The 72,089-nt window shown below is 44.7% G+C and overlaps 2 protein-coding genes across 2 annotated transcripts; one reads left to right on the forward strand and one right to left on the reverse strand.

Annotated features, from left to right (window-relative positions):
- Positions 1-38,114: 38,114 nt before the first annotated feature.
- Positions 38,115-40,998, forward strand: LOC123426572 (protein TIFY 9-like). Its single transcript, XM_045110432.1, has 5 exons — positions 38,115-38,525; positions 38,612-38,772; positions 39,817-39,907; positions 40,014-40,071; positions 40,642-40,998. The coding sequence occupies exons 1-5, from the start codon at positions 38,402-38,404 to the stop codon at positions 40,727-40,729; spliced, it is 522 nt and encodes a 173-aa protein (XP_044966367.1). The 5' UTR covers positions 38,115-38,401; the 3' UTR covers positions 40,730-40,998.
- A 1,091-nt stretch (positions 40,999-42,089) lies between these two features.
- LOC123426571 (poly(A) polymerase I) lies at positions 42,090-53,699 on the reverse strand. Its single transcript, XM_045110430.1, has 13 exons — positions 53,438-53,699; positions 53,232-53,342; positions 48,520-48,617; positions 48,008-48,094; positions 47,692-47,822; positions 47,541-47,613; positions 47,394-47,439; positions 47,187-47,296; positions 46,963-47,070; positions 46,822-46,881; positions 44,014-44,075; positions 43,291-43,603; positions 42,090-42,750 (listed from the first exon to the last, which is right to left on the reverse strand). The coding sequence occupies exons 1-13, from the start codon at positions 53,619-53,621 to the stop codon at positions 42,526-42,528; spliced, it is 1,608 nt and encodes a 535-aa protein (XP_044966365.1). The 5' UTR covers positions 53,622-53,699; the 3' UTR covers positions 42,090-42,525.
- Positions 53,700-72,089: the final 18,390 nt, after the last annotated feature.

The raw sequence follows: 72,089 nt of genomic DNA on the forward strand, positions 1-72,089 counted from the left end.
TCGAATGAGGTGGAGGTTTTGGATGTTTCATGTGTCATGTGGTTTGAGCTCCTCTCGGCAGTTTCTGAGCGCAATTGTATGCTCCTTACTTGATGCATCTGATTGAGAGGACGTGGGAAAACACCTTTCCACGCGTCCTGTTTGAATGTAGTGAGTTAGTTCCCCATGAGATTGTATAGTTCAGTTAGAAGGACAAGTGGTCCAGTCATGTTGCTCTAGAGATGGATCTACCTGAGGATGATGATGACGAGGATGACAGCTATGTGGCTCAGGGTGGCGCTGACCCTAGTTACCTGCCCTCTAGTGTCGAGCCATCTTGGGCTTGAAATCACAAGGAGAAGATGAAGAAGTTGTTCTGCTTGCAGGCCCATGGTTAATACAATACTTATGTGGTAGAGAAGGCGGCTAGGATCCGTCCCAAGGCTATGGGCAGTCACATTGGCATGGATATTCAGATTGGCTCTAAGGATAAACTCAATGATGAGGAGACCTAGATTTCCCGCAACTGTCAGTGGGATTTAGATGTTGATCAGCCTGGCACAGCAGCTTGCATGCCCGAGTCCGGGGAATATTGAAGATGTTCCATGAGATGCTACCACCTATGGTCGTCTTGGTACTCTCTGCCAGTAAGAGGTAGTACATCTTACGAGTGGTAGTGCCATTGCCCAATATCACACGTTATACCACTCCCATCGGTGTCTCGACTTTTTGTGTCAGCCTGAGTGGTTTTTGGTCGGTAGTACGGCACGACAATACCTCTCTAGAGCGGTAGTACCGCATGTTACTACCGTGACACTACCGCCCTTCTTTCTCGGCATGGAACCATCAACAAACTACGAGCGGTAGTAGGGTGAGTTACTATAGCCTATAAGCGGTAGTATCGCTTTTGCGAGCGGTAGTACCGCTTAAGAGGAACTACCTCCACTCCTACGTCCTCTCTCGGTTTGAAGAGCAGATGTACTGCAACCCAAGCGGTAGTACCGCTACGGCGGAACTACCGCCTCGCGGCCTCCTGCCATTGCCCTGGCTGGCTGGCTCAGCAGCCCAAGTGGTAGTACCACTTGTGTGAGGGGTTGTGACGCCCTCGATTTGATTGTACGCTAATCATACATGCAAATGCGTATGACCAAGCTCAAGAACTCCCTCGAAGATATCACAACGCAACTCTAGACACAAATAAAAACAATACCAACTTCATATTACAAGCCACGGGCCTCGAGGGCTAGAATACATAAGCTCGATAAACACACGAGTCAGCGGAAGCAACAAATATCTGAGTACAGACATGAAGCATTATAATGCCTTAGAGAAGGCTAGCACAAAAGATACATCGATCGAACAAGGTGAGGCCTCCTGCCTGGTAACCTCCTAAACTACTCCTGGTCTTCAGCGGCCTCCATGTAGTAGTAAGCACCGTCGGGGTAGCACACGTCATCGGCGGGATACGCCATCTCCTGGGCTCCATCATATGGTCGCAGCAACGAATTAAGGGGACAAGGGGGAGCACAGCAACGGCGAGTACTCATCTGAAGTACTCGCAAGATTGACATCGGAACTATGCTAAGTATGCACTAGTATCAAAGGGAAGGGGTTATATGTGGACTGACTGCAGCAATGGTTGAATAGAGAGAGGGGAATATTCCTATCGAAGACTAGAATGTTCAGCGGTCTTGCAGCAATAGACGAGAGTAGAGAAAGAAGCATAAATAAATAGTAATATTGTTGTAGCAATATTAATTAAGGTCACGCCCAGAGGTTCTTCTTTGACTCCCTGCGAGGAAGCAATCCTGGAGAAACATTCCAGTTAAGTAACAGTTGTAGTTGTATAAGATGGGGGAACAACTCATAGTCGTCCTGTAACTGTGGACACGGCTATTCGATTAGTTAATTTTCATCCCTGCACAGGTGCACCATCTTACCCGTCATGCTTATTAAACTCTGGCCGGACAGACTTTCCAGGGTCATGCCCGGCCTCGGAACATCAACACATCAGAGCCCTACCTAGGCTAAACAGAGAGGCGGGCCCGCCGGTCTAACTCCTAAGCGTGCATGGTTCATGGGCTCATCACCCATTGCGCTCTTGCACGTTTCAAGGGCGGCAGATGTCAGTCCTGGCACCTCTTATACAAGAACAACGATTATCCAAACCACTCGGGTGCGCACTACTCCATTGCTGACGTCTGAAGAGCTTCGGTTGACATCACGACTTCGAGTCCCCATAACTTCTCCCACGTCGACGGTGAGTGCAAAAATACCTACAACAAACCCAGATCAAATACCCAAATCTATTTGCATTTGAATTAACACATCGTCACATCCACACGGGAATCCACCCGCAACACACCTCTCATCAAGTTCCGAGTAACAAGGTCAAGTAGTTGTGCGGCTGTAACATCACAGGGATCCGAGGTATCATCCTCGATATTCCGAATGATGTAACCGTCAAGGTGCTTGATACGTCTCCATCGTGTCTACTTTTCCAAACTCTTTTGCCCTTGTTTTGGACTCTAATTTGCATGATTTGAATGGAACTAACCCGGACTGACGCTGTTTTCAGCAGAATTGCCATGGTGTTGTTTTTGTGCAGAAATGAAAGTTCTCAAAACGTCCTGTAAATTTATGGAGAATATTTCTGGAAAATATGAAAAATGCCTGCGCAAAGATCCACCGGAGGGGACGGGCCAGTGGGCCACAAGCCCTGTTGCCACGCCCCCCCTGGCCGCGGCAACCAAGCTTGTGGGGCCCACATGGCTCTGCCGCCCCCAAGCTCAGCTCTATAAATTCCCTTTCGTCCCGAAAAAAATCAAAAGAGAATATTTCATCGCGTTTGCGATAGGAGGCGCCGCCACATCCTATTCTTCATCTGGAGGGCAGATCTGGAGTCCGTTTTGGGCTCCAGAGAGGGGAAATCGTCGCCATCGTCATCATCAACATTCTTCCCTCTCCAATTCCATGAAGCTCTTCATTGTTCGTGAGTAATCTATTCATAGGCTCATTGGGCGGTGATGAGTAGGATGAGATCTATCATGTAATCGAGTTAGTTTTGACGGGGATTGATCCCTAGTATCCACTATGTTCTGAGATTGATGTTGCTACTACTTTGCCATGTTTAATGCTTGTCACTAGGGCCTGAGTGCCACGATTTCAGATCTGAAATTATTATGTTGTCACCAATATATGTGTGTTTTAGATCCGATCTTGCAAGTTGTAGTTACCTACTATGTGTTATGACCTGGCAACCCCAAGTGACAATAACCGGAACCACTCCCGGTGATGACCATAGTTTGAGGAGTTCATGTGTTCACCAAGTGCTAATGCGTTATTCCGGTTCTTTATTAAAAGGAGAACCTTAATATCCCGTAGTATCCTTTTGGACCCCGCTGCCACGAGATGGATGGACAATAGATGAAATGCAAGTTCTTTTCCCTAAGCACGTATGACGACACACGGAATGCATGCCTACATCACATTGACGAACGGGAGCAAGCCACATATCTCTCCGTGTTATAACTGTTGCATGATGAATATCATCCAACGAATCGCCGACCCATTGCCTACGAGTTTGTCCCGCTGCTGCTGTTACTTGCTTTGTTTTGCTCTGCTGCTGTTACTTGTCTTGTTACTGCTGTTACTCGCTACTGCTGCTACTTGCTACTGCTGTCACTATTGTTGTTCCTTGCCACTGCTGCTACCTGCTACAATACTTTTTCACGCACCATTGCCAGGAAAGAGTATTTCCCATCCACGGGCAACTTCTGGCGCCATTGATACGACAGTTAGGAATAGTCTGCCTTGTCACCAGATCGTTTCCGACACCGTTGCTATCACACTACTTTGCTGTTGATACTTTGCTTGCAGATACTAATCTTTCAGGTGTAGTTGAATCTGACGCATTCAGCTGCTAATACTTGAGAATATTCTTTCACTTCATGTCGCGCGAACCAACAAATTTGGGTTGAATACTCTACCGTCGAAAACTGCCACGATCCCACGCGCTGGTGGGCGATTGCAAGACAATTTCTAATTGTTGAGCAATTGGGACGAGCTCTTTTCTGGCTCCGTTGCCGTGGAGGCATCAAGTCAGGAATAGTTGCACCCCAGCAGTGCCCAAGGATAAATCACCCTCGATGGACCACGCCTGATGGTTCCTATGACAAAGTCATTTATCGGAGGTGGTGAAGGAGAAATCACCCTAGAGAACCACTGTCGGTCAACTACACTATAGAGCTAACATCAGGAGTACGTATCGAGGTGTCACCCTCGGTACTCGATAGTAGCTCTACAGTGTCGTACAACTAAGGGGGTGTGAGTGATGTGACTGGTCTTGGCTCATCGATCAGATGATCGAGGCTTGATGAAAAAGTAGGGGCAACTGAACTAATGGTCAAAGGGGATCAGTTCTCCACCTATACTAAACAGTTTAAAGTGTGGGTTAGAGTGGGGCAAATGGACTAAGGTAGCAGTAAATCAAAAACAGGTTATGCATCAGATATAGGAGCTAACTAAAATAATAGCAAAATCTAATGCAAGCATGAGGGAGAAATAAATAGGCGATATAGGAATGATGAAGGGGGTTTGCATGCCTTGTTGCTCTGCGGCAAAGGGCTGGTCGTCAGGAGGGTAGTCATACCCGGCAGCAGCATCGGTCTTGGGGTCTACCGGTAAGAAGAGGGGGAAGAAATAAATAAATATAATGCACCGATGCAACAAGATGCACGACATGGCAATATGCATGGCTAGGCATGAGCTAACGCAGTATCACCCGTCATGGACGGATCGGGGAAATATCTCACGATATTTCCCGTGTATGTGGCTACTACCGGACATGCAAAGCGGATGCAAAGTTCGATGGAGCCGCGTGATACACGAACGGATAGCGTATTCGGGTTCGTCTCGTTTTTCTGATCAACTTTTATGTACAATTTTTGTAAAAGTTTTATTAATATTCAGAAATTAAATAAATTTATTTTACTTCAAATAATCATTGATGACATCAGCACTCAAGAGTGAGTTGACTCGTCAACTCTGACTAGTGGATCCCATACGTCATACCCACATTTTTAATTTAATTTAATTAATAATTAAACATATTAGTTTAAGGGGGGTGGGACCCATGTGTCATACACTACTTAAGTTAATTAAATAAAAGATTTATCTTAAGTATATTAGGTTTAGTTAACCTAATTAATTAGGCAGATTAATTACCCTGATTAATTACTATAATTAAATTAGATAGAATTACTTTGGGGATTTAATTAATAATCTAACTGATTAATTAACCAATTAATTAATTAATTAACTATTTTATAATTATTTTAAAATTCTTTTTTTGTTAAGGGGCATTGGGTCCCTTGTCATTCACATGGGAAGGGGTAAATTGGCCCCAAAGCAACTAATTACACGGGGATTAAACCCCCTAGTTTTACAAGGAAAAGGGGTCGGGGCCGGCGTGGGCATGGCCAACGGGCGGGGCAACGGCCCTGTGGCCGGAGGCAGAGGCGATGCAGCGGGGTGGCGCGGTGGCCGAAAGGCCAGGCGGTGCGTGGGGGTGGGTGTGGGTGCGTGAGCGGTGGTCGTTCGGGCCGGGGGGCGCGGCCGGGGCTGGAGCTACGGGGACCGTCGAAGCAAAGGGCAAGGTCGCCGGGAGGCACCGACGACGGCTTCGGTCAGAGGGGAGGAAGAGGAGAGGTGTGATGACCCACAAGTATAGGGGATCAATCGTAGTCCTTTCGATAAGTAAGAGTGTCGAACCCAACAAGTAGCAGAAGACTGTGATAAACAGTTTTCAGCAAGGTAATAACTACAAGCACTGAAAGTAGCGGTAACAAGTGATGGTGTAGTGAGGTGAAACGTAGCAAGTGAAAACTAACAAGTAACAAGTAGTACCAACGGTGCAGCAAAGTATCCCAATCCCTTTTGTAGCAAGGGACAAGCCTGAACAAAGTCTTATAAGAGGAAAAACGCTCCCGAGGACACACGGGAATTTCTGTCATGCTAGTTTCATCATGTTCATCTGATTCGCGTTCGTTACTTTGATAGTTTGATATGTGGGTGGACCGGCGCTTGGGTACTGCCCTTACTTGGACAAGCATCCCACTTATGATTAACCCCTCTCGCAAGCATCTGCAACTACGAAATAAGAATTAAGACAACGTCTAACCATAGCATTAAACTAGTGGATCCAAATCAGCCCCTTACGAAGCAACGCATAGACTAGGGTTTAAGCTTCTGTCACTCTAGCAACCGATCATCTACTTACTACTCCCCAATGCCTTCCTCTAGGCCCAAATATGGTGAAGTGTTTTGTAGTCGACGTTCACATAACACCACTAGAGGAAAAGACAACATACAACATATCAAAATACCGAACGAATACCAAATTCACATGACTATTATCAGCATGACTTATCCCATGTCCTCAGGAACAAAAGTAACTACTCACAAAGCATAATCATAATAATGATCATAGGTGTAATGAGTAGCATCAAGGATCTGAACATAAACTCTTCCACCAAGTAATCCAACTAGCATCAACTACAAAGAGTAATCAACACTACTAGCAACCTTACAAGTACCAATCGGAGTCGCGAGACGGAGGTTGGTTACAAGAGATGAACTAGGGTTTGGAGAGGAGATGGTGCTGATGAAGATGTTGATGGAGATGACTCCCCTCCGACGAGAGGAGTGTTGGTGATGACGATGGCGACGATTTCCCCCTCCGGGAGGGAAGTTTCCCCCTCCCGGAGCTCTAGATTGGTTCTGCTCAAGTTCCGCCTCATAGCAGCGGAGAATCCACGAAAAAACTCCACCCTGATTTTTTTCCGGACGAAACCCTTCATATAGCAAAAAAGGGGGGCAGTGGGCCACCAGGGTGCCCACAAGCCCTGTTGCCGCGGCCAGGGGGTAGGCCGCGGCCACCAGGCTTGTGGGACACTGGCAGCTCCACTCTCGCACTTCTTTCGCCCAATATTTTTTATATAATCCCAAAAAATTCCACGTTGATTTTCAGGGCATTTGGAGTTGCACGGAATAGCGGACTCAGACTTGCTCCTTTTCCAGTCCAGAATTCCAGCTGCCGGTATTCTCCCTCTTCAAATAAACCTTACAAAATAAGAGAGAAAAGGCATAAGTATGATACCACAAAGTATAATAACAGTCCATAAAGCGATAAATATCAACATGAAATCATGATGCAAAATGGACGTATCAACTCCCCCAAGCTTAGCCCTCGCTCGTCCTCAAGCGAAAACCAAGATCCATAAACATGTCCACATGTTTAGGGATGAAGGTGTCGATAAAACATAATACGGACATGAGGGCATCATGATCACACATAGAACAGCAATACATCATAAAGATTCTTATGGGAAAGTAACAATTCCTTCACAAGGCAAAGTATGAAACAAAAACCTTACCGAGAAGTAGCCAACAACATTCCATAGTCATTGAAGCAATTGCAATTTATCATATCATCAGAAAGATTCAAATAAGAGCTTGTAAAACAAACCGACATACTCAATCATCTCTTTTGTTTTCCACAATTATTACAACTCACGTGGTACTCATGGTATCCAAGTTTCAGTTGGACACAGAGAAAGATAGGGGCTTATAATTTTGCCTCCCAACCATTTACCTCAAGGGTAAAGTCAACAATAATAAAGCATAAGTACACATCTCCAAGTTGATATATGAATATAGATCTTTCCCAAGCATATGACGGTAGCCAAAACGAAGGCAAAAGAGGGAATTAGTGAAGATCACCATGACTCTTTCAAGGGCAAAAAGTAAAGGTACAAGATAGGCCCTTCGCAGAGGGAAGCATAGGTTGTCATGCGCTTTTGAGGTTTGGGTGTGTGTCCTCTTAGTGTGGAGGAACGTAACTTTATATTGCCCCCTGTGATAAAGAACTTTATTATGCAGTATGTCGCTTTTATGTCTTCTTCATCACAGGTTCGTATAAAACTTATTTTCCACACACTAATAGATCATACATATTAGAGAGCAATTTTTATTGCTTGCACCGATGACAACTTACTTGAGGGATCTTATTTAATCCATAGGTAGGTATGGTGGACTCTCATGGCAAAACTGGGTTGAAGGTTTATGGATGCACAAGTAGTATCTCTAGTTGGTGCGGAAGTTTTGGCTAATATGAGGTGGAAGCAATCGTCACATGCTAAGGGATCTCTAAACATATAACATTGTTTGGAACCAAGCAAACACAATTCATTATGTTGTCTTCTTTGTCCAACATCTACTTCTAAGCATGTAATAGTTTGGTGAGTGCTCACAATTATAGAAAGTGTCTAAGATGATATATTTATATGTGAACCTCTCTTTCCTTATTACTTCTTATTAATTGCAACAATGACTGGGGTCTATGTTGGTCTATTCTCAACAAGTTTCAATCATCATACTTGTTATATGTGAAGCTATCACTTTCCATAAGATCATCTCATGATCTTTCATGATATCGTTCTTTTCATACTTTTGATCACGGCACAAAACAAAGCCCTTGGCTAAGATACTCTTTATTATATAGCTCGCAAGCTCGAATACATCGGGGGAGACACAAGGCAAAAGACTCAAACTAAACACTAAAGACTTATTCCACTAAGAGAAGAAATAAAAACTGAAAAGGAAAGAACTAAAACAAAGGTAAAAGCAAAAGATATAAAGGTGACACGATACCAGGGCAACTTCCCCAAGCTTGGCATAAGCCAAGGGAGTTGCCATACCAATGCTTAGTTGCCTTCCTTTGGTGATGGTGGTGGTGGAGTTTTTGCCTTTGATTCCAAGAGAGCTATCAATCATTGATTTATACCTTGAAGATCTGCGATATGGTTTTCCAGCAAAACAACTTCACGAGAAAGGGAAATATTGCGAGCACGAGTTGTTTCAAAAAACCTCAAGAGTTCAATCAAGGATGGAGACAGCACGTGGAGGAAGGGTTGGAAAAATCCACTCCTTCAACGTCTTCAATGTTGAACATAGGTTCAACTTCCTCCCTAGCTTGGGTTTTCTCCTTAGCTTTGTCCCTAACTTCCGTGACTTCTACTCTTTTCATATCAGCATCTACTTCTTCATGAACTTGAGGGAGATTATTCTCCCCAAAAGATTCCTGAGACATCTTTGCTCTAAATCTGTGGCAGACAACAGGCTTGAAACGAAAACAGAGGAAAACTGCGCGATACGAGATCAAAACCCTCGGGCGTAAATATAATGATTTTTTCTAGACCAGAAGGAGTGCTCCGCAAGAAAACGGAGTCCGGGAGGCACACGAGGTGCCCACAAGCCCTGTTGCCGTGACCAGGGGGCCGCGGCGACCAAGCTAGTGGCCGCCTCGTGCGCTCTCCGGACTGCTTTTTATTTTTCTATTTTTCCACAAATTCCAAAACAGAGAAAAATTCCTACTAGCAAAGTTTCGGACTCCAATTACTTACCGAAACACATACCTCTTCGTTTTCACGGTCTGAAACAGGCTGATAAACATCCCTTGTGTATTCCTCTGGAGTTATGATATTGGTGATATTGGTCTCAACATTTATGGGAGTACCACAGATATAATGCTTGATTCTTTGCCCATATACCACTCAAGGAAAATTACCTTCCGTGTTATTGATTTTGATGGCACCGGAACGATATACTTCCTCGACAATGTAGGGACCTTCCCATTTAGAGAGAAGCTTGCCTGCGAAGAATCTTAAGCGAGAATTATATAACAGGACATAATCACCTACATTGAACTCTCATTTTTGTATTCTTTTATCGTGCCATCTCTTAACCTTTTCCTTGAACAACTTGGCATTCTCATATGCCTGGGCCCTCCATTCATCTAATGAGCTGATATCAAACAACCGCTTCTCAACGGCAAGTTTCAAATCAAAGTTGAGCTCTTTGATTGCCCAATAAGCTTTGTGTTCCAGCTCAAGAGGTAAATGACAGGCCTTACCGTAAACCATTTTATACGGCGACATGCCCATGGGATTCTTATAAGCAGTCCTATAAGCCCATAGTGCATCGTCAAGTTTGCTAGACCAGTTCTTTCGAGATCTATTGACAGTCTTTTGTAAGATCAATTTGATCTCCCTATTACTCAACTCCACTTGACCACTAGACTGAGGATGATAAGGAGATGCAACTCTATGGTTGACATCATACTTAGCGAGCATCTTGCGGAAAACACCATGAATGAAGTGTGAACCGCCATCAGTCATCAGATATCTAGGGACTCCAAATCTTGGGAAAATGACTTCTTTAAGCATCTTAATAGAGGTGTGGTGATCAGCATTTCTAGTGGGGATAGATTCTACCCACTTAGTGACGTAATCCACAGCAACTAAGATGTGAGTATACCCATTGGAACTCGGGAAGGGTCCCATATAATCAAAGCCCCAGACATCAAATGGTTCAATGACAAGTGAATAGTTCATAGGCATTTCCTGACGCTTACTGATGTTCCCTATTCTTTGACATTCGTCACAAGACAAGACAAACTTCCGGGCATTCTTGAAGAGAGTGGGCCAATAGAAACCTGATTGCAATACCTTATGAGGAGTTCTTTCTCCAGCATGGTGTCCTCCGTAAGCTTCAGAATGACACTTCTGCAGGATATGTCCCTGTTCATGTTCAGGCACACAACGTCTAATAACACCATCTACTCCTTCCTTATAAAGGTGAGGATCATCCCAAAAGTAGTGTCTCAAATCAAAGAAGAATTTCTTCTTTTGCTCGTAGGTGAAACTAGGTGGTATGTATTTGGCTACGATATAGTTTGCGTAATCAGCATACCACGGTGCACTATGTGAAGTGTGGATGACATTCAATTGCTCATCAGGAAAGCTGTCATCAATAGGTCGTGGGTCATCAAGGACATTCTCTAGCCTGGACAAGTTATCTGCTATAGGGTTATCAGCACCCTTTCGGTCAACAACCTGCAAATCAAATTCCTGTAGCAGGAGAACCCATCTGATTAGCCTAGGCTTAGCGTCCTTCTTCTCCATAAGGTACTTAATAGCAGCATGATCAGAGTGAATAGTGACTTTGGAGTCAACTATATAAGATCTGAACTTTTCACATGCAAACACGACTACTAAAAACTCCTTCTCCGTAGTGGCATAGTTTCTTTGGGCACTGTCTAGAGTTTTACTAGCGTAGTGAATGACATTCAAATTCTTGTCAACTCTTTGTCCTAGAACAGCACCAATAGCATAATCACTAGCATCGCACATGATTTCAAAGGGCAAATTCCAATCAGGTGGTTGAACAATAGGTGCGGTTATCAAGTCCTTCTTAAGTATTTCGAAAGCTTCCTCACAATCCTCATCAAAAACAAAAGGAACATCCTTCTGCAAGAGGTTGGTAAGAGGCCTAGAAATCTTAGAGAAGTCTTTAATGAACCTTCTATAGAAACCAGCATGACCTAGGAAACTTCGTATACCTCTGATATCTGTGGGGCAAGGCATTTTCTCAATTGCATCAACCTTAGCCTTATCAACTTCAATGCCTTTCTCAGAGATTTTGTGTCCTAAGACGATGCCTTCATTAACCATGAAGTGGCACTTCTCCCAGTTCAAGACGAGGTTGGTATCTTTGCATCTCTGTAAGACTCGATCAAGGTTGCTGAGGCAATCATCAAAGGAAGAACCGTAAACGGAGAAATCATGCATGAAAACCTCAACAATCTTTTCACAAAAGTCAGAGAATATTGCCATCATACATCTTTGAAAGGTGGCAGGTGTATTGCATAAGCCAAAAGGCATACGTTTATAAGCAAAGGTACCGAAGGGGCAGGTGAAAGTGGTTTTCTCCTGATCAGATTGTGCAACAGGTATTTGCGAGAAACCTGAATAACCGTTTAGAAAGCAGAAGTGTGTGTGTTTAGATAGCCTTTCTAGCATTTGGTCGATAAACGGCAAAGGATAATGGTCTTTCCTGGTTGCCTTGTTCAGTTTCCGGAAGTCTATCACCATCCTATAGCGAGTAATAATCCTTTGTGGGATTAGTTCATTCTTATCATTAGGAACGACGGTGATACCTCCCTTCTTAGGTACGCAATGTACTGGACTTACCCAACCACTATGAGCAACAGGATAAATGTTTCCTGCTTCCAGAAGCTTTAATATTTCTTTTCTCACGATCTCTTTCATCCTCGGATTTAATCTCCATTGATGATCAGCAACTGGCTTAGAATCAGGATCGGTTTTAGTCTTGTGCTGACATAGAGTGGGACTAATACCCTTAAGATCATCAAGAGTATATCCAATAGCAGCACGGTGCTTCCTCAAAGTTTTTAATAACTTCTTCTCTTCGTGATTTGAGAGGTGAGCACTAATAATAACAGGATATATCTCATTCTCATCAAGATAGGCATACTTAAGAGTATCTGGTAACTGTTTTAGCTCGAACATAGGATCACCCTTTTGTGGGGGAGGATCCCCAAGCAGTTCAACAGGCAGATTATTCTTGAGAATAGGATATTGTTCTAAAACAATTTTATCTATCTCATATCTTTCATCCATATGCATATCATTTTCATGCTCAAGCAGATATTGCTCTAAAGGATCTGTAGGAGGTACAATAATAGAGGCAAGAGCAATGATTTCATCCCTACCAGACGACTCTTTTTCATGGGGTTGTCTTCCAAACTTGGAGAAGTTAAATTCATGAGACACACCCTCGAAACTAACAGTGACAGTCTGTTTCATGCATTCAATATGAGCATTGACAGTGTTGAGAAAGGGTCTACCAAATATGATGGGACAAAAGCTATCTTATGCAGTAGCAAGGACGAGGAAAACGGTAGGATACTTCGTCTTACCACACAAGACTTCTACATCTCTCACAATTCCCACAAGGCAGATAGTGTCTCTATTAGCTAGCGTAAAAGTGACATCAATGGGTTCTAACTCAGCAGGTGCAATCTCATCTTTGATTTCATCATATAGGGACCGGGGTATTGCACTAACACTAGCACCCATATCACATAAACCATGATAACAGTGATCTCCTATCTTGACAGAAACAACGGACAGGCCAACTACAGGTCCGTATTTGTCTTTCGTGTGAGGTTTAGCAATTCTAGCGGAGTCCTCACAGAATTTGATAACATGCTCGTCTATGTCTTCGGCTAAGAGACCTTTGATAATAGCAACACTAGGTTCAACTCTAATTTCCTCAGGGGGTGCAGGTGGTCTAATGTAACCCCTACGTATCACAGTTGGAGCTTTAGAATAATCCTTTTTCCTAGCAGGGTAAGGTGGTTTCTCAGCTTAGGCACAAGGAACAATAGGATCACTAAAGGCAATGACTTTCTCTTCAACTAGATTGGGTTTAACTATGTTGACTTCTACAGGAGGATGATACTAAACCACTTCTCTTTGGGAAGATCAATATGAGAAGCAAAAGATTCACAAAGAGAAGCTACTATCTCAGAGTTAAGTCCATACTTAGCGCTAAAATATCTAGAAGCGTTTGTTTCAACAAAAGATTTAACGCAATCAAACTGGAAATTCGTACCTGACTCCTTACCTTATTCAAGCTCCCAATCTTCAGAGTTACGTTTGATTCTTTCCAATAAATTCCACTTGTGGTCAATATCCTTCTTCATAAAAGAACTGGTACAAGAAGTGTCAAGCATGGTACGATCTTCATGAGAAAGCCGAGCATAAAAGTTTTGAGTGGTCATTTCTCTCGAGAGCTCATGATTGGGGCATGAATATAGCATTGATTTAAGCCTCCCCCAAGCTTGAGCTATGCTTTCCCTGTCACGAGGCCAAAAGTTATAAATATAATTCCGATCACGATGTACTAAATGCATAGGATAAAACTTTTGATGAAAATCCAATTTCAACCGATTATAGTCCCATGATCCAGTATCATCACATAGCCTATACCATGTCAATGCCTTATCCTTCAAAGATAAAGGAAAGACTTTCTTCTTTACCTCATCCTCGGGCAAACCTCCAAGCTTAAATAAACCACAAACTTCATCTACATAGATTAGATGCAAGTCTGGATGTGAAGATCCATCTCCTGTAAAAGGATTAGCCAGCAGTTTCTCAAGCACACCCGAAGGAATTTCATAAAAGCTATTTTCAGAAGGTACCTCAGGTTGAGGAGAAACCCCTCGTGCTTCCTTTCGTGGTGAAGATACCCCGAACAAATTCCTCAAAGGAACAGTTTCCATAGTGACAAGTGACAATAAATTTCAGCACAGTATATAAATGTTTCCTTACCAAATTCCACGTACCAAAGGCGCTTCCCTCCCCGGCAACGGCGCCAGAAAAGAGTCTTGATGACCCACAAGTATAGGGGATCAATTGTAGTCCCTTCAATAAGTAAGAGTGTCGAACCCAACGAGGAGCAGAAGGCTCTGATAAACAGTTTTCAGCAAGGTAATAACTGCAAGCACTGAAAGTAGCGGTAACAGGTGATGGTGTAGTGAGGTGAAACGTAGCAAGTGAAAAGTAACAAGTAACAAGTAGTAGCAACAGATAAGCAAAGTGGCCCAATCCCTTTGTAGCAAGGGACAAGCCTGAACAAAGTCTTATAAGAGGAAAAACGCTCCCGAGGACACACGGGAATTTCTGTCATGCTAGTTTCATCATGTTCATATGATTCGCGTTCGTTACTTTGATAGTTTGATATGTGGGTGGACCGGCGCTTGGGTACTGCCCTTACTTGGACAAGAATCCCACTAATGATTAACCCCTCTCGCAAGCATCCGCAACTACGAAAGAAGAATTAAGACAACGTCTAACCATAGCATTAAACTAGTGGATCCAAATCAGCCCCTTACGAAGCAACGCATAGACTAGGGTTTAAGCTTCTGTCACTCTAGCAACCCATCATCTACTTACTACTCCCCAATGCCTTCCTCTAGGCCCAAATATGGTGAAGTGGTATGTAGTCGACGTTCACATAACACCACTAGAGGAGAAGACAACATACAGCATATCAAAATACCGAACGAATACCAAATTCACATGACTATTATCAGCATGACTTATCCCATGTCCTGAGGAACAAAAGTAACTACTCACAAAGCATAATCATAATCATGATCAGAGCTGTAATGAGCAGCATCAAGGATCTGAACATAAACTCTTCCACCAAGTAATCCAACTAGCATCAACTACGAAGAGTAATCAACACTACTAGCAACCTTACAAGTACCAATTGGAGTCGCGAGACCGAGATTGGTTACAAGAGATGAACTAGGGTTTGGAGAGGAGATGGTGCTGATGAAAATGTTGATGGAGATGACTCCCCTCTGACGAGAGGAGTGTTGGTGATGATGATGGCGACGATTTCCCCCTCCGGGAGGGAAGTTTCCCCAGCAGGATCGTCCCGCTAGAGCTCTAGATTGGTTCTGCTCAAGTTTCGCCTCGTGGCGGCGGAGAATCCACGAAAAAGCTCCACCCAGATTTTTTTCCGGACGAAACCCTTCATATAGCAAAAGAGGGGGGGCAGTGGGCCACCAGGGTGCCCACAAACCCTGTTGTCACGGCCAGGGGTGCAGGCCGTGGCCACCAGGCTTGTGGGCCCCTGGCAGCTCCCCTCTAGCACTTCTTTCGCCCAGTATTTTTTATATAATCCCAAAAAAATTCACGTTGATTTTCAGGGTATTTGGAGTTGCGCAGAATAGAGGACTCAGACTTGCTCCTTTTCCAGTCCAGAATTCCAGTTGCCGGTATTCTCCCTCTTCAAATAAACCTTGCAAAATAAGAGATAAAAGGCATAAGTATGATACCACAAAGTATAATAACAGTCCATAAAGCGATAAATATCAACATGAAAGCATGATGCAAAATGGACGTATTAAGGTAGCCGGAGCTGGGGGAGGGGAGAGAAGGGGAGGACCCCGGTGGCTCACCACCGTGTAGGGGAGGCAAAGGCTCTGTGGAGGTCGGGGCGGTGCGGATGGCAGGGAGAAAGCGGCTGGAGGGGGCGGCAAAGGCCGGCGAAGGCCGGTGGAGGATGCCGGACCCGGCCGGGGCCGGTTGAGGCGCGAGGTGGCCAACCGCCAAGGAGGGTGAGAGCCACGGGGCGAGGGAGAGAAGTGAGGTGGGTTAGGGTTACACGGGGTGGGGAGGGGCTTTTATACCCGAGCGCTATAGTGGGCTGGTGGGCCGATGGGGGGTCGGCCGGCTTGGTGGGCTGGCCAATTGGGGGAGGCCAGGTTGGGACTCGGCCCAAGGGGACGGGGCTTTATTTCTTTTTATTTATGTTTTTCTTTTTTCTTTTTTTTTTATTTTATTTCTTGTTTTCTTTTATAGCAGCAGCTTTATTTTATTTTATTTGGCTAACAAATGAGTTTTGTAAAATATGAGATTGAGCCACATAATTACTTTACACTATTTGGCACTACGTGTGAAAGTTTTGGGGATTTATTTGAAACATTTTGTATTTCATAATTTAGAAAAGGCCTTTTAGATAATGTTTTGTCCTTGTTTTACTTATTTTGAGGCACCAAAATTATTTAAAAAATGTTGGTTGCAATTTTGTAATTACTTAGGAACTATTTGTAACCTAAGCATGATTTTTGTTTCCATGTTTGACAAAATATTTATACCACCTATTAACTAAATTTTCAATTTCAAGAGGAATTTGAAATGAGATATGAAGTTTAAAGTGATCAAGCACTGTTTGGCAAAATGATTAGGCATTGATCATGGTCATCATTGTAGCTTAATTACAACGATCACTCTAGCATAATCCGGGGATGTCACAACTCTCCCCTACTAACAAGAATTCTCGTCCCGAGAATTAAGAGGTAGAAGGAAAGAGCTCGGGGTATTCATCACGAAGATGATCCTCGTGTTCCCAAGTGGCTTCATCGTTAGACTGATTTGACCACTGCACATTAAGGAACTTGGTGACCTTGCGACGAGTGTGACGTTCATCCTGATCGAGAATGCGGACCGGATGCTCTTTACAAGAGAAGTCTTCTTGCAGCTCAAGCATATCATGATCCACTGCTCGAGTACGATCTTTGAAGCAAGGTGGAGCTGAGACACATGGAAGACATCGTGAACCTCAGAAAGGTTCACCGACAGTTCCAATTGATGAGCTACTTTTCCACGTCGTTTGAGAAGAGTGAAAGGACCAATATAGCTACGAGCTAACTTGCACTTGATACCAAAACAGTATGCACCTCTCATTAGTGTCAATTGATAAGCTACTTTTCCACGCCGAAGATAAGCCTTTTCGCCAGGTTGATAGACCATATCTTGATGATGATGATCATACTGACTTTTCTAACGAGACTAAGCAGCCTTCAGATTCTCATGAATAATGCAGACTTGATCTTCGGCATGTTGGATAATATCCATACCGAAGAGTGATCGCTCCCCAGGTTTTGAGAAATTCAGATGAGTTCGACACCTTCGTCCATACAATACTTTGAAAGGGGCCATCTTGAGACTAGATTGATAGCTATTGTTGTAGGAGAACTCGGCATACAGGAGGAATTCCTCCCATTTCTTACTGGAAGAAATGACACAAGCTCGAAGCATGTCCTCGAGAATTTGGTTGACTCATTCAACTTGTCCCTGGGATTGAGGGTGAAATGCGGTGCTAAAGGACAGATGAGTGCCCATAGCCTTGTATAAAATTTCCCAGAATTTTGAAGTAAACAAGTTGCCATAGTCTGAGGTGATTACCAACAAAATACCGTGAACTGGAACAATTGTGGACATATAAAGATGTGATAGATGACTAGCAGTAATTGTTTCTTTGACGGCCAGAAAATGTGCAACTTTGGACAGTCGGTCAATGACGACAAGGATAGCACCATTACCTTTCTGAGATCTGGAAAAACCAATGACAAAGTCCATTTCAACATGGTCTCATTCCCATTTAGGAATAGAGATAGGTTGTAGAGTTCCAATAGGATTTTGATGTTCTTCTTTGTTTGCCAGCAAATATCACATTCTGTAACATAGCGTGCAATATCTTGTTTCATATTTGGCCACCAGAATCTTTGACGGATGTCTTGGTACATCTTGGTACTACCCGGATGAATAGACAACGGTGTGTCGTGAGCTTCTTTCATCACCTTCCCAGTTATTCTCAGGTTTTCCCTCTTATGCGGTACGTAAAGATGACCCTTGAAGTACAAGGCGTCATCATCAGCAAGAGTGAAGCAAGGGGTTTTACCTTCTGCAAGGTACCTCTTAATCTTATCGACTTCAGGGTCAAACGACTGAATACTTTTGATGCTCCTCACGAGAACTGGTTCAACAACCAGGTTACTGAGGGAACCCTGATTAACAACATAGAGGTTCATCTTGCGAAACTCTTCCGAAGGGGGATCAAGATAACCCTGAGGAACAATGTGGAGGTTCATCTTACAGAATTCCTCTTGAAGACGGTCATGAACCTTATGAACATGGAGGTGGTTGTAGTATGACTTGCAACTCAAGGCATTAGCCATTCTGTTAGCCTTGTCGGGAGCATACGATATACTACAGTCAGAATCTGCTATACGCTCCATCCATCTCTGTTGACGTAGATTCAGATCCGGCTGAGTGAACACGTACTGCAGGCTTTGATGATCAGTGTAGATCTCACAATGATTACCAAGAAGGTAATGCCGCCACTCGTTCAGTAAATGTACAACTTCAGCAAGTTCGTGGTCATGAACTGGGTAGTTCACTTCATGAGCATGTAGCTCACGAGAGGCATAAGCAATCACCTTGCGATCTTGCATCAGGATATAGCCTATACCTTGACGAGAAGCGTCCCAATAAGTGACGAAATCCTTCTTAGTATTCGGAGGAGCAAGTACTGGAGCAGATGTCAGTTTGTCCTTGAGTGCTTGAAGCCTTGAAGCTTTCTTGGCATTTATCAGTCCACTCATACTCAACACCTTTGTGAAGCAGATTGGTTAAGGGTTTTGCAATCTTGGAGAAGTTCTCGACTAATCGACGGCAATAGCTCGCGAGTCCGAGAAAACTTCTGACTTGCTTGACATTCTTCGGGGGAGTCCAGTCAAGAATAGCTTGAACTCGTTCGGGGTTAACTGCAATACCATCCTTGGAGATCACATGACCAAGGTATGTCACTTCGTCCAGCCAGAATTCACATTTGGAATACTTCGCAATGAGATGATGCTCCCGAAGTTTATCCAGTACAAGACGAAGATGTTCGGCATGCTCTTCTTTATTCTTCAAATATACCAGAATATCATCCAGATATACCACGACGAATTTCTCATGGTAGTCCATGAATATATAATTCATCAATCGAGAGAAGGTTGTCGGCGCTTTGGTTAAGCCGAAGGACATGATGGTGTACTTGTATGATCCATAGCGAATAACAAAGGCGGTCTCTCGGATATCCTCTTTGCGAACACGGATCTAGTGGTATCCCAACCTCAAGTCAAGCTTAGAGAAGACTGAGGAACCAACAAGTTGATCATACAGGTCATTATCCGAGGAACAGGGTAATGTTTTGAATAGTGACCTGATTGATAGGATAGTAGTCTTGAACCAAATGATTTGTTTCATCCTTGTTCTTAACAAAGAGAGAAGGTGCTACCCAAGTATAGGAACTTGGAAGAATGAAACCGACACGAACGAATTGTCAACTTATTGCTTGAGTTCAAGGAGTTCATGTGGTGGAATTTGATAAGGTTGCTTGGAGATAGGAGTGGTACCAGGTACCAAGTCAATGACAAACTTGATAGCTCGAGCAGGGGGGACCCCCGGAAGTTCTTCTAGAAAGACTGATGGGGAAAGTTGCATGGGAAACAAAAAATTTCCTACGCACACGCAAGACCTATCCATGGTGATGATCATCTATGAGAGGGGAGAGTGCATCTACATACCCTTGTAGCTAACTAAGCGGAAGCGTATATAACGCGTGAAAAGGACGTGGATGTCGCCTAGAGGGGGGGTGAATAGGCGCTTTAAAATAGTTAAGGTTTAGGCTTGAACAAATGCGGAATAAAACTAACGTTTAATATGTCAAGCACAAAACCTACAAACAACTAGGCTCACCTATGTGCACCAACAACTTATGCTAAGCAAGATAAACAACTAAGTGATAGCAAGATATATTACAATAAACAATATGTCTATCACAAAGTAAAGTGCATAAGTAAAGGGTCCGGGTAAGAGATAACCGAGGCACGGGGAGACAATGATGTATCCCGAAGTTCACACCCTTGCGGATGCTAATCTCCGTTAGAGCGGTGTGGAGGCACAATGCTCCCCAAGATGCCACTAAGGCCACCGTAATCTCCTCACGCCCTCGCACAATGCAAGATGCCGTGATTCCACTAAGGGACCCTTGAGGGTGGTCACCGAACCCGTACAAATGGCAACCCTTGGGGGCGGTCACCGAACCCGTACACGTGGCAACCCTTGGGGCGGTTACCGGTACCCGTACAAATTGCTCGGGGCAATCTCCACAACCTAATTGGAGACCCCCGACGCTTCCCGAAGCTTCACACCACAATGATTGAGCTCCGAGACACCACCAAGCTTCTAGGACGCCAAAGCATCCACGAATAACAATATCAAGGGTACTAAGTACCAAAGGTAGTAAGCTTCTCAACTTCTCACTTCCACGTATCACCGTGGAGAACTCAAACCGATGCAACTAATGCAATGGCAAGAACACACGAAGTGGTCAAGTCCCTCACACTCAAATCCCTCCACAACAACAAAAGCTATGGAGAAATATAAGAGGAAGAACAAGGAGCTCACAAAGAACTCCAAGATCAAGATCCAAGGGGTTCCCCTCACACAGAGGAGAAAGTGATTGGTGGAGATGTGGATCTAGATCTCCTCTCTCTTTTCCCTCAAGAACAAGCAAGAATCATTGGAGGGATTGAGAGTAATCAAGCTCTAAGAATGTCAACAATGGAGGTAGAACAAGAGCTCAACGGATGGATAAGACCAAGGGGGAAGAAGACCCCCTTTATATAGTGGGGGAAAGAATCAGACCGTTACCCCCACTCTCTGCCCGAGCTCCAGCGGTACTACCGCTGGCACTCCAACGGTACTACCGCTGGCACTCCAACGGTACTACCGCCAGCTAGCGGTACTACCGCTGGCTGCAGCGGTACTACCGCTGGCACTCCAGCGGTACTACCGCTGGGCCCCTGGTAGTGCAAAGGCACTACCACCGCCAAGAAAGTCTTCGCAAAAAGGTCCGTCCACGAACAACCGCTAGGCAGGCAGTACTAAGCTCCTGGAGCGGTACTACCGCTGACCAGGGGCGGTACTACCGCGAGCCAGCGGTACTACCGCCAACTCTAGCGGTACTACCGCTAGGTCCAGCGGTACTACCGCTCGCCACTGAAACAGCCATAACTCTCGCATACGAGCTCCGAATCGAGCAAACCCAAGCTTGTTGGATTCAGGACGACAAGGGCTATCCAAACTCCGAAGCTCCGAATCTTAAGACCATGCGGTTATGAATATGCCAAAGATATAGAGATGTGAGATCTCTATGAATGAAGAACCGGCAAAAACTCCAACATCGAAAACATCATAGTAGATGCATATGGACTCCGTTTTCGATGAACTCGAGCTTGTCACTAAGATGACCATAAGCTCTAAAACTCACAAAGAGAAACACCAAACAAGAACCAAGAAGTATGATGCAAGGATGCAAATGGTTTGAGCTCTCAACGAACGATACGATCAAGCTACTCACTTGAGAGCCCCCCTTGTTAGAACAGCAATCTATCCTAACCAGAAAACCTATCAAGGGCAAACCTATACCTTGCACCTCGTCCTCTTGAGCTAGATGATGATGATCTTGGCTTCCTCAAGATGGACCACCTTTCTTGATTGTGTTGGCTTGATGAAGACTACTTGATTGCTCCCCCATACTCACTATGGGTGAGCCACTCTTCAGCATATCTTCACAAGTCCATTGCCACCACAATGGACGGCAAGCTTCAAGCATGCTATCTTCGTGCTGATCCACTTGAACTTGCACATCGCAATCTTGATGACGATCACAACTTGACGTCATACTCCATGGGTTGTATGAGATCTTCCCTTTGACGCAAGCCCATGGAAACACACCTAACCCCCACATAGAACTCTCACGAAGACCATGGGTTAGTACACAAACACGTAATGGACAATGCTTACCATACCATGGGGTCACTTGATCCCTCTCGGTACATCTTGTACGCTTTGTGTGTTGATCATCTTGGTTTACTCTTTGTCTGAGATCTTGATCAACCATTGATGATGATCACAACTTGACGTCATACTCCATGGGTTGTATGAGATCTTCCCTTTGACGCAAGCCCATGTAAACACACCTAACCCCCACATAGAACTCTCACGAAGACCATGGGTTAGTACAAAAACACGTAATGGACAATGCTTACCATACCATGGGATCACTTGATCCCTCTCGGTACATCTTGTACGCTTTGTGTGTTGATCATCTTGATTTACTCTTTGTCTGAGATCTTGATCAACCATGTGTCTCTATGACCATTCTTTGGATAATACCTTGAATACCATCTTGGTCATCATATAAACTCCTTGAACCCAACAGATGGACTTCAAGAAGTGCCTATGGACAAATCCATACCATGGGATCACTTGATCCCTCTCGGTACATCTTGTATGCTTTGTGTGTTGATCATCTTGGTTTACTCTTTGTCTGAGATCTTGATCAACCATGTGTCTCTATGACCATTCTTTGGATAATACCTTGAATACCATCTTGGTCATCATATAAACTCCTTGAACCCAACAGATGGACTTCAAGAAGTGCATATGGACAAATCCTATAAATGTAACTTAAGGCAACCATTAGTCCATAGGAATTGTCATCAAGTACCAAAACCACATATGGAGATATATGCTCCAACAACGCGGTTGATGTAGTGGAACATATTCGCGATCCAAATTGCAGCCCGTCCCATGATCTCATCACGATCTGTCCCGCGATCCCATCACGATCCATCCCGATCTAGTTCCAAACGGACGGCACCTCCGCGTTCAACACACATACAACTCAATGACGATCATTGCCTTCTTGATCCAACAAGAGGGGAAGAGAGGTAGATGTGTTCTCCAGCACGACGACATGGTGGTGGTGGTGGTGAACTAATCCAGCAGGGCTTCGCCAAGCTATGCCGGACTAATCTAGACGAGGGAGACAATCTATGGAGGAGAGGGCAGCACATAGCTATTTTCTAGTGAAGTTTGCCATCAAAACCTCCACTATATATAGGAGGAATAGGAGGGAGGGCTTCCTTGCCGCCTCCTCCAAGAGGAGAGGTTTGGCCGAGCCAAGGGAGGAGAGCCCTCCTCCAGTACGGTTTGGTGGAGGACTCCCTTCCTACTTGGTTTCCTCCTTCCACTTTTCCTTTTCTTTCCCTTTTGCACCTTTCACCGAAATAGCCTTATTGGGTTGGCTGCACCGGCCCACTAAGGGTTGGTGCACCACCTTTAGGCCTATTAGGTTTTCTCCCGGGTGGGTGGCCCCTCCCGGTAAAACCCCAGAACCCATTCATCACTCCCGGTACATTATCGGTAATGCCCGAAAACTTTTCGGAAGCCAAATACAACTTTCCTATATATCAATCTTTACCTCCAGACCATTCTGGAGCTCCTCGTGATGTCTGGGATCTCATCCGATACTGCGAAAAACTTTCGGCCACCAACATACATAAATCAACAATATCGAAACGTCACTGAACCTTAAGTGTGCAAACCCTACGGGTTCGAGAACTATGTGGACATGACCTGAGACACTCTCCGGTCAATAACCAATAGCGGGACCTAGATGACCATATTTGCTCCTACATATTCTATGAGGATCTTCATCGGTTGAACCTCTATGTCAAGGATTCAGTTAATCTCATAAGTTGTTCCCTTTGTCCATCGGTATGTTACTTGCCCGAGATTCGATCGTTAGTATCTCTATACCTAGTTCAATCTCGTTACCGGCAAGTCTCTTTACTCATTTTGTAATACAAGATCACGTGACTAACTCCTTAGTCACATTACTTGCAAGGCTTATTGTAGTTGTATTACCGAATGGGCCCCGAGATACCTCTCCATCAAATGGAGTGACAAATCCCAGTCTTGATTCATGCCAACCCAACAGAAACCTTCAGAGATACTTGTAGATCACCTTCATAGTCACCCACTTACGTTGCGATGTTTGATACACACAAGATATTCCTCCGGTGTTCGGGAATTGCATGATCTCATGGTCATAGGAACGGATACATTGACATGCAGAAAACAGTAGCAATAAACTGACACGATCATATGCTATGTTCATAGTTTGGGTCTTGTCCATCACATCATTCTCCTAATGATGTGATCCCGTTATCAAGTGATAATACTTGTATATGGCCAGGAAACCTTGACCATCTTTGATCAACGAGCTAGTCAACTAGAGGCTCACTAGGGACAGTGTGTTGTCTATGTATCCACACATGTATTTGAGTTTCCAACCAATACAATTCTAGCATGGATAATAAACGATTATCATGAACAAGGAAATATAATAACCAATTTATTATTGCCTCTAGGGCATATTTCCAACAAAGACATGTTGGCATTCCCAGACAATTGGAATGTTTTCGATCCCTTCAAGAGGTGACACATTTAATGCATTCAAGGCATATAGTCGTGCCTCAGCATCTCGAACAAGATGAGCATGGTAGCTTATTAACTCATTTGAATGGTGTAGGAGGTGGACGGTTTTGGTGGCACAAACAATTGAAGCCATATGATCGTTCAACCAGTCCATTCCCAGTATGAGGTCAATGTTGGAAGAATTCAATAACATGGGAGCGGCAAAGAATTCCAATCCTTCAATTTCAAGGGGGGCATTAGGGCAGACCATGGAGGGTCGACATTGGGCCGCGGGGGTGTTTACCACTATCGGGATGTTCATTTCTTCGTACTTAATGCCATGCATGAATGCAAAAATTTCCGACGTGAAGGAACGCGATGCTCCTGTATCAAACAATATAGAAGCGGGTACTAAGTTAACGAGAAGTGTACCCATCACGGTAGCAAGCTGGTCTTGAGCTTGACCCATATCAATGTTGTTGGTCTGACCACGAACGTAAGCAGGCTTGGCATGGTTGTTGCGGTTCTGACTATTGCCACTACCAGTTGAGGGAAGTGCCAACTGGTTCGGATTCTGCGTGCAATCTCTAGCACGGTGACCTGGACGGCCACACTTGAAGCACAGTCCATCCTCACGATGGGAAGGAGGAACTCGAGGCGGTGGAGCTGGAAGCCTCGGCATCCTAGGTGGTGGAGGAGGAAGACGAGGTGCAGCATAGGACGGCCTAGGAGCAGGAGCAGGTGCATGGTACATGTTGTGGGGAATCCACATCTTCTGCTTCTGTGCAGATGAGCCCCAAGATGAACCCATGTCACAGTTGCGCTTGCTGTTATCCTTGTATTCCTGCAAACCAGTTTCAACCTGAATGGCCTTGTTCTCCAAGGTGGCAAAATCAGCATAGTACTGAACAAGGAGTGCCGGCTTGATGTCAGGGTGGAGGCCATCACTTAACTTCTCCTGTGTGCGTGCATCAGTTGCAATGTCTTCTTCAGCATAGCGGGATAAGTCCAGAAATTTCCGCTGATAAGCATCCACAGTTTTGTTGCCTTGTACAAGGTTGCGGAACTCACGCTTCTTCCGGTCCATGATTCCTGAGGAATGTAGGGAGCACGGAAGGCAGCCTTGAACTCCGTACAAGTGATGACAGTTCTAGTGGGCTGAGAGCGCATGTGACTGTCCCACCATTGAGCAGCGGGACCCTTCAGAAAGTAAGCTGCAAAGTTGACATAGCTCGCCAGGGGAACATTGGAAGACTCCAGCTCATAAGCAATGTCATGGAGCCAGTCATCAGCATCAAGAGGCTAAGTTGAGCTGCGGTAGATCGCAGGGTTGAGGCGGCAGAAGTCTTGCAGGGTCATGCCTTGCTGCTGATTCATGTTCGTCCATTGGAATTGGTCCATGAGCCCTTGCATAAACTAGTCATTTAGTTCAAACTGTTGGATCATCCCAACCATATATTCACGAGGTGGGGGTGGTGGATCGTTTGCGGGGCCACGCGGGCGGCCAGCTGGTCTAACCATCCTGCTAAAATTTAACAGGGGTAGTTTAGCATAAAATAATTGCAGGGGCATTGCAGTCATTCATGAAGCAATAAAGCATGACGAAAGGAAATACCACAGATACTTCATAGTAGTCAAGTTCGACATAGAGACCCATACATAAGTTCGATTACAGACCATCGATTACAAATTTGAAATTTGGCGATAACCTGGACTCACTAGACGATAACCTGGACTCACTAGGCGGCACGCAGGCACGCGGTGGGGGGATACAACAACGAGACATAACGATAATGCTACATCAACGTCGGAGAAAACGTCTAAATCCAGGTAGCTGATAGGAGAACCTAGGGCGGGATTCTGCATCCCGTGGCGACTCATGTGCTCGTACCGCATCGAATCGATGAGCAGAGGTCCAAGTGCAGGGGTACGACCTCCAATAGTATGCCACTCAAGACCTGGTGGTAGCTCTGTCCTGCACGGGTGAAGGATGAACGGAGGGTGGATCCTCGCGTCGACTGATGGATGCAGTTGTGTCAATGAATCATAAAGATGGGTACGCGTGACGTACAGCTCCATGGTCTGAGCTCGGAAGGCACGATCCAGCGCCTCCATGTATTGCACCGAGACCTGTGGGTCGTAGCGACGCCTCACCTAGGGGGTACACACAACGACGTAGAACTGGTCGTTGCGCTCCCGAACGCGAGCAACGTAGGCAGTGAGATCAGATCCAGTCTCGTCCCTAGTAGGAACATACGGGATTTATATGAATGCAGTCTCCTCCAGGCAAGGGTGCGCTCCACGTAGGCAGGTGATAGCGAAATAGGCATAGACGGCCATATCGATCGGCAACCCAACACCGCAGAAGGTGTGGAGCTTGTTGGTGGAGATGTCCATCCGATCGAAGATGCGAACCTCAGCCTGGTACTGGTACTGGTTGAACTCGCGGAAGTCCTCGTACACAGTGTACTCGGGGTACCATTGATATCCCAACCTCGTCAATAGGTCCACCAGAATGGCCGGGAACCCAGTCATATCGATAGCATAGTGAGGCGTACAAGCTGCCTCGCGGGATGCAGCTGAGAAGGAAAATTCAACGATGTCAAATGACAGTGTGTGTAACATATTATCACAAGAACAACAGTAGATAATCCATCTCTCCGAGTCGATGTGATTAAGAGAACCTAATGTTAGAGTTAGCAAAATCTTTAACCCGAAAGAGAAGAGAGATCAGAACCCAGAGTATAGAAAAGGACTAAAAGATACTAACGCCACCTGATTGAGATGTGGGCCCATAAGCCACACAATAATGTTAGTAAAAGTTTTTCAAATAATAGACTCAACTTCGGCCAAGGAATTGAAAGTGGGCTACCTACAGGCAGTCGGCTCTTTTACCAACTTGTGATGCCCTCGATTTGATCGTACGCTAATCATACATGCAAATGCGTACGACCAAGCTCAAGGACTCACGGGAAGATATCACAACACAAGTCTAGACACAAATAAAAACAATACCATCTTCATATTACAAGTTAGGGGCCACGAGGGCTAGAATACACAAGTTCGATAAACACACGAGTCAGCGAAAGCAACAAATATCTGAGTAGAGACATGAAATATGATAATGCCTTAGAGAAGGCTAGCACAAAAGATACATCAATCGAATGAGGCGATGCCTCCTGTCTGGGAACCTCCTAAACTACTCCTGGTCTTCAGCGGCCTCCACGTAGTAGTAGGCACCGTCGGGGTAGCAGACGTCATCGGTGGGATACGCCATCTCCTGGGCTCCATCATCTGGTCGCATCAACGAATTAAAGGAACAAGGGGGAGCAAAGCAACACTGAGTACTCATCCAAATTACTCGCAAGACTGACATCAGAACTATGCTAAGTATGCATCAGTATCAAAGGGAAGGGGTTATATGTGGAGTGACTGTAGCAATGCGAGAATAGAGAGAGGGGACTAGTCCTATCGAAGACTAGCATCTTCAGGGGTCTTGCAGCAATTGACGAGAGTAGAGCAAGCGGCACAAATAAAGATTCATATTGTTGCAGCAATATTAATTAAGGTCACGCCCAGAGATTCTTCCCCGACTCCCTGTGAGGAAGCAATCGCTGAGCAACATTCCAGTTAAGTAACAGTTCTAGTTGTATAAGATCGGGGAACAACTCCAAGTCATCCTGTAACCATGGACACGGCTATCCGAATAGTTAATTTTCATCCCTGCAGGGGTGCACCATCTTACCCATCACGCTTCATAAACTCTGGATAGACACACTTTCGAGGGTCATGCTCGGCCTCGAAACATCAACACGTTGCAGCCCTGCCTAGGCTCAATAGAGAATCCAGCCCGCTAGTCTAACCCCTAAGCGCGCAGGGTTCACGGGCACATCACCCATTGTGCTCCTGCATGTTGCGAGGGCGTCCGATGTTAGTCCTCGCACCTCTTATACAAGAACGATGATTATCCAAACCACTCGGCCGCGCATCGCTCCATTGCTGACGTCTCAAGTGTTGGGGAACGTAGTAATTTCAAAAAAAACCTACGTCACACAAGGATCTATCTATGGAGAAACCAGCAACAAGCAAAGGTGTAGAGCATCTTCATACCTTTGAAGATTGCTAAGCGAAAGATTTGCTAGAACGCGGTTTATGGAGTCGTACTCGTAGCGATTCAGATCGCGGTGGATTCCGATCTAAGTGTCGAACAACGGTGCCTCTGCGTTTAACACACGTGCAGCCCGGTGACGTCTCCGATGCCTTGATCCAGCAAGGAGGGAGGAGCGGTTGAGGGAGAGCTCCGGCAGCACGACAGTGTGGTGACGGTGGAGCTGCGTGGTACTCCGGCAGGGCTTCGCCAATCTCTACAGAGGACGAGGACGAGGACGAGGAGGGCTGCGCCGTGGAGAGGTGGAATTGTGTTGTTTGCAGCCCCAAAACTCTCCACTCTATATAGGAGGAGAGAGAGGAGGGTGCCCACACCTAGGGTTTCCACCCTAGGTGGTGCGGCATACCTAGATGGGCAAGGGGGTGGCGGCCAAAGGTGGAGGAGGTGGCGCCCTAGGGTGGCTTGCCACCCAAGTAAAGCCCACCACGCCTAGGGTTAGCCCACCCTCCCTTTCTTGCACCTTGGGCTGATTGTGCGTGGCGCACCAGCCCACCTAGGGGCTGGTTCCCATCCACTTTTGGCCCACATACCCCTTCGGGGCTGGTGGCCCTTCCCTGTGGACCAACGGAACCCTTCCGGTGGTCCCGGTACATTACCGGTCATCCCCGAAACACTTCCGGCAATCAAATCTCCACTTTCTATATATCAATCTTTACCTCCGGACCATTCTGGAGCTCCTCGTGACGTTCGAGATCTCATCCGGGCCTCCGAAAAACCTTCGGTAACCACGTACACTATTTCCATTACAACCCTAGCGTCATAAAACCTTAAGTGTGTAGACCCAACGGGTTCGGGAACCATGCAGACATGACCGAGACACCTCTCCAGTCAATAACCAACAGAGGGGTCTAGATATCCATGTTGGCTCCCACATGTTCCACGATGATCTCATCGGATGAACCACGATGTCGGGGATTCAATCAATCACGTATGCAATTCCCTTTGTCTACCGATATGATACTTGCCTGAGATTCGATCGTCGGTATCCCTATACCATGTTCAATCTCATTACTGGCAAGTCTCTTTACATGTTCTGCAACACGTCATCCCATGGCTAACTCCTTAGTCACATTGAGCTCAGTATGATGATGCATTATCGAGTGGGCCCAGAGATACCTCTCCGTCACACGGAGTGACAAATCCCAATCTAGATTCGTGCCAACTCAACAGACACTTTCAGAGATACATGTAGTGCACCTTTATAATCACCCAGTTACGTTGTGACGTTCAATACACCCAAAGCACTCCTACGGTATCCGGGAGTTGCACAATCTCATGGTCTAAGGAAATGATACTTGACATTAGAAAAGATTTAGCAGACGAACAATACGATCTAGTGCTATGCTTAGGGTTGGGTCTTGTCCATCACATCATTCTTCTAATGATGTGATCCCGTTATCAATGACATCCAATGTCCATGATCATCTATTGATCAACGAGCTAGCCAACTAGAGGCTCACTAGGGACACATTGTGATCTACATATTCACACATGTATTACAGTTTCTGGTTAATACAATTATAGCATGAATAATAGACAATTATCATGAACTAGGAAATATAATAATAACCACTTTATTATTGCCTCTAGGGCATATTCCCAACATCAAGAGCTTCGGCTGATACCATGACGCCGAGTACCCATAACTTCTCCCACGTCGACGCTGATTGCGAAAAGGTCTACAACCAACCAGATCAAATACCCAAATCCATTAGCATTTTAATTAACACATCATCACATCCATGCGGGAATCCACCCGCAACACACCCTTCATCAAGTTCCTGGTAATAAGGTCAAGTAGTTGTGCGGCTGTAACATCAGAGGGATCCGAGGTATCACCCTCGATGGATTCTAAACGATGTAACTGTCAAGGTGGCCAAGGAGGAATCACCCTCGATGGACCACACCTGATGGGTTGTACGACAAAGTCATTTATCGGAGGTGGTGAAGGAGGAATCACCCTCGAGAACCACCACTGGTCAACTACACTATTGAGCTAACATCAGGAGTACGTATCGAGGTGTCACCCTCAGTAATCGATAGTAGCTCTACAGTGTCGTACAACTAAGGGGGGTGGGTGTTGTGATGGGTCTTGGCTCGCCGATGAGATGACGAGGCTTGATGAGATGATTGGACTAATGGTCAAAGGGGATCACTCATCCACCTATACTAAGCAGTTTAAAGTGTGGTACAGTAAGGTAGTAGTTCATCAAAAACAGGCTATGCATCAGATATAGGAGCTAACTACAAAAGTAGAAAAATCTAATGCAAGCATGAGGGAGAAAAAATAGGAGATATAAGAATAATCAAGGGGGTTTGCTTGCCTTGTTGCTCTGTGGCAAAGGGCTAGTCGTTAGGAGGGTAGTCGTACCCGGTAGCAGCGTCAATCCCGGGGTCTACCGGTAAGAAGAGGGGGAAGAAATAAATAAATATAATGCACACATGCAACACAACGCATGACATGGCAATATGCAGGGCTAGGCATGAGCTAACGCATTATCACCTGTCATGGACGGATCGGGAAAATATGTGATGATATTTCCCGGGTTTGTGGCTACTGCCGGACAGGCGAAACGGATGGAAAAGTTCCATGTTCGCTATGATAGACACATGACAAACGAACGGATAGCGTATCCTGGTTCGTCTCGTTTTTTTATCAACTTTCATGTACAAATTATTTTCATCGGGATTACGGATTATTTTATATTATTTTTAAATTTTTATTAATATTCAGAAATTAAATATATTTGTTTTAATTCAAATAATCATTTATGACATGAGCATGATGTCATGCTGACATCAGCAGTCACCAGTGAGTTGACTAGTCAACTCTGACTAGCGGGTCTCATACGTCATACCCAGATTTATAATTTGGTTTGATTAATAATTAAATATATTAGTTTAAGGGGGTGGGACCCACATGTCATACACTACTTAAGTTAATTAACTAACACATTTAACTTAAGTATATTAGGTTTATTTAACCTAATTAAATAGGCACATCAATTACCCTAATTAATTACTATAATTAAATTAGATAGAATTACTTTGGGGATTTAATTAATAATCTAATTAATTGATTAACCAATTAATTAATTAACTATTTAATAATTACTTTTAAATTCTTTTTTATACTTTTTTGTTAAGGGGCATTGGGCCCCTTGTCTTTCACAAGGGAAGGGGTAAATTGGCCCCAAAGCAACTAATCACAGGGGGACTAAACCCGCCTCTTTTTAGGGAAAAGGGGTCGGGGCATGGCCAACGGGCGGGGCAACAATCGTGTGGCCGGAGGCAGAGGCGATGCAGCGAGGTGGTGCGGTGGCCGGAAGGCCAGGGGGTGCGCGAGGGCACGTGTGGGTGCGCGCACGATGGCCGTTCAGGCGGGGGGGCGCGGTCGGTCAGCCTTGTCACTCGGGTATTTTTGTTATTTCGGTTCGGGTAGTTCGGTTTATGGGTAATTCGGGTATTCAAAAATGGGAACCAAAATTATTTCTGCCAAAAAAATACCCAAACCCAAATTACCCAAAATTTTGGTTCGGGTAATTCGGGTACCCAAAATACCCAAAATATTCTAAGCATACATCAACTTTTGAAATGAATACCTCGGATAGTATGGGTATTTTTGGTAATATGAGTATTTTAGTTAGTATGGGTAACAAGTTAGTATAATAATAGCATGAAAATTTTGGACACTATGAATAATTTGGGTAGTATGGGTAGTTCGGGTTTTCCACACTAGAACCCGAACCCTAACCCAAAAACGGAATAGTCAAGAAATGAGAACCGAACCCTTACCTGATACCCGAATTACCCAACAATTCAGGTAATTCGGTTCGGTTCGGGTTCGGGTAGCGGGTTCGGGTACCCAAACGCCCAAGGTGAGCGGTCGGGGCCGGAGTTGCGGGGACCGCCGGAGCGAAGGGTGAGGTCGCCGGGAGGCACCGGCGATGGATCCGGTCGGAGGGGAGGAAGAGGAGGGGTGGCCGGAGCTGGGGGAAGAGAAAGGGAGGACCCCGGTGGCTCACCATCGTGCAGGGGAGGCAGAGGCTCGGTGAAGGTCGGGGCGGTGCGGATGGCGGGAAGGAGGCGGTCGGAGGGGGGCGGCGAAGGTCGGCTCGACCGACAGAGGATGTCGGACCCGGTCGGGGCCGGTCGAGGCGCGAGGGTCGGGGCGAGGTGGCCAGCCGCCAAGGAGGGTGAGAGCCACGGGGTGAGGGAGAGAAGTGAGGTGGGTTATGGTTACACAGGGTGGGGAGGGGCTTTTATACTCGAGGGGTATAATGGGTTGGTGGGCCGATGGGTGGGGGACTAGCCGGCCCGATGGGCTGGCCGATTGGGAGAGGCCAGGTTGGACCTCGGCCCAAGGGGATGGGGCTTTATTTCTTTTTATTTATGTTTTCCTTTTTGCTTTCTATTTTATTTTATTTCATGTTTTCTTTTATAGCGGCAACTTTATTTTATTTTATTTGGCTAACAAATGACTTTTGTAAACTATGAGATTCAGCCACATAATTACTTTGCACTATTTGGCACTACCTCAAAAAGTATTGGGGATTTATTTAAAACATTTTGTATTCCATAATTTAGAAAAGGCCTTTTAAATAATGTTTTGTCCATGTTTTATTTATTTTGAGGCACCAAAATTATTTAAAAAAATGGTTGCAATTTTATAATTACTTAGGAATTATTTGTAACCTAAGCATGATTTTGTTTCCATGTTTGACAAAATATTTACACCACCTATTAACTGAATTTTGAATTTCAACAGGAATTTGAAATGAGATATGAAGTTTAAAATGATCAAGCACTCTTTAGCAAAATGATTAGACATTGATCATGGTCATCATTGTAGCTTAATTACAATGATCACTATAGCATAATCCGGGGATGTCAGAGGGGTGAGAGGGGATAACGGTTGGATTTTCTTTCCCACTATATAAAGGAGGTCTTCTTCCCCAAGAAGACCTAGTCTCCTAACCCTAAGCTCCACTGTTGCTCCAAGCTCCATTTTCGCCCGATCTCTCTCCATAACCAACAAAACATGTTGATCTTCTAGGGTTTGCTTGAGAGGGCCTCGATCTACACTTCTACCAAAAGAAAATTGATTCCTCCCACTAATCCCTTGCGGATCTTGTTACTCTTGGCTGTTTGAGCACCCTAGATGGTTGAGGTCACCTCAGAGCCACAATCCATTGTGATGAAGCTTCATGATGTTGTTGGAAGCCCCCAATTAAGTTGTGCAGATTGCTCCAACCTTATTTGTAAAGGTTCGATCACCACCTTCAAGAGCTCCACTAGTGGAATCACGACATCTCGCATTGAATGAGGACGTGAGAAGAATATGATGACATTTTATTAAAGGTTTTTCCATCAATTGCTTTGCATAGAAGAGTGTTAGAAGCAAAAATAGGATGTATAAATTATTTAATATTAATATGGCTTTTGTTAGTGCTTTAACTGTTTGTTTTTTCATTATATTAAATATATTTTTATGTGTATATTAGGTGCCCTCGGGTTTTAGTTCTTCCTCATGTCCCTGAAATCTCAGGAGCGGCCATCTTCTTCAAGCATGGAGGTACTTCTACAAAGCTCACCTCAAGCTCCTTAAACACAAGATAAGGGACAAGCACGTAGAGCATTCTCATCAGTGGGTAGCGAAAAATATGTAGTAATGAACTAATGATGAGTTCCCCTTTCCCTATATTTTTGTTTTTCTTTCTTTACTTCTCCCATTTGTACATGGGAAAAGTTTACGTTCAGACGGCGGATCTCATGCGAGCGATCCGCCGGCTCCTCAGTGCGACGCGTGTTTCTTTTTCTGTAACTTGTGTTGTAAAATTTTCCTCCGCAACAATACACACATTTCAAAACATAAAACGAAGAAAAACTGGAAATATTTTCTGCAACATTGTCTATGTTGCAAAAAAAAATTCAAAACAGCACACATGTTGCAAAAATATAAAATCCGCAACACAATCTGTGTTGCAAAAAAGTTTTGCAATATAATCTCTGTTGCATAAAAATTTCGTAACACAATCTCTATTATAAATGTTTCTACAACAAGGTCTTTGTTGCAGAACAGAAGAAATGATCATCTCGCCATATCCTACGGCTCGCGAGGCGGCAGATCTTTTAAAAAGATCCGCCGACCGACGCATAGCAGTCCCCTTTATACATACTATCAATACATGAAAAATTACCGTAAAACAATTGTTCTACGGTTTGTAGGTAAAAAGCAAAGAAAGAAACTCAGCACAAACCAAAAACAAACTTTTTCTTGAATTAACCAAAAACAAACTTGTAAACCCAGAACACACGACCTAAATATTGCAGCCGCATTTTTTTCAGTCGAGCAGCCACATCCACATCACCTCAGAGCCACAATCCATTATGATGAAGCTTCATGATGTTGTTGGGAGCCTCCAATTAAGTTATGCAGATTGCTCCAACCTTATTTGTAAAGGTTCGATCACCACCTTCAAGAGCTCCACTAATGGAATCACGACATCTCGCATTGAATGAGGACGTGAGAAGAATATGATGACATTTGATTAAAGGTTTTTCCACCAATTGCTTTGCATAGAAGAGTGTTAGAAGAAAAAAATAGGATGTATAAATTATTTAATATTAATATGGCTTTTGTAAGTGCTTTAATTGTTTGTTTTTCCATTATATATCAAATATTTTTTGATGTGTATATTAGGTGCCCTCGGGTTTTAGTTCTTCCTCACGCCCCTGAAATCTGAGGAGCGGCCATTTTCTTCAAGCATGGAGGTACTTCTACAAAGCTCACCTCAAGCTCCTTAAACACAAGATAAGGGACAATCATGTAGAGCATTCTGATCAGTGGGTAGCGAAAAATATGTAGTAATGAACTAATGATGAGTTCCCCTTTCCCTATATTTTTGTTTTTCTTTCTTTACTTCTCCCGTTTGTATATGGGAAAAGTTTACGTTGAGCTCGCGGATCGCATGCGAGCGATCCGCCGGCTCCTCACTGTGACGCGTGTTTTTTTTTCTGTAACTTCTGTTGCAAAATTTTCCTCCGCAACAATACACACGTTGTAAAACATAAAAACGAAGAAAAACTGGAAATATTTTCTGCAACATTATCTATGTTGCAAAAAAAATTCCAAACAGCACACATGTTGTAAAAATATAAAATTCGCAACACAATCTCTGTTGCAAAAAAAAATTGCAATATAATCTGTGTTGCACAAAAATTTCGTAACACAATCTCTATTCTAAATGTTTCTGCAACAAGGTCTTCGTTGCAGAACAGGAGAAATGGTCATCTCGCCATATCCTACGGCTCGCGAGGCGGCGGATCTTTTAAAAAGATCCGCCGACCGACGCATAGCAGTCCCCTTTGTACATACTATCAATACATGAAAAATTACCGTAAAACAATTGTTCTACGGTTTGCAGGTAAAAAAACAAAGAAAGAAACTCAGCACAAACCAAAAACAAACTTTTTCTTGAATTAACCAAAAACAAACTTGTAAACCCAGAACACACGACCTAAATATAGCAGCCGCATTTTTTCAGTCGAGCAGCCACATCCACATCACGTGAGAGCCACAATCCATTGTGGTGAAGCTTCATGATGTTGTTGGGAGCCTCCAATTAAGTTGTGCAGATTGCTCCAACCTTATTTGTAAAGGTTCGATCACCACCTTCAAAAGCTCCACTAGTGAAATCACGACATCTCGCATTGAATGAGAATGTGAGAAGAATATAATAACATTTGATTAAAGGTTTTTCCATCAATTGCTTTGCATAGAAGAGTGTTAGAAGAAAAAATAGGATGTATAAATTATTTAATATTAATATGGCTTTTGTTAGCTCTTTAACTGTTTGTTTTTTCATTATATTAAATAATTTTTTGATGTGTATATTAGGTGCCCTCGGGTTTTAGTTCTTCCTCACGCCCCTAGAATCTCAGGAGCGGCCATCTTCTTCAAGCATGGAGGTACTTCTACAAAGCTCACCTCAAGCTCCTTAAACACAAGATAAGGGACAAGCGTGTAGAGCATTCTGATCAGTGGGTAGCGAAAAATATGTAGTAATGAACTAATGATGAGTTCCCCTTTCTCTATTTTTGTTTTTCTTTCTTTACTTCTGCCCTTTGTACATGGGAAAGTTTACGTTCAGCCGGCGGATCGCATGCGAGCGATCCGTCGGCTCCTCAGTGTGACGCGTGTTTCCTTCTGTATAACTTTTGTTGCAAAATTTTCCTTCACAACAATACACACGTTGCAAAACATAAAAACGAAGAAAATTGGAAATATTTTCTGCAACATTTTCTATGTTGCAAAAAGAAAAAATTGAAACAGCACACATGTTGCAAAAATATAAAATCCGCAACACAATCTCTGTTGCAAAAAAGTTTTGCAATATAATCTTTGTTGCACAAGAATTTCGTAACACAATCTCTATTATAAATGTTTCTGCAACAAGGTCTTTGTTGCAGAACAAAAGAAATGGTCATGTCGCCATATCCTACGGCTCGCGAGGCGGCGGATCTTTTAAAAAAAATCCGCCAACCGACCCATAGCAGTCCCCTTTGTACATACTATTAATACATGAAAAATTACCGCTATTCTACGGTTTGCAGGTAAGAAAAACAAAGAAAGAAACTCAGCACAAACCAAAAACAAACTTGTATACCCAGAACACACGACCTAAATATAGCAGCCGCATTTTTTTCAGTCGAGCAGCCACATCCACATCAAGCTCGATCTACAGAATCACGAAGGTTGCACCGCATCCACATGCGTTTTTCTTCCTTTCCCGCTCAATCTCGTGACTCCCTTTCATTTCCTCCCAAGATCAGGATGCGAGGATCCCGTGCGCAAATCCACGTGTTAAACGAGCCCAACCAGACGCGCGCGCTAGCGCGTGATTGCCCAGCAGCAGTCAGTGATGGAGAAGAAGCGCTGAATCGGCCACACTACTACTCCTGGTAAATAAAAGGAAAAGAAAGGGACTCGGTGACCAGATCGCGGCGCGGCGCACGCTGTCGGCTCAAACCGGGCACCGGCGTGGGAAGTTTCTCCGCGAGGAAGCAACCCAATTCCCGCTCGTGGCTTAATAATTTCCATTGCCATTGCGTCCCATCAGCCGCGTGCCCATTCACACGCTTCTTCCGACGGACGGAAGACGTGCGCGTCTGCCCATTCCCACTCGTCACGAGCTGTTGGATTTATTTGTTTCTTTGACATGAGCTGTTGGAGTTGTTGGCACCACACGCGGCGACTGATTGGTGGAGGATCCATCCATCCCATTGTTTCGTGTAAATCAAATAAATTACTACTGCCGACGGAGACGGAGGGGTGGGTCGGTCGCTTTCTCGCCGATCGCCATCTAGCTAGCCACCTTTCGCGCGTTCCTACCTGCGCTGCCCAGCAATGGGACTTCATTTGATTTGAGAGACGGCGATCGACGACGACATGGGTCGTGGACTCATGCAGCGGTAGCTCCACACCGGCGACCAGTAGCCCCTAGCTCTCGTTTTATATATAAACCGTGCGCGCCTTAGCCCTCGCACTCCCGATCGAGCGTAACAACAACTCCGCCGGCCCATTGCCCATAGCCACTCCAGACGATCGACCCGCGCGCGGGGCCGCCGTACGTACTCGAGCTTGGAATCGAGCATGTCGTCGAGAGCGCCGCCGGTGGAGCTCGACTTCCTCGGCCTCCGCGCCGCTGCCCTCGGCGAGCAACGCGGCAAGAACACCGGCTCATCCTCCTCCTCCTCCTCCTTGTCGTCCATCCGAGGTCCGAATGTCATATCCCTGCCTCTTTGTGTGCCTGTGTATGCGCGCGTGAATGCTGACTGGAACTGCATGGATGCGTGCGTGCAGGGATGGAGACGAGCGCAATAGCGAGGATAGACCCCCAGCTGCTGCGCCGCGTCGTCGTCCCCCGCTCGCCGGCGACGACGGAAGAGGCGCCTGCGGCTCCCAGTCCCATGACGGTCTTCTACAACGGCTCCGTTGCCATCTTCGATGTCTCCCACCACAAGGTGATTAATTATTACCAATCTCCGCGCCTCTTCCATTTGCTTAGTATTTCTCTTCATTAATTACACTCTCAACTTCGATACGAGATGTACCTAACAGCAATTACAATAAGGTACAGTCAGGCTATAATAATTAAAATACTATATTTTTGCTGAGTTGGATGAGAGAGAAGAGGAAAGAGAAGTGAAACGGGCTCTTCGTGAAGAGCCAGCTCTAGCACGTGCTCCTAGGTGCTTTGTGAAAATGAAAGGTGGGCTATATATGATAAAAATAGTACTATTTTATAGCTAACTATTGTACACGCTAGCTATAAGATGGGCTATAAGACTGTTTATAGCCAGCAGTTGGCTATACTATTAACCATGCTCTAAGGCTGGTCATAGTGGAGAGTATCATATAATAGTATCATGCATATGATACTATCGTATGATACTACCTTTATAGTGTTTAGTATTATAAACTAGTACTCGACTAACAAACTATCATATATAACCTCATTTATTAACATGCATGACACATAGTAGCATAGCATTTAACATGTTACGGTATCTACCTATGTTACTCTAACTCTCTTTCATCTTTAATTGTGTGCCACATTAACATGTTTGTTAGTTTCAAAAACATGATACTACCTAAGTTACTCCCACTATGGCCAGCCTAAGGGTCAGTTTTTTTTGATAGCATTTTTGGGTTTCTAGAATAAGTTGTCCCCTACCCAGCTTATTTTAGAAGCTCAACTAAAAATATTTTTTTAAAGCCTACTAGTAAAGTCTTAATTAATAGGCTTTAAAAAAATAAATTTGGTTGGGCTTATAGAATAAGCTGGGTAAGGGGCAACTTATTTCAGCTTATGTTAAAAGCTAGCAAAAGAACTGACCCTAAAAGCACTGTCCGATGTCCAATTTCCAAAAATGAACTTGCATATTTCTTTTGGTTAGAGAGAATTAATGTATATATGCATATAAAAGTAAGCACATGTAGCAGATGTATGTTATCAAATTCATATACTGATGTGGCCTTGGACATCTGATCAAATATTTTGACAGGCAGAAGCTATAATGCAGATGGCAAGGGACGTAACGTTGGCAGAAAGGCGTGACCTTGGCAACAATACACCTGTTGGAAATTCAAGCAAAGGTTTGTTTAAATAATAACTCATCATGAGCAAACAAAAAATTAAAAAAAAAGTTCGTTGGACGCTTTATAAAGTCGTTGCTTACAATTCTAATATTCATGCTTGCAGACATACCACTGGCAAGAACAAAGTCGTTGCAGCAGTTCCTCGTGAAGCGTAAAGAGAGGTAAACAAACAATATTCTATATGTATATAGGAATTATGTTCTGGCCAAATAATATCAGTTTGTTTCCATGGACAAAACCACAAGGTTAAAGTAATACCAGTACGTACGTAGTTTCTTGTTCTGAAACAAAGTTAAAAGTGCAGGATTAGTTGCTCTCTTTGAACATTCCACATGATGAGAAGAAAAAAATGTCGAAACCGTACGTGTGGGTCCTTGAGCGACCTTGATCGATCGGAGACCACGTTTTTGTTGCGATCGACAGCGGTCGTAATTAAGCTAGCATGCGCATACATAGTTGACTGAGGGTGACATCTCGATCGACATCAACGACCAATTTGATGGACCGACACCTACCAAATCAAACACCACGATTGATCTGCTCACCCAAATCGAGGAAAGCTAATATTTGGTTCGATCGTGAGTATGCATGCACGTATCATCTTTGCCTTCTTCTTTTTCCGTGAGAATATGTCAAAAAGTTGTACTCCAAATCTTCTGGACTGTACGTACGTGTTGACCTAACCAATTCGCCACCCAACTCATCATGCGTGCGGTTGTTTAAACGTGCAGGTTGACCCGCATGGGTCCATACCATCCCGGCGCCACCACCATCAGCGGCAGCTCTCTTGGTGTGAAGAAGGAAGCGGAAGCAGCCTAGCTAGCTTCTGGGCTTGACTGATTAGCTTGATGTTCATTTGGTGCTCTTGATTATAGGGTATAGCTAATTGTTCCGGTGATTACCGGTGTATATTCATGTGTGTGGAAATGGAACTAGGGCCCCGCTTGGTTCACGTGTATTTATATACACTTGTATTTATTTTACAGGTGTATAATACTGGTCTTATTTGATTTTTAACTTGAAAGAAAAACGACCAGTGGAGGTCTGTATATTTTACACCGGTATTGAACTAAGAAACGTCAATCCAATCACGGCCTCGGAGTAGTAGCACTCCAATAGTATAGATGCGTGCAATAGAATTTGGTAGCGGTGGCTTAAGTTTGATCGATGCGCTTTCTTACAAATGAATAAATTAAGTTTAGGGATGTAATAGATAATTAATTTTGCATGCACTCATGCATATTTATGTACGTACTCGCTACGTTCTTGAATATAAGTTTTTTGTAAAGACTTCATTACAAATTATACATACAAAGCAAAATGAGTAAATTTATATTTTAAAGGTATGTCTATATACATCCGTATGTAGTTCATAGTAAAAAATTTAAAATGACTTATACTTAGCAACGAAAAAAGTGTAACACTATTTTCAGATGATGCAGATCATTTGTCTTCGTTTCAAGAAAATATAAAAAAATGTTCTGTCATATATCATTTTTTTCAGGTGGTTGCAACCCTGTACAGCCGTTGGGAGATACTTCGTCTGTAATGATCTAAATACTCTTATATTTCTTTATGGAGAGTACCCTCTATTTTTCTTTTTGTTAACTAACGAAGGAACGAGGTATGCATCATATATTGCCCGGTGACAGCCTAGACCCTAGAGGTGCCTAAACAAGCAAACGCGGCCGGCCGGCAAAGCTACCATGCTGTTTCGTGGAACAATCAAATATGCGCGCGCCGCACGAGGTGGTTTAGATCACGCGCATTATTCCACGCGCAAGACAGAAGTAGGTGGGTGTGATACCTCTGCCTCTGGTACGGTGGACTGGACCATCGCGTTCTGAGCGAAACGTACCTACTCGTGCCCGATCGATGGTCTCTTGTACGCAGGCCAGTATAGATTGTGATTAAGTTGTAGTACCAGTCTAGATTGTGATTAAGTTGTGCCCAATGTCTTCTGTCAAAAAAAAAAAAAAAGTTGTGCCCAATGTCAGTCGACACGTAGATGCAGGTCCGCCGTGAAAACATGCAACAAGAATCTGGACCTAGATGAAACACACAAATCCACCACTTCGTGCATTTAGCCCCTACTAGAATATCGACCAAAAAAAGTACTCAGAAGCGAAACTTGGTGGATTATGAAATGGAATTGCATGGCATACAACATCGTCCGAGATCATAGAAATAGAAACTTTTATTGCACTAGCATTATTTTTTTGCAAGTATTCCATGCAGTCTGGGCGTTTTAGAATACAGCGAAGTAGAACTGTAGAAGGCCATTTGAAATTAGATCCACAGCTTAATAGCATTTCCAACAGATCAGAAATTAACATTGCCTCGGAATAATCTGGGAAGAAACAGTTGCACCCAGAAAGCCCGAGCAGTTGCCATGTCCAACATAAGTGTACACCATAGGCCACGATGATTAACAACACATCATGGTCATGGAAACTGAGTTTATCCCCATCCGACCAAGCAAATAACATCTGCTGCTCTCCCTTGATTCAACACAGCAGCTCAAGCTTGGAAAGCTCCGCAAACTTCTGTAACAGGCCATCGGAGCGTAAGCTGTAGGTGGCACGATTCTCTTCAGGGACCCCTGGATTGATCGTTCAACTTCTAGAGCTATCATCTTCTTTCTCCAGGTTCGGGGGGTATATCGTGTCAAAGACAACAAGCGTGAAGAGGTTTCTTACTTCGGCAGGTGTACCATTTGCTAAATTGTAATAATCGATATTTCCATCACTTTTTGGTTCATAACCAATCTCCTTTTTCCCATGTTGAACACGCTCAACTAATTTGAGAACCTTCAAGTATGCTTGTAGTGGGATAAATACCTAAACCAGAATATGTACCACAATGGTATAAACCAGCATCAGTACAGGATGGAGCGTTGCAATTGTTGCCATCTAGAAAAGATAAAATACTAGTAGCATGGCTGCAGTTCATCTCTACCAGTGCTGGCGATGGTGTGCATGTAAAAGAGGTAAAGAACTAGGAAATGTTAGAATGCAATTCATTAGTTCAGGAGCAGCTATTCCTGGCTAAGTGACTATTCCTACCTGTTAAAATACTATGCTTTATAGGCCATAGTTAATATTGTTACTGACGATATGAGAGTTCTCTTAGACCAGAGAGATGTTCTCCCGTGCTTGGGAGATACTTAGATACACCACTACCCGGAAAGATATCAGCATTAGTTGAAGTTATTTGAAGAAAAAAAAAACTTCGGGCCAGCCTCAGGCTTACCCTTGCAACGTTGGACAGGCTGGGGCCTGGCTTTTCAGGCCTGTCCCAAAGCACAATATTTCAACAGGTCTACTTGCAAGCAGAAAATAACTAAACTAAATATGGAGGGCGGAAAAATTTGCACTTACAAGATCTGAGGACGGTGCTTGAGGGATTTTCGCCATAGCATTTGCAACATAATACTCGTCAGTCATTTCAGTTAGTGCCTGCCTCATTGAGATAGCAAGGTCTTTTACCTCAGCTAATAACCCTTTTTTGCCCCGCACCCGTGGTTCCAAGAGCTCTGAAAACCCAGCATCATGTTGACGGTTGATTGATTGTCCAATATCCACTGCCAGTGGCAGATCACCTCCAAGGTATACAGCGAGTGCAAAAGTAGCCACCACCAAAGGATCCCGTGGTTTGCGTACCAATGCCTCATGGAACGCTAAAATACTTATCCTGTTAAAAAAAAAACAGAATTGTCATCTTAGCAAGTAGTAGTGAATCCCACGGATAAACTTAAAGAGTCTGGAAGGATCTTTATAAGGCTGGTCGTAATGGGAGTATCATAAGTAGTATCATGCATGCCAACTAGGCATATTTGATGAGGTGGCATGAATTTAAATGAAGAAAGAGAAGATTGAGTATCATATTATGATACCGTATCATATTAAATGTTGTTCTACTATGTGTCATGCATGACAATAAATAAACTGTTCTATGATACTAACACATGATACTATGCATTACGGATGTAGAATCATACACTAGTATCATATGTATGGTACTAGTATATGATACTCTCCATTACAATCAGCCTAAACTGTTGAGTTGTACAGAAATAACAAGTTGAATCATTCAACTCTTACCATAAACTATTATGGCATGGCCTGTTAGGTGCAAGAAAACTATCCAGCTTAGAAAATAGGACCTGCATGCATAAGATGGTAAATTTAATAGACAAATCTGGCAACTAAAGCCAAATTAAAAAAAAACTATAGCATGCCACCACAACATGAAATTACGTCCCAAACAGAAATATTTGCAATCAATCTATTATATTGGGTCCCAGCTCTTTTGGCTGATTGTCAAAAACACATTTTTGACCCTAACTAGCTATGTGTTCAAGATTCTGGGAGAATCTGGGGGAAGGTTCAATTCTTTTTTTTTAGAGAAAACGCAAGAGATTTTGCGTTTCGTTGCATTGAACAGATAGAGTGTGGTTACAACCCTCCTAGGAGAGCAAGTACAGGAGGGGGCATGAATGTGAAACTAATGTACATCCCAGGTGGTAGGCAAGATGACTCTGAGGCCACGTCACCAGCACGTGCCCATTGTTCGGCTTCGTCCTTGATCTTAAAGACCAGGACATGTACGAGGGGCTGGGCACCGTCAAATATGCACTCGTTGCGCATCTTCCAGATCATCCATGGCGTTAGTAGGGCGATGGAGGCAAGGCCTTTCCGCATCGTTGTAGGTGTGCTTTGCTTGGCACGCAGCCACCAATCCATGAGCGTGCCTTCGTCGGTAGGTCCTGCGGTGGTCATCCTGAGCCATGCAAGGATCTCATGCCAAGTCTGCTTGGCGAAGGGGCACTCCAGGAGTAGGTGGCGCATCGTCTCGGGAGCTTGGTCGCATAATGGGCACCTCACCTGGTGCTGGAGGCCCCTTCTAGCGAGGCGATCAGCGGTCCAACATCTATCCAGGTTAGCTAACCAGTGGAAGAGTTTTACGCGCGGCGGCGCCCAACTCTTCCAAATGAGCTTCCAGGCGTAGCAGGTAGTGGAGCCCTGAAATGTGGCGAGGTAGCAGGAGCCGGCCGTGTAGGTACCGGATACCGTCCATTTCCACACCAGTTGGTCAGGCGCATCTGAGAGGGGGAAATGTTCAATAGCCTGCTGCCTGCCAGACCTGAATGTATTGGCCGATTTCGTTGATGCCCACTGTCCCTTGGATGTCGCCTGCCCAGCTGTGTCCCTGAAGACCTTCGGCGACGGTCCGGAGCTTGCGTCGACGCTTGGGAATGCAGCTGTAGAGGTCAGGGGCGATCTCAGATATGGACTGCCCATTGATCCAGCGGTCCTCCCAGAAGAGCGCAGAGGAGCCGCTCCCGATGATCATCGTGGTGGAGGCGAAGAAGAGCGCTCTTTCCTCGAGCGAGAATTGCAGGTCCAGGCCATGCCAAGCCCGGTCGTGGTCGGTGCGCGAATACCAGAGCCATCGGAGCCGCAGCGCTAGGCCAGTGCGCTCGAGGTCCTGGACCCCAAGGCCGCCAAGGGAGGTAGGGCGGCAGACGCGGCGCCAGTTGACATGGCAGTGGCCACCGTTGGCGGCTGCGCGCCCCGCCCAAAGGAAGCCACGCTGGATTTTCTTGATTTGCTTAAGGGTCTTCTTCGGCGGCGCAAAGGCGAGGAGTTGATAAAACGAGATCCATGGGCACTAGCACCCAGGACTTATTTTTATAGGAGAATCCCACCCGGGGTGAGCACCACAAATCCGATCCCGACGGGGTTCGAACCGTGGCCGCAGGGTGAGCCACTGCCCACCTTGCCACCAGGCTACAGCCTAGTCCTCGAAAGGTTCGATTCTCAAGATTCTAGGAGAATCGGCCAAAAGAACTGGGTTCCAATATAATAGGTACGAGTTATGTTTGATCCAATTAAACTAGACCATCCAACAAAATGGGCTCAAATGACTGGAAAAATAAGTTAGAACCTAGAATCGCATTAATTGCTCTTAATTGCACAATCATTCACTTAATTTTTATCAGATAGTTTCCTTTACATCTCCTTGCTGAATCAACTCCTTCATTACAGCCTGCATTCCTGCACGTGGGGCACCCCCAATACCCTTTTCTGAGTTGCATATACATCACGACATACATTTGTGTAAAACATGCATTGCACGCACACAATTGCTAGAACTTAAACATTGGCCAACATTTAGCAACTTATTAGTAATCTGAGTAAATTGCCTCAGTGCTGCCAAAGCCTGTTCGCTCCGTAGTACAACTCACACATCACCTCTATCCAAGTACAATTGATGGCCCACTTTTGTTAGTCAATGCACTGGGCAAAAAATTGTTTTTTTTATATATACCCAAAGGAACCTTGACTCATCTCTCCCATAAACACTAATCGTGCTCCCTTGGCATAGGCCTCAATGCCTTAAGCGCCTATGCTCCGTCTGCGTGTGTCTGATAGTCAAGGGCTCACAGCCTTGACAGCTTGAGGGACTAGAATGTATTACAATCCCATTCGATAAGGCCTACAAGCTGAGGAGCAAAGCTTATATGGCTAAGTTTGGCATCAAGAATGTCCTGTGTGCATGTTGGTATGATGAATATGGGAGGAGAGGAAGATGGCACAAATAGGTGACAGAAAATATGACTTTTCCTAACCTATCAACCTTAGTTAGTTCATAGTGGTGTTTTGGAAGAAATGAGCTGTGGGAGCTATTTTGGAGGTTTGCAAAAATCATAGTGGGTACAGAGTAAATTTCTCTATCAATTAAGAAGATGAAAATTAAAATGTTATTTGAGTATAATCTCAAGGGCCCAAACTTTATGAGTCCTCTATTAATTAAGTAAAAAATGAAAAAAAGAAGTTATTTGGGTATATTCTCAAGGGTCCAAACTTTTATCAGTGAGATGTACATTTGAAAAAAATGGAACTTACCAGCAACATGTTAGTCCCATTATCCTTCCTCTTAAAAAGGGTTGAAGAAAAATATGCAGCCTGTATAGTTCAACAAAATAGTTCAGCTAAAATAACCACAACAAACACCACTATATTTTGAGATATTAACCATAGACATACCTGAAAGGGCAATAAATGTTCAAGAAGACCAAATCTCCAAAGCAACCTTAAAGAAGCTTCAGCTGAACCATAAGCAAGCATATAGTTAACCTCCATGAGTAATCTTCCCTACAAGAAGGAAACCAGTAAGAGACAGGCACCTGAGCTCCGTTCTTGCTTATTCAATGCATATGAGAAGACAAACATTCACAAATTATAAGCACATTGTGCATACAGGATCAAACCTTGTCAAGTCTTGCCACAGAACAGGCAAGATTTCTCACATAATAAGCTGTTTCTTTGGGAAAGCTGAATCCTAATCGAGCTGCAATTCTGATTGCACGTAGAATACGAGCTGTTAATTACAGATTGCACATTAATGCCAAATTCACAAAAAAGGCAAAAACAAAAAAAAAGGAAATCTAAAAAGACAAATTTGAAATGATACTGACCACAATCCTCATGGAACGAAGTGGCAGCAGGAATAACAGTACGAACCTGTTGAAAGGGAAAAAGGATGTCATGACAAATAAAGGAAATGATTGATGTTGAACACAAGCAAAGATGATGCAACTAGAACAACTATAGATACAGCAGACCTTAGCTTTCTTAATATCTTCAATGCCTCCCAAGTAGTCGTAGATCTTTTCTGAATACGGATTGAACATTAATCTGCACACATTTGACATCAGCAAATATGCATACCACACCTTGCAGTATGGAAATCAGTTATTATGTAGGAACACCAACCCATTTATAGTGAAGTCCCTCCCTTGGCAGTTCTTCCAGCGTAAATAATCGTTCTTGCTACAATGTGGGCTCTTTGAAGCAGGCATTTGATTGCCACTAGACCCTCGAACATAAGTATTAAAACTTGACACCTGCCAGGAAGGATAAGAAATGTTCAGTAGGCAACACATGTGGTGTGAAAGGAAATCAAATTCAACGATACTCAGTATTCAGTTGGCAGCATATATGGTGTGAAAGGAAATCTAATTCAACAACCCCCCTCTTAAAGTGTGCAATTTCTGACGATCCAGCCAAGTAAGCACGAATATGTACGAACCTCAACAATGGAATTATTGTCATGTACATGAACTATGGGAAACCGCCTTCCTACTATAACAGCTGCTCCTAGAAAGGTGTCTTTCACCTGCAAGAGTTCAAAATAGCATCCTTTGTTGGTAACGTCAAGAAAATTGCTTTTGCATCTCAAATAGAATAAGAATTTGTCGACGACTAGCAATGCAACATAACTGCAAAATATGACACATATGCAAATATACAATTAGAAGTAAAATTATACATAGTTTTTATTCATGCCTTTCACTTATTACGGATAGATGAATGCTGAAGGTACATCTTATTTCAAATAACAAAAAACTGCATGCATCTAATATCAAGCAAATACGCTAATTATTGCAGTTGATCTTGGCGAAACTATTCTTATTCTATAAAATTTGCTATCTCCACATTTCAGTAGAAACATTAGCTTTGAGAAACGTATGGCACACAACAAACCAATTTGTAATAGAATCACTGCATAACAATGGCATGCTCGTTAATATGAGTTATAACCTGCCTAAGATCAGCTGTTGTTATTATATCAAAATCTTTTGGGATTTTCTTCATTATGAGATCTCGAACACAACCACCAACCAAGTACACATCATATCCTGCAAAACAGTAAAACACATAAAACTATCACTAAATCTGGGAGTGCAACAACAAAAAGTCAAACCCGAATGGATACTTCACCTGAAGACATAAAACCTTCGGTTATCATCATGGTCTTAGAATAATAAGGAAAGACAATTATTAACTGTCTGAAAAACTATCAGATCCCTCTGTATGGTAGAGAGCGTAGCCGGAAATACCAGAGAGGAGTTCGCACGGGGGGTTTACCCAGGTTCGGGCCCTCATGGTGAGGTAATACCCTACGCCCTGCTTTGCTTTTGATTGATATGGGAGCACCTCGTGTCAGGGGGTTAAAAGAGGATGATGGCGATGACTGCCGAGGTTTGTATCCAATGGAATAGATGTCGAGAGCTAACCCTAGCCCTGCCTTATAAAGGGGACAAGAGCTAGGTTTACAAGGTCCCCAACCGATCTCATCGTGAAGGGCTCCTTGGTTTGCACGCCAAGATGACGCTTCTGCTCAGAACCGGGCCGGCCCCTGGACACGGCAGCTAGGAATCGGGCAATTTCCTCTCCAATTGTGCAGTGCTTTTCGGTGGCGAAGCATCGAAGGGTCTGCTTGACCGGCTTCGCGTCCTTTCGTACCTCTAGGTTGTGCTCCGCGAGGTGTGCACGAACCCTAGACATGTCGACTGGCCTCCAGGCGAAGATGTCTCAGTTATCCCTAACGAACTGTAGGAGGGTGGCCTCCTGCTCCGTGCTCATGTCTCCTCCTATGACCTTCATTTTGGTCAGATCTTCAGGATGTACTTGAAACCTTTTCGTTTCCTTGGCCGGCTGGAAAGCTTGTATGGGTCTAGGCTTGAAGGGCAAGGTTGTTGTGGTTGGATCACCGGACCTCTTGATCTCTTCGAGCTATGCGGAAGCCAGGGTGGGCTCTGCGAGCTCAACATTGGTGACCTCCGCCCTCATGGTGAGGTAATACCCTACGCCCTACTTTGCTTTTGATTGATATGGGAGCACCTCGTGTCACGGGGTTAAAAGAGGATGATGACGATGACTGCCGAGGTTTGTATCCAATGGAATAGATGTCAAGAGCTAACCCTAGCCCTGCCTTATAAAGGGGACAACAGGTAGGTTTACAGGGTCCCCAACCGATCTCAACGTAAAGGGCTTCTTGGTTTGCACGCCAAGATGACGCTTCTGCTCAGAGCCGGGTCGGCCCCTGGACACGACAGCTAGGAGTCGGGCGATTTCCTCTCCAATTGTGTAGTGCTTTTCGGTGGCGAAGCATCGAAGGGCCTGCTTGACCGGCCTCGCGTCCTTTCGAACATCTAGGTTGTGCTCCGCGAGGTGTGCACGAACCCTAGGCATGTCGACAGGCCTCCAGGCGAAGATGTCTCAATTGTCCCAACAAACTGTAGGAGGGTGGCCTCCTGCTCCGTGCTCATGTCTCCTCCTATGACCATAGTTTCGGTCGGTTCTTCGGGATGTACTTGAAACTTTTTCGTTTCCTTGGTCGGCTGGAAAGCTTGTCCAGGTCTGGGCTTGAAGGGCAAGGTTGTTGTGGTTGGATCGACAGACCTCTTGATCTCTTCGAGCTATGAGGAAGCCAGGGTGGGCTCTGCGAGCTCAACATTGGCGACCTCCGCCTCTATCGCTTTTTTGGTGCTGCCGTGGGCAGTGATGGTGCCATTTGGTTTGGGCATCTTGAGATGCAAGTATGCGTACGAGGGTAGTGGCATGAACTGCACGTAGGCGGGCCTGCCAAGGATTGCTTTGTAGCCCGTATAGAACGACGCGACCTTGAAGCATAGCGTTTCTAAGCAGAGGTTTTCTTCGTCTCTGAAGATCACATCCAACTAGGCTTGTCCAAGGGGTTGCGCCTTTCTGCCCGGCGTGAACCCGTGGAAGCCAGGCTAATGGATGACGGGCTCATACGGGACTTGGAGATTCCCATCTTCGCCAAGGTGTCAGGGAAGATCACGTTGCTCCCGTTGCCCCCCCCCTCGTCCATGAGAACTCAGGGGAGGCAAAAGCCACCGATGATCGGCTCTACTACTAGGGTGAAGTCCTCTTGTCAAGGGACATGGGTGAGGTGGTCGGTGCGATAGAAGATGATGGTGGAGTCGGACCAATCCAGGAATTCCATAGATTTCGACAGTCACGTAGCTTGCGCTGCGCGTGAGCCTGTAATGCCCCGGACACACCCGCCGATGGTCGTTACTTTTGGCGGGGTCTAGACTGGCCCCACAAATCAAGACTAGTCTTTCATGTGCACTTTGTCCTCACTCGTGCGCACCCGGGAACAACTTCCCGGTCGGTCACCCATCCTGAAATTACTCAAGTTGAGCACGCTTAACTTGGGAGTTCTTTTCGAATGGGCTCCAGAAAAAGAAGGAATTCTTTATTGATATGAGTAGTCTATCATCCCGAATAAGCTAGGCTATCACATACACCACCACTCAGAGGAATCGACATCCTCGTCGAGCCACAAGAACGTTCCCTCTTGGCACATACATCTGTGCGTCCAGTCCGGTACATGTGTCATGTCGTATGCCACAACAAGTCACAAACATTATGAACAACATGACCGCGCACCTGACACGCAAACATCCATGTAACCTCAAAGGTCGGCTCTGATACCAACTTGTAACGCCCCGGACACACCCACCGATGGTCGTTACTTCTGGCAAGATCTAGACTAGCCCCACAAATCAACACTAGTCTTTCCTGCGCACTTTGTCCTCACTCATGCGCACCCGGGAACAACTTCCCGGTCGATCACCCATCCTGAAATTACTCCAAGTTGAGCACGCTTAAATTGGGAGTTCCTTCCGAACGGGCTCTCGAAAAAGAAGAAATTCCTTATTGATATGAGTAGTGTATCATCCCTAATAAGCCAGGCTATCACAGGGCCCGACGTGGACAGGGCCCGACGCGTGTCCATGGGCCGGAAGATCATGTGTACGCTCTACGAGCGGGTGGGTTGGTGGGTTGATGAAGACCCAACCATTTTGTCGTGTGTCAAAGGCCTCGAAGATCATGTGTACGCTCTGCAAGCGGGTGGGCTGGTGGGTTGATGAAAACCCAACCGTTCTGAGGCCGGCGAGGACCGGCGTTGCCTTGCGTGCTAAGGGTGATGGTGGAGCACGGAGGCATATGGCTTTGTCGTGCTCGTTGAAGTGGAACTCAAAGCTTTCAAAGTGCATCGTGCTCATGGGGGAAGGCAGCGTCTATAGAGTAGCCCTCGCCCATCAGCGACAAATTTGAAGGAGCCGAAGATGAACGTTTTGCCCGGCATGAAGTCATCAGGCATGACTAGAGATCTGATCTAGCCTCGGTATCCATTGGATACAGCCCGTGGCTGGCACGCCGACTGACGGTGTGGAAAACCGTCAAATCCCTTGGTAGCGAGCGTAGCTGAAAGTACCAAAGGGGAGTCCGCAAGGGGTTTTACCCTGGTTCAGGACCTCATGGTGGGGTAATACCCTATGTCCTGCCTTGCTTTTGATTGATACGAGAGCACCTCGTGCGAGGGGGTTACAAGAGGATGATGATGACGATCGAGGTATGTAACTAATGGAATAGATGTCGAGAGCTACCCCTAGCCCCACCTTATAAAGGGGACGAGAGCTAGGGTTTACAAGGTCCCTAACCAACCTCATCATAGAGGGCTCCTTGGCTTCTGCTCCTAGCCGGGCCCTGGACTACTTAGCAAAGTCGGGTTGTCGCTAGGCCTCTTATGCCCCGGGGTCAGCCAAATATCGAGCTTCCCGTCCGATGGGCCACCCCGGTGTATTGTACCATCAATAATATAATACTCCCTCCATTCACAAATATAAGATGTTTTGGATATTTCAATGTGGACTACATACGGACTGAAATGAGTGAAAACACACACTAAAATGCCTTTAAATACATCCGAATCAGAAAAAAGTTAGAACATCTTATAATAGTGAATGGAGGGAGTAGTTCGTAGCTACCTAACACGAAGGAATTGAACTTCCTTACTGAATAGTGGAACAATAAAACCACATACATTTCTTACCCATTTGATACCATCACCATCATGCCTCCTTTGGTTTACAACAATTTTGTAGGAATTCTAAAGGATCGGAATTTTGGAGGAAAAAATTCTTTTGGGCCCTTTGTTTTGTAGGAATAGAACCCTATTCCTGTATAGGAGACAGGAACAAATCCTTTGCAATTCGAAGGAAAAAAACATTGTCCTATGAACCAATTGACATCTCTTTCACTATAGGATTTGAGATACATCTATCTCACTTCTTATGGTTTTCCTATTCCGATGAAATTCTTATCCTATGAACCAAAGGAGGCCTCAACTGGTAATGCAAGCATTTCATGTGGAAAAATAAAAGAATGCTGCAATTTACTAGTTGTACATGTTCTTTTATCAGAAGATACAAACGCTAAACCATGATATTACCAATAGCTGTGAAGGAACAAACTTTCAGCTAAAAGATTCACTTTAGGGCTAAAAAGAAATCCTTCAATAAGTTTATCAGAGGCTTCCCATAAACTCAAGACAGATAACATTCGTCTCTCCTCAAGAAAGGAAGAAAGACAAGAATCATAATGACAATTTAGTGTTTCCACGATAACAATCAAGCCAACAAAAAGGGGCACACCTCTGCTACGGAGACGGTGGAGGACGTTCCATGCCTCGTCGGGAATCATGGACTCCTTGTACCCGAACCGCTTCGCGCTGACCTGCTTCCATTCCGGCCCGTCCGCGTCGCCTGAACAGACCACGGCCCGTTCGGGGGTGTAAGTGAAATCACAGTGTGTCACCATCAGACCAGCGGAGAATACGCAAGAAGAGGTGCAAGCTTACCGGCGGAGGCGGTCGAGGGGTTGGAGTCGGAGGGCGAGGGGGAAGGGGAAGGAGACGGGCCGCGGCGGCGTCGGCGAGGGGAAGCGAGCGCGGCGAGGGGGGAAGGAGCGAGGCGGCTGGGCCGGGAGAGCGCGCCGAGACCGGTGGTGGCGGCGAAGCGCAGCTCCGGCGAGCGAAGCGCCATTCCGATAGAGGCGGCGGCGCACGCCAGGGGACGCGCGGCGAGGGGGATGGGATAGCAAACAGACGAGACGAATATGCGGTGCGATGGAGTGCCTCTCGCGGAGGAGCTGATAGACAAAGCCAGCCCACTCGCGGGCCGTAGCCAATAGGCCGTGGATCTTCACCGATAAGTGGGCTCGCCAAGCCTGCACGGGACAAAATCACCTGTTCTGACCCACCTGATAAAAATATTACATACAATAAACTCGTTGGAAAAGAATTTCACGTTTTGACCCTTTTAGAAACGTCAGAACCCGTGGTTTTTCTGGTCAACTAAGAACCGTCATACTAGTTTATGTTTGTACACTTCTGCAACGCCATATTAGTTTGTGTTCATGTTGGCGTCCAACGCCAGCCAGCGTGACGTTTTTATGTTGGGGTGCAACGCGATCATCATGGCATTTCTGTATGAGATATTTATTAAAGCCCCACCCTCCCCCACCAGGTCACCATTCCACTCACTCTCTTCTCCCCACCTCTCCCCCAAGTTGCAGCCCCTTATTTCACCTTTTCTCCCCCATTTGTCCCCTCTCAAATCCTTCCAAAAGAATTAATTTGGTCCATGGATCTGGTGTCATTTTCATTGCTTGAGGTAATCTCCTTCATCTCCCAAATTTTGATTGGTTGGATTTGTGTATTTTGGTGGTTTTTTGCTCATGTGTTTTCTAACCCTAGTTTTGAATATTGTTCCAAAATGTGATGTTCTTAGTGTATACTAATGATTATAGTTGTTTCAATAATGTTGCATTGTATTGGTTGGGTTATGCTTATTGTTGAGAATTATGGTTAGGGTTAGGGTTAGGGTAATGCTTAATTTAGATGGACATAGATGTTTCTTAGTTGTTTTGTTAGAAATGTGGTGTACTTAGCATTGGTACTTTTGTTACTTTTTTAGATTAATAAGATTGTGAATATTCATTATGTTGACAAAGAGGCATTCATGAATGTTGATATTGTTGACAATTATGAGAAAGAGTTGATATTTCTTAAGAGTCCTGCTTATGAAGAGGTTGTGGAAGAAACACGGATAAGATTGAAGTGGGTTGATCCAAGTGACCAAGTTGAATTATTAGGAAGATATGATGTTGGGTCGGCACACAAGTGTCGAATGAAGACAATGCGTATCAAGTCCAATTTGCATCGGTTTACATACAAGGAGGTTGTTGCATCCTCGATAGTCAAGTCACCCAAAGTGTTTGCAAGTAAGGTGGTCAGGGCTCCTCTTTTGCACGTTGACTTGAACCAACCCTTAGTACATGATTTGAGCCCGATTAGTAGTGTGCCACCTACTGTTGAGCATAAAGTTGAAGTGGAAGTCAATGAGTATCCCCAATATGAGTTCGGAGGTAGTGCACCGATCAAATATGATGGTCATGACTCGGACGAAGAGTATGAGAGGCACCACAAGATTGTTGGTGACGTAGAGGCTCAAGTAAGGCATGATGACATGGATCCTGACATTGTGTATCAGCGTGCTTGTGTGGATGAGTCGGATGATGAAGGCCCGGTGAATGAGTTGGACGAGGATGGCTTCACTGAGAAAGAAGCGGAGTGGTATACAAAAATCACCAGTAGGGATCACAAAGTTCCCTTGTTTTGTGATGTTAGCCTTGCAGATAAGGCTATAGTTGACGGTGGCATGAGCAAGACAATTGATGCTAGAATGTTTCCAAGTAGCACACCCGACGCGATTTCTACGTCTTACCCAAAGAAAGGTTTGATGTTCGAGCACATGCTAGAAATCAAGATGTGGTTGTGTGAGTATGCCATCAAACACTACAGGCCTTTCATAGTTGTTCACTCGGACTGCAACAAGCGATACACCGTGAAATGTGAGGTAGAAAAATGCAAATGGAAAATCAATGGAAGACTCATGAAAGATGGTTGGTGGAAGATAGTTGCAGTGCAACTCACCAATTCACACCGCCGATCGATGAAGCACCGACGACACACCATCAGCTAATCTCGGAATTCATCGGTTATAAATACCAGAAACATATAGTTGAGGATCCAACCATTAAAGTGAAGTTGTTGATGAGTTGGGTTTACGAGAAGTTTGGATATAAGGTCAAGTACGGGAAGACATGGAAGGCCAAGCAAGTCTCTCTTAGAATGTTGTACGGTGGATGGGAAGAGGCGTACAACATGCTATCCAGGTAGCTGGACGCCATGTCCTATAGAAACCCCGGAATGTACCACTATGTCCAAGATATTGAAGGAGTGTTCCGTCGTGCCTTTTGGACGTTTGGCCCATGCATTGCAGCTTTTGAGCATTGTCGTCCGGTTTTGTCTATTGATGGAACATTCCTCACAAGCAAATACAAGGGCACACTAATGATAGCAATGGCACATGATGCTAATGATCAGGTGTTGCCTGTGGCATTTGCTTTGGTGTCCGTGGAGAACCAAGACAACTGGGAATGGTTCATGAGACTTGTGAGAAGCACGGTCATTCCTCCCAATAGGGAGGTATGCATCATATCCGATCGGCACCAAGGCATACTGAAGGTCGTGGATGTTCACATGCCAGGGCATCCGAGGCTTCACCATCGATGGTGCATGAAGCACTTCGTTGCAAAGTTTTACACGACTTATAAGAACAAAGATCTGGCGAAGGATCTTAACTCCACATGCGTGTCCTTCTCCGTTGAGTCATTCATGAAACGATTGAACATAATCTATGAGAAGGCAAATGAAGGTGGGAAAGATTTCCTAGAAAGGAATATTGATGAGAGACACAAGTGGTCATGGGCATGTGACGAAGGAGGCATGAGATATGACGACATGACAAGCAATCTTGTTGAGTGCTTAAACTTTGTCTTGAAGGGGGCACGTCAGTTGCCGGTGACGGCAATAGCTGAATATACCTTCTACAAGCTCAATGAGTATTTTCTAAAGCACTCCGAAGAAATCGACAAGTGGATTGGTGAGAGTGAGAAGCCTCCCAATGATATTTATCCGAAGAAGGTTGTCGAGTGCCTAGAGTTTCAAAAAGAGAAGTCAGTCATGCAGTGACCCACTTGTTTCGATAATGCTGAAATGAAATACCAAGTGGATGAGCCAGGCGGTACAACGAGAGATGGGCAATCATATGGTGGTCGCTCATTTACGGTGTCCCTTCGGACGCGGCATTGCACTTGTGAGCGGCCTAGTAAGTACCACTGGACATGCTCGCACATGATGATGGCATGTCGCATGAGGAATTTGCCCTTCTCCGATGGTGTAGTTGTGAGGTTGCATGAATTCAACTTGCAAACTCATAAGTTAACATGGGCATCAAGATTCCACCCTTTCCTTGACCCATCACAGTGGCCAGAGTATCACGACCCTAATATTAGGCCGGACCGAGAGATGATGATTCAAACGAAGGGTAGAAGGAGAACAAAATGATACAAGAATGATATGGATGACCTCATGAGCACCGGAGAGTTTGGTAGTGGACATTTCATGGAGCCACGTGATAGGAACCAATGCGGTGATTGCAATGAAACGACACACAATAAGAGGACTTGCAATACAAACAAAACTTCAAAAGGTCGCAATACTTCTACTGGTGATGTGGGTGGCAGAGGTGGTTCAAGTGCTAGTGGGGGAGGTGGTTCAAGTGGTGGCCTTGCCGTGGGCCGAGAATTCGGCGGTGGTAGACGTGGTGGTTCAAGTGGTGGCCTTGTTATGGGCCGAGGATCCGGCGGTGGTAGACGTGGTCGTTCAAGTGCTCGTGGTAGTGCTGGTCGTAGAGGAGGTTTTACAGGTAGAGGCTCGGGTGGTGGTAGAGGAATGTTCGGATACCTACAAGGACCATTTTCGTAAGTTTGATACATTTCATTATTATTGTCATGTTGTACATTTTCTTCATGTTGTTTTTCTCTTTACTAACTAATGTCTTGTAATTTCTTGTAGGTATGGCGTCTTCTCAACCCAACAAAGCAATAATGAAGGGGGTGGAGGACACGGAGGGGGGAGGTGAGATGCCGGGGTGTTGGGACAAGGTTGTCAAGAAGGTGAGAGAGGAGGATGCAGCCGCTCTAGCGAAGAAGAAGGAAGAGGAGTTAGAAAAGAAGCGAGAGGAGGATTGGATAATGACATGTCGAGGCCTTGATATGGAGAAGAGGCCAAAGAAGCAGGTTAAGATGGCTGAAGAGAAACGGATGAAGGAATTTCGCGAGAGAACTACGAAGCTTTGGGCTTTGGACGCGGCAAAGAAAGAGAGGGCGTACAAGCGCTTCATAGAGAATGTGGTTCAAGAGGCAAGTCTCATAAGGAAAAGGGAGGAGGAGGAAGAAGAAGAAGAGAGGAAGAAGAAGAAGGGAAAGGGACTTGGACCTTGCTCTACACAATAGAGCAACGTCGTTCTCATCATGTTGTGCACCTTTGAACTTTAATTTAGTAGTCGATCTCTATGTGCATGCTAAATCGCTATGGGAACTCCATAGTGTGTACTCTTAGTCGCTTTGTGATGTTTGAACTTTAATTTAGTCCTCTATGTGACTTTTGAACTCTAGTTGCTATGAATCTATGTGATGTGTGTACTCTATGTGATGGTTACTTTCATTTACCATCTCAGCAACACCATCTCACGACAATGATTTAGGCCAGCATTCAAGATAGAACAAAATGTGGGATACCATCAAAAACAGTAAACACAATAGAATAGGTCATAGAAACGCTAAGGGACATTGACGTTTGAATGTGGGGTGTAAACGCCATAGGAGTTGGCGTTGCTACCTCCCCTTCAAACGCCATAGAAGGGTTCGCGTTCTCTCAGAATAGAACATGCCAACTACGGTGCGTAGCAGCGTTCGAATATGGGGTGGAAACGCCATAGAAGTTGGCGTTGCTGCCTCCCCTTCAAACGCCAACAATGGGTTGGCGTTCCCTCAGAACAGAACATGTCAGCTACGGTGTGTAGCAGCCTTCGTATATGTGGTGCAAACGCCATAGGAGCTGGCGTTGCTGCCTCTACTTCAAACGCCAGCGAGGGGCTGGCGTTCCATCAGAACAGAATGATCCAGCTACGGTGCGTAGCAGCATTCGAATATGGAGTGGAAACGCCATAGGAGCTGGCATTGCTGCCTCCCCTTCAAACGCCAAGGGGGCTGGCGTTTCTGCTTCTTTTCTTTTTTAGGCATTGTTTTGCGACAAACTCGCCTTCAAATACAACATAAATACTTCATACTTGATAGTTGATAGCATAAATACAACATGACATAAATCACATCATAACATACTTGATAGTTGACAGCATAACATACAACATGACATACTTGATAGTTCATAGTTCATACTTCATACTTGATAGTTCATAGTTCATAGTTCATATTTCACAGCAAACTCAGAAGATAAATAGTTCATAGTTCAAACGACATAACACTTCACTTCCTCCCTCTCTTCACACGCATCCTGCCCTTAGTGACGTAGCCCTCTGGAGTGTTCTGCCAGCCAGGACGTCGGATGTTCCTTGAGCTAGCTCGGCGTGTTTCTTCTGTCGACTGAGTAGGTTGACTTGGTTGCGCAGCGTCTTCTGTCAGCGAAGCCCCAAACTCCATGAAGTCTGGATTCGCAGCCTCGTTGTATGTCTCCTCTTCTTCTTCAGCTTCCTCAATATGCTAACAGAACTTCCGCACATCGGTGGACGAAACACCATGGCAAGACAGTAAAGCGGCTAGTGTGCGGCATCGGTTGGCGACCTTCTGCACAAGGAAAAGACATTGACATGTTAATATGCTAACAGATCTACGAAAAATAAAACAACGGTTAACAAGACATCTAACGTGCAAAGTACTTCTAACAAGCCCGTCTGTTTATGGACATGTGGCATGGCCAAGCACCACGTTACTATCATTGATACATTTCCATAGCTCCGTGCCCTGGATAAAACATATGTGATAGACCATCCACGAATGAATGACACGTGTTCATATTTCAAAGGAGGGACGTACCACTCGGTCATGGAGAGGGCCATAGTCAAGATGCGCTCCAACTATCTCCCTAATAGAATTGTTGAATGCAACATCAGTATCCTCACTTGGCAGTAAGTCCAATCAATCTGAACGAGTCCAAGCACCCTTGTGGATAACTCTGTACTCTTTATGAATCCACTCCAAATGCCTTAAATATGTCGCCTCGTTTGTGTCGGGTGTTTGATCGGTTTCAACTCGAGCATTCCTCTGAGCATTCCACATGTCCACCCACATAATGTGGTGCTCCTCCCAATTGATGACACTCTTATTGTTTTGCCGGTTTGTCCTACAAAGCATTGAAATAATACATCAGTTCCATTTTCTCGTGTTAGACATTGATCAACAGGTGATACAAGAAACTCACTTATGTAGCACCACACTTGTCTCGACGTGATCCGTGCGGGCTGCGTTGTTGGACTCTGAATTGCTTTGAAACACGATGAGGAAGATGCCACTCCACCGCAAAAAAGCATATCATGGGGGCACCGCACACGCCAAAGATGCTGGTCATGAAGGCACATATTGCTTAGAGGGAACTGCCTAAGTACCGTGTACGACCTCCAATTGACCTACATCACAACAAGTCACTCGCCCATGCACGAAAAAAAATCAGAAAAGATGCTAAAGCATTTGGCTAATTACATGTTCATAAGTCAGCATGTCAAGCTCGCTTATGTATGCCTTGTACCGCCCCATAGCTGCGATACTCGACCACTGGACATTAGCCCATGTGTGTGCGATAGTGGGGTACCGCTCCCCATCCCCGTCAAAAGGGTACTTCCAAGGTTCGTCCGGAGGAAGGCTGAGGTTATGGCCAACAGGGATACGCTCCCACATCCAAACCTGTGGGGCCCAAACGAAACCTCCAAGAGTGGACGTCGGCTTACTCCTCATACGTGCTCCATCCAACTCCAGACTTGCACACATGTTAAACGACCACATGCAAATACCTATTTAATAAAATGAAAATGCATCATATTAAGCAATACCTGACGGTACAAGAAGGCTAGTGCCGCCGAACCCCAACTCCACTTAACATCCCAGTCACGAAGAGGATCCAAGAACATCCACGAGGCTGTGTCCCCCGTGCCATCCGGAAACACCACTTGGGTCAAAAGATTCCATAGGTAAGCCCGGGCATACCTCTCCACAACATCCGGACTAGCATCCTTTGGGCACTTGCAAAAATGTTTCTGTATCCACAAGAACAACACATCGGATGGCCTAGGATCCTTCCTGTTTCATGAGTCCACGGCTCAGGTTCAACACCAACCAATGATGCAACCCGTTGTCGCCACCCATCACACCTAACCTTCCCTGTAAGAGCCCTGCCCTCGATCGGAAGCCCGGTGATCATTGTTGGAAATATGCCCTGGAGGCAATGATAAAATAGTTATTATTATATTTCCTGTTTCAAGATAACCGTTTATTATCCATGTTATAATTGCATTGAATGAAAACATAGATACATGTGTGGATATATAGACAAAACAATGTCCCTATCAAGCCTCTAGTTGACTAGCCAGTTGATCAAGGATGGTTAAGGTTTTCTCATCATATGCAAGTGTTGTCACTTGATAACTGGATCACATCATTAGGAGAATCATGTGATGGACTAGACCCAAACTATGAACATAGCATGTGATCGTGTCATTTTATTGCTATTGTTTTCTCTGTGTCAAGTATTCATTCCTATGACCATGAGATCATGTAACTCACTGACACCGGAGGAATATCTTGTGTGTATCAAACGTCACAACGTTACTGGGTGACTATAAAGGTGCTCTACAGGTATCTCCGAAGGTGTCCGTTGAGTTAGCATGGATCAAGACTGGGATTTGTCACTCCGCTTAACGGAGAGGTATCTCGGGGCCCACTCGATAATACAACATCACAAACAAACCTTGCAAGCAATGTGACTCAAATGTAAGTCACGAGATCTTGTATTACGGAACGAATAAAGAGACTTGCCAGTAACGAGATTGAAATAGGTATAGGGATACCGACGATCAAATCTCGGGCAAGTAACATGCCGAAGGACAAAGGGAATGTTATACGGGATTGTATGAATCCTTGGCACAGAGGTTCAACCGATAAGATCTTCGTAGAATATGTAGGATCCAATATGGACTTCCAGGTCCCGCTATTGGATATTGACCGAGGAGTGTCTCGGGTCATGTCTACATGGTTCTCGAACCCGCAGGGTCTGCACACTTAAGGTTCGATGATGTTTTAGTATAGTTGAGTTATATGTGTTGGTGACTGAAGGTTGTTCGGAGTCCCGGATGAGATCATGGACGTCACGAGGGTTTCCGGAATGGTCCGAAAACTAAGATTGATATATAGGATGGTTTCATTTGGTTACCGGAAAGATTTCGGGCATTACCGGGAGTGACGAATGGGTTTCGGGTATTCATCAGGAGAGGCCCACCCACCCCGGATTGAGCCTAGTAACCCTAGGGTGGTGCACCATCCCTTAGTGGGTTGGTGAGGCCAGCCCAAGAGGGCTATGGTGCCATAGTGGAAAAAAACAAAGGAAAATTAAAAAACAAGGAAAGAGGGAAGTGAGAAGGAAGGAGTGGACTCCTTCTCCCAAACCGAATTGGGGTGGGAGTCCACCTCCTCCCAATCGACCGGCGCCCTTGGGGCTCTCTTGAGCCCCAAGGCTAGCCCCTCCCCTCCTCCTATATATATTGGTGGTTTTAGGGCTTTCTAGACACAACTTTGCCACGTGCAACTCAAACCTATACCACGTAGTTCTTCCTTTAGATCGGATTTTTGCTGAGCTCGGGCGGAGCCGTGCAGGAGTAGATCATCACCACCACCGGCGCGATGTTACGCTGTCAGAGAACTCATCTACTTCTCCGTCTCTCTTGCTGGATCAAGAAGTCCGAGATCGTCATCGAGCTATACGTGTGCTGAACGCGGAGGTGCCGTCCGTCCGGCGCTAGATCGGAATAGATCGTGGGACGACGGTGATTTGAATCACGAAGCTGTACCACTACATAAACCGCGTTTCTTAATGCTTCCGGCTTAGCGATCTACAAGGGTATGTGGATCCAATCTCCCTCTCATAGATGGACATCACCATGATAGGTCTTCGTGTGCGTAGGAAAATTTTGGTTTCCCATGCAAGGTTCCCAACAGTGGCATCATGAGCTAGGTTCATGCGTAGATGTTATCTCGAGTAGAACACAAAAGTTTTTGTGGGCGTTGATGTTCGATTTGCTGCCCTCCTTAGTATTTTCTCGATTCGGCGGTATTGTTGGATTGAAGCGGCCCGGATCGACATTACTCGTACGCTTATGAGAGACTGGTTTCATCGACCAACATGCAACTCATTGCATAAAGATGACTGGCGGGTGTCGGTTTCTTCAAATTTAGTTGAATTGGATTTGACCGAGGCGGTCCTTGGATATAGGTTAAATAGCATTTTGCACATCTCCGTTGTGGTTTTTGCGTAAGTAATATGCGATCACACTAGATACCCATAGCAACCACGTAAAACATGCAACAACAAATTAGAGTACGTCTAACTTGTTTTTGCAGGGTATGCATGTGATGTGATATGGACAAAGACATGATGTGATATATTGGATGTATGAGATGATCATGTTGTAATAGTTAATATCGACTTGCACGTCGATGCTACAGCAACCGGCAGGATCCATCGGGTTGTCTTTAAACTAACGTTTGTGTTTGTAGATGCGTTTACTATATCGCTAGGTTGTAGCTTTAGTAGTAATAGCATAGATAGCACGACAACCTCGATGGCGGCACGATGATGGAGATCATGGTGTGGCGGTGGTGACAAGAAGATCATGCCGGTGCTTTGGTGATGGAGATCAAGAAGCACAAGATCATGGCCATATCATGTCACTTATGTATTGCATGTGATGTTAATCCTTTTATGCACCTTATTTTGCTTAGAACGACGGTAGCATTATAAGGTGATTCCTCACTAAAATTTCAAGATGAAATTATGTTCTCCCCGACTGTGCATCGTTGCGACAGTTCGTCGTTTCGAGACACCACGTGATGATCGGGTGTGATAGACTCAACGTTCACATACAACGGGTGCAAAAGAGTTGCACACGCGGAACACTCGGGTTAAACTTGACGAGCCTAGCATGTGCAGACATGGCCTCGGAACACAAGAGACCGAAAGGTCGAGCATGAATCATATAGTTGATATGATTAGCATATAGATGTTTACCACTAAAACTATACTCAACTCACGTGATGATCGGACTCGAGTTAGTGGATTTGGATCATGCACCACTCAAATGACTAGAGGGATGTATTTTTTGAGTGGGAGTTTATTGGTAATTTGATTAGCTAAACACTAATTATCTTGAACATAGTCTAAGTCCACTTTGCAATATTTTATGTTGTAGATCAATGGCTCACGCAGTAGCAACCCTGAATTTCAATACGTTCCTAGAGAAAGCTAAGTTGAAAGATGATGGAAGCAACTTTGTAGACTGGGCACGTAATATTAGGCTCATCCTACAAGCTGGGAAAAAGAATTATGTCCTTGATGCTGCGCTAGGAGATGAACCACCCGCTACGTTTGACCAAGATGTTTTGATGCTACGCTAGGAGAAAGCCAAGGAGGACTACTCAATAGTTCAATGTGCAGTCTTGTATGGCTTGGAACCGGGACTTCAACGTCGCTATGAGCGTCATGGAGCATATGAGATGTTCCAGGAGTTGAAGTTTATCTTTCAGAAGAACGCCCGGATCTAGAGGTATGAGACCTCCGATAAATTCTATGCTTGCAAGATGGAGGAGAATTCGTGTGTCAGTGAACATGTGCTCAAAATGTATGGGTACTCAAACCGTCCAGCTGAGCTGGGGATTGAACTCCCGCAAGAGGCTATCACTGACAGAATTCTTCGATCACTACCACCTAGCTATAAGAGCTTTGTGTTGAACTATAACATGCAAGGGATGAACAAGTCACCCGACGAGTTATTTGCGATGTTGAAAGTTGGAGAGTCAGAACTCCGGAAAGAGCATCAAGTGTTGATGGTCAATAAGACCACTGGTTTCAAGAAAAACGGCAAATGCAAGAAGGGTAACTCCAAGAAGAGCGGCAAGACTGTTGCCAATCCGACGAAGAAACCCAAGGCTGGACCTAAGCCAGAAACAGAGTGTTATTATTGCAAGGGGATGGCTCACTAGAAGCGCAACTGCCCCAAGTATTTGGCTGATAAGAAGGCGGCCATAGAAAAATCAGGTATATGTGATATACATGGTATTGATGTGTACTTAACCAACTCTCGTGGTAGTGCATGGGTATTTGATACCGGTTCTGTTGCTCATATTTGCAACTCGAAGCAGGAACTGCGGAATAAACGAAGGCTGGCGAAGGATGAAGTGACGATGCGCGTGGGAAATGGTTCCAAGGTTGATGCAATCGCCGTCGGCACAGTCTCACTTCAGTTACCATCAGGATTAGTTATAAACTTAAATAATTGTTATTTAGTGCCTGCGTTAAGCATGAACATTATATCTCGATCTTGTTTATTGCGAGACGGTTACTCGTTTAAGTCAGAGAATAATGGTTGTTCTATTTCTATGAGTAATATCTTTTATGGTCATGCACCCAATGTGAGAGGATTGTTCATATTGAATCTTGATTGTGATGACACACATATACATAATATTGAGACCAAAAGATGTAGAGTTAACAATGATAGCGCCACGTTTTTGTGGCACTGCCGCTTAGGTCATATTGGTGTAAAGCGCATGAAGAAACTGCATTCCGATGGGCTTTTGGAGTCACTTGATTTTGAATCACTTGACACGTGTGAACCATGCCTCATGGGCAAGATGTCTAAGACTCCGTTCTCCGGAACAATGGAGCGTGCAAGTGACTTGTTGGAGATCATACATACTGATGTGTGCGGTCCAGTGAGTGTGGAGGCGCGCAACGGATATCGTTATTTTGTCACCTTCACTGACGATTTGAGTAGGTATGGATATATCTACTTGATGAAGCACAAGTCTGAAACATTTGAGAAGTTCAAGCAATTTCAGAGTGAAGTTTAAAATCATCGTAACAAGAAGATCAAGTTCCTACATTCAGATCGTGGGGGTGAATATCGGAGTTTCGAGTTTGGTGCTCACTTGAGACAATGTGGAATCGTTTCACAGTTAACACTGCCCGGAACACCACAGCGTAATGGTGTGTCCGAACATCGTAATCGTACTTTGTTAGATATGGTGCGATCTATGATCTCTCTTACCGATTTGCCGTTATCCTTTTGGGGTTATGCATTAGAGATAACTGCATTCACTTTAAATAGGGCACCGTCAAAATCCGTTGAGACGACACCATACGAACTGTGGTATGGCAAGAGGCCAAAGTTGTCGTTTCTTAAAGTTTGGGGATGTGATGCTTATGTCAAAAAGCTTCACCTGAAAAGCTGGAACCCAAAGTGGAAAGGTGTGTCTTCATAGCTTACCCAAAGGAGACAGTTGGGTACACCTTCTATCTCAGATCCGAGGGCAAAGTGTTTGTTGCTAAGAACGAAGCTTTTCTTGAGAAGGAGTTTCTCTCGAATGAATTGAGTGGGAGGAAGGTAGAACTTGATGAGGTTGTCGAACCTCTACTCCCTCTAGGTGGTGGCGCAGGGCTGGGGAAACCTCTGTCGAAGCGACGCCGGTTGAGGAGGAAGCTAATGATGATGATCATGAAGCTTTGGATCAAGTTCCTATCGGACCTCGCGGGTCGACAGGCCGGTTGAGGAGGAAGCTAATGATGATGATCATGAAGCTTTGGATCAAGTTCCTATCGGACCTCGCATGTCGACAAGATCACGTACTGCTCCTGAGTGGTACGGTAATCCTGTCTTATCAATCATGTTGTTAGACAACAATGAACCTGTGAATTATGAAGAAGCAATGGTGGGCCCGGATTCCAACAAGTGGCTAGAGGCCATGAAGTCCGATATAGGATCTATGTATGAAAACAAAGTGTGGACTTTGGAAGTATTACCTGAAGGCCGCAAGGCTATTCAGAACAAATGGATATTTAAGAAGAAGACGGACGCAGACAGTAATGTAACCGTTTATAAAGCTCGACTTGTGGCAAAGGTTTTTTCACAATTTCAAGGAGTTGACTACGATGAGACGTTCTCACCGGTAGCGATGCTTAAGTCCGTCTAAATCATGTTAGCAATAGCTGCATTTTTTGATTATGAAATCTGGCAGCTGGATGTCAAAACGGCGTTCCTTAACAGTTTTCTTAAGGAAGAGTTGTATATGATGCAACCCGAAGGTTTTGTCGATCCAAAGAATGCTAACAAAGTAGGCAAGCTCCAGCGATCCATTTATGGATTGGTGCAAGCATCTCGGAGTTGGAATAAGCGCTTTGATGAGGTGATCAAAGCATTTGGGTTTATACAAGTTGTTGGAGAATCTTGTATTTACAAGAAAGTGAGTGGGAGCTCTATGGCATTTCTAATGTTATATGTGGATGACATATTGATGATTGGAAACAATGTGGAGTTTTTAGAGAGCGTAAAAGATTACTTGAATAAATGCTTTTGTATGAAGGACCTAGGAGAAGCTGCTTACATTCTAGGCATTAAGATCTATAGGGATAGATCGAGGCGCCTGATAGGACTTTCACAAAGCACATACCTTGATAAAGTTTTGAAGAAGTTCAAAATGTAACAGTCCAAGAAGGGGTTCTTGCCAGTATTACAAGGTATAAAATTGAGTAAGACTCGCTGTCAAGTAACTGCGGAAGATAGAGAAAAGATGAGTACCATCCCCTATGCTTCAGCCATAGGGTCTATCATGTATGCAATGCTGTGCACTAGACCGGACGTCAGCCTGGCCATAAGTATGGTAGGCAAGTTTCAAAGTAATCCAGGAGTGGATCACTGGACGGTGGTCAAGAATATTTTGAAGTACCTGAAAAGGACTAAGGAAATGTTTCTTGTTTATGGAGGTGACGAAGAGCTCATCGTAAAGGGTTACGTCGACGCAAGCTTTGACACTGATCCGGATGACTCTGTAAGTCTCAAACCGGATACGTATTTATTCTTAATGGGGGTGCGGTAAGCTGGTGCAGTTCCACGCAAAGAGTCGTAGCAGATTCTACATGTGAAGCAGAGTACATGGTTGCCTCGGAGGTAGCTAAGGAGGGTGTCTGGATGAAGCAGTTCATGATGGATCTTGGAGTTGTGCCAAGTGCACTGAATCCAATAACTCTGTTCTGTGACAACACTGGTGCCATTGCTTTAGCAAAGGAACCAAGGTTTCACAAGAAGACCCGACACATCAAACGATGCTTCAACCTCATCCGTGACTACGTCGAAGGGGAGGACGTAAATATTTGCAAAGTGCACACGGATCTAAATGTAGCAGATCCGCTAACTAAACCTCTTCCACGAGCGAAGCATGATCAACACCAGAACTGTATGGGTGTTAGATTCATTCCAATGTAAATCGCATAGCGATGTGAGGACTAGATTATTGACTCTAGTGCACGTGGGAGACTGTTGGAAATATGCTCTGGGGCAATGATAAAATAGTTATTATTATATTTCCTGTTTCAAGATAATCGTTTATTATCCATGCTATAATTGTATTGAATGAAAATATAGATACATGTGTGGATATATAGACAAAACAATATCCCTAGCAAGCCTCTAGTTGGCTGGCCAGTTGATTAAGGATGGTTAAGGTTTTCTGATCATATGCAAGTGTTGTCACTTGATAACTGGATCACATCATTAGGAGAATCATGTGATGGACTAGACCCAAACTATGAACGTAGCATGTGACCGTGTCATTTTATTGCTATTTTTTTCTGCGTGTCAAGTATTCATTCCTATAACCATGAGATCATGTAACTCACTGACACCGGAGGAATACCTTGTGTGTATCAAACGTCACAACGTTACTGGGTGACTATAAAGGTGCTCTACAGGTATCTCCGAAGGTGTCCGTTGAGTTAGCATGTATCAAGACTGGGATTTGTCAATCCATGTGACGGAGAGGTATCTCAGGGCCCACTCGGTAATACAACATCACAAACAAGCCTTGCAAGCAATGTGACTCAAATGTAAGTCACGGGATCTTGTATTACGGAATGAGTAAAGAGACTTGCCGGTAACGAGATTGAAATAGGTATAGGGATACCGACGATCAAATCTCGGGCTAGTAACATATCGAAGGACAAAGGGAATGTTATACGGGATTATATGAATCCTTGGCAGAGAGCTTCAACTGATAAGATCTTCGTAGAATATGTAGGATCCAATATGGACATCCAGGTCCCGCTATTGGATATTGACCGAGGAGTGTCTCGGGTCATGTCTACATAGTTCTCGAACCCGTAGGGTCTGCACACTTAAGGTTCGATGATGTTTTAGTATAGTTGAGTTATATGTGTTGGTGACCGAAGGTTGTTCGGAGTCCCGGATGAGATCACGGACGTCACGTGGGTTTCCGGAGTGCTCCGTGAATGAAGATTGATATATAGGATGGTTTCATTTGGTTACCGGAAAGATTTCGGGCATTACCGGGAGTGTACCGGGAGTGAGGAATGGGTTCCGGGTATTCACAAGGAGGGGCCCACCCACCCGAGAGTGAGCCCAGTAACCCTAGGGTGGCGCACTAGCCCTTACTGGGCTGGTGAGGCCAGCCCAAGAGGGCTATGGCACCACAAGCAGAAAAAACCGAAGGAAAAGAAAAAACAAGGAAAGAGGGAGGTGGGAAGGAAGGAGTGGACTCCTTCCCCCAAACCGAATTGTGGTGGGAGTCCACCTCCTCCCAACCAGCCGGCGCCCTTGGGGCTCCCTTGAGCCCCAAGGCTAGCCCCTCCCCTCCTCCTATATATATTGGTGGTTTTAGGGCTTTTGAGAGACAACTTTGCCACATGCAACTCAAACCTATACCACGTAGCTCTTCCTCTAGATCGGATTTCTGCGGAGCTCGGGCGGAGCCCTGCAGGAGTAGATCATCACCACCACCGGCGCGCCGTCACACTGTCGGAGAACTCATCTACTTCTCCATCTCTCTTGCTGGATCAAGAAGGCCGAGATCGTCATCAAGCTGTACGTGTGCTGAACGCGGAGGTGCCGTCCGTTCGGCGCTAGATCCGAATGGATCGTGGGACGACGGTGATCTGAATCACGAAATTGTACTACTACATCAACCGCGTTTCTTAATGCTTCTCGCTTAGCGATCTACAAGGGTATGTGGATCCAATCCCCCTCTCGTAGATGAACATCACCATGATAGGTCTTTGTGTGCGTAGGAATTTTTTTGTTTCCCATGCAATGTTCCCCAACAATCATAGCAATATCCTCCAAAGTTACGCTCATCTCACCAAGAGGAAGCTGAAATGAGTGCGTCTCCGGCCTCCAACGGTCCGTAAGGGCGGTAAGGGTCGTGGCTTTCAACCATGGTGGTGTGCCTTTAAAGTTGAGCACAAACCGAAGAAGATCCATTCTTCTAAAATAAGCCTCATACCGAGGGTCATATAAGAGAGATTCATTCGGGTTGTGCCCCCTCAACCTAAGTAGTGGATAACCTGAACAAACAAACGCATAATTTGTTACTTCTCTCAACTTGTCACAATATGAAAATCATAGAATATAGAAAAATAATCATCAAGACCAGGATAATTACCTCTCCTCTTTCCATTAGCACCGCACGATGCTTCTGCTCGTAGAAATCATCAAGGCCCGGATATTTATCCGGCTGAAACATCCTACATAATATGAACATATTCTTTTAGGCATTCACCTAGTGCCAAAAACAATCACACTAAACCTAGTGCCAAAAACCTAGGCATTCACCTAGTGCCAATAATATGGAAAAAACCTAGGCATACACCTAGTGCCAATAATATGAACAAAACCTAGGTTACACCTAGTGCCACCAAAAACTACACCTGGTGCCAAAAACCTAGGAATTCACCATCATAAATTTAGTTTTACTTGAAAACATAGGCATTAACCATCACAAATTTGGTTTTACTTCAAAACCTAGGTTACACCTAGTGCAAAAAAACTCCACAAATACAAAGTTATTGCCAAACCTAATTGGAGGGATTGGAGGAGCTTATCGGCCTCGTCGATTTGCCCCAAGGAACCCAAAAAACGGTTGAGGGAGGAGGGAGATCGAAGGGGGGGGATCTGGAGGAGGAAGGAGTAGTTTTTCGCCAAGCCTCGCAGGAAACAGAGGAGGAAGAAATGGTGTTTGGTGGACGATGGGGCGGGTCAGGGCAGATATCGCCCCTAGAAACGCGAGGGAGCTTGGCGTTGCAGTGATGGCAAGAAATGCCACAGTACACTAGCGTTGTAGTGTTGGCAGGAAACGCCACATTGCACTCGCGTTTCACAGTACACCTCCAACGCCACGGATTATGGCGTTTCTAAAAAGGGTTAGATTGTGAAATTATTTCGTGATGAGTTCATTTTGTGCCCATATTTACCGAGAAGGTTAGAACAATGATTCGGACGAGGCTTTTGGGTGCAATTCTGATAAAGGGTGTGTGTTTGGTTGGAGACTCAAGTGGCGTGTCGAAAGTACCTTTCTACACCCAACAGCAAATGCTTCTTGTGCGAATAGTAAAATCAGAAAAATAGAGAAAGAAAATAAAAAAATGATTTTTGTTGTGTGACGTACTTTCACAAATGTTTGTTGTACACTTGTACATGCAAATTTTTATCACGGAATCACATTGGTGGAAGTCATACCAAAAAAATAGAACCAAAGCTCCAAAATGCTTTTGTAAGTAACATTTTCAGAGCATCTTTTTTGTTTTTTTACCACGCTTTCTACCAATGTGATTTTGTGATGAAATTTTACATGCACAACAAACATTTATGAAAGTATGCCACACATAAAGTTCAGATTTTTTAATGTTTATTTATTTATTTTATTTCACTGTTCACACCAGGAGCATTTGCTCCTAGGCGTAGAAACTCCATGCCCCGTAAAATGACATGATTTTACTTCACTGGAATAAGTCGATTTATTTTGTGTTTGGTTAGGCTGATTTGGGTTCTTTTAAGAGATTTCATTATGGACTATATAGTTTAAAGTGTAGATTCATTTATTTGCTCTGTATGTACTTCCTCCGTCTCAAAATAACTATCTCAACTTTGTACTAGCTCTAATACAAAGTTGTACTAAGCTTAAGACATTTATTTTGGGACGAATGTCCATAATAAAATCTAGAAGACTTATATTTAGAAATGAAGGGTGTATATTTTTAGTAGCATTTATATCGGATTGGACTTTGAAATCAAACATAATTCACATTATTTCTTATTGAGCGGGACACATGCAGGTAAGGAAATCATCAACAAGCATATAATTAAAAAAATTCGCACACAATGCTAGGCACGGCTGAATCGGCTGCACTTGAATAACCAAAGAAGATCTAGAAAATGGTTGCCTACATCAAGGACTTGCACCTGCTGATGGAAATTGGA

Source organism: Hordeum vulgare, chromosome 2H, assembly GCF_904849725.1.
Source record: "Hordeum vulgare subsp. vulgare chromosome 2H, MorexV3_pseudomolecules_assembly, whole genome shotgun sequence".
Lineage (NCBI taxonomy): Eukaryota > Viridiplantae > Streptophyta > Magnoliopsida > Poales > Poaceae > Hordeum > Hordeum vulgare.

What these genes read in the sequence shown, in the direction of transcription:
- LOC123426572 (XM_045110432.1), top strand. Translation starts at nt 38,402, where the DNA reads ATGTCGTCGAGAGCGCCGCCGGTGGAGCTCGACTTCCTCGGCCTCCGC. An exon ending in CTCCTTGTCGTCCATCCGAG is followed by an intron (nt 38,526 to 38,611) that starts GTCCGAATGTCA and finishes GCGTGCGTGCAG; the next exon opens with GGATGGAGACGAGCGCAATA. An exon ending in TCGATGTCTCCCACCACAAG is followed by an intron (nt 38,773 to 39,816) that starts GTGATTAATTAT and finishes ATATTTTGACAG; the next exon opens with GCAGAAGCTATAATGCAGAT.
- LOC123426571 (XM_045110430.1), bottom strand. Translation starts at nt 53,621, where the DNA reads ATGGCGCTTCGCTCGCCGGAGCTGCGCTTCGCCGCCACCACCGGTCTC. An exon ending in AGGGACTTCACTATAAATGG is followed by an intron (nt 47,614 to 47,691) that starts GTTGGTGTTCCT and finishes AAATGTGTGCAG; the next exon opens with ATTAATGTTCAATCCGTATT. An exon ending in ATGGGACTAACATGTTGCTG is followed by an intron (nt 44,076 to 46,821) that starts GTAAGTTCCATT and finishes TTATGCATGCAG; the next exon opens with GTCCTATTTTCTAAGCTGGA.